This window comes from Vicia villosa, linkage group LG4, assembly GCF_029867415.1.
Source record: "Vicia villosa cultivar HV-30 ecotype Madison, WI linkage group LG4, Vvil1.0, whole genome shotgun sequence".
Classification (NCBI taxonomy): Eukaryota; Viridiplantae; Streptophyta; class Magnoliopsida; order Fabales; family Fabaceae; genus Vicia; species Vicia villosa.
This window is the reverse complement of record NC_081183.1, coordinates 124,831,029-124,903,117: the sequence shown is the minus strand read 5'-3', so window position 1 is coordinate 124,903,117 and position 72,089 is coordinate 124,831,029. Positions and strand designations below refer to the sequence as shown.

The window sequence follows — 72,089 nt, the reverse complement described above, 5'->3', positions numbered from 1 at the left end:
AACAAGTTCAGGAAATGAATGAGCTCAATAAACTAACCTATATTTACATGCTACAAACACAATATATACATATTTTTAGTTTACTTGGTCATCATAGATTTTCCAGAAATGATAAGGTTGCTAAACCGGCCGCCCAAATATCGTCGTCTAACACATCCTCTTGTGGAGAGTGACTTATGCCTCCGCGACAGCGCACAAATAGCATTCCCACCTGTTCAAATCCTCATTCATTGTCACATTCTACAGATGAACCGAAAAATACTAACAGCAACTAATTTTTCAGGTCTAAGAAAAAAACAGTAAGGCTCGAAGTAAACTTATATACAGAAAATAGACAGAAAAGGAAGTGAAACCTTTGTTAAGCGAGACATTGCCATGGCATCATGCCCTGCTCCACTCATTAATGTTGGTACTTCATCTTGAATGTCACTCTCCATTCTCTTGAGTGCAGAATAAGCTGCAGACTTCAGCTGTGAGGTTAGTTCAGAATCACAAATCACAGCACCTGCATCATGCTGCGAGGAACACAGAAAAGTCGATTATTGATATACAATTCAGAAAACAAAGTTGTTCGGTTTAAGCTTAATAATATGTTGGGTTAACTTTACAACATACCTTGTGTTCAATAAGGCAGGAAACCGAACGCTTGTCACATATCTGGTAAATTCGATTGGATAAATCGTAGATAACAGCCTCGCGCCCGAGATCATCAATTGCTCGTATATCGACTGTATATGTAACCTGCAACAAATCATCATGTTATCATCATAGTATTCGAGTTAAGGAAGCAAAACACATGTCCACTTGAAGATCACCAGGGCAACAACATTTTGGAAATTCATCGCTTGCCTGGCCGGGAATGACATTACTAGCACTTGGCCATGTTGATATTTCACCAACAGTACAAACAAGTGAACTTGAAAGTGATTTTATCGATGAATCGCTGCAATGACCATCAAAAGAAAGGTATTCTTCGGGATGTTTGCAGAGACTTTCCATAAGTACAATTTGTTCAGCAGCTGCCACCATAGGATCCTGGCGCATGGACATTGGAACAGTTCCGGCATGACCTTGTGAGCCTTTAACCGTAACCTGCACAAAATAGCTTATCATTAAAATCATCTTTCAGTTCATTTTTCGTATACCGATTAAACAGATTACTTTCAAATTGCTTAAACACGATGAAACTATTTATTTACTTTCAATCGTGTCTGTCCAGCTATGCCTTTAACAACACCAAGTGGGAAACCAACTTGTTCTAGCACAGGACCCTGCTCAATGTGAAGCTGCAGGACATAAGAAACAGGTTAGCTATGTTTGTGAAATTATTGAGCCAAACAGCATGATAAACGAATAACGCAAATGCTCGTTATACCTCGACATAACCCCAAACGGATTTTGGATCATACTTGAGCTGTGAAAACATTTCCTCCGCGGCTTCTATTGAGTTCTCTTTAAGAACCTCTTTTATCGTTACATTCCTGAAAGGCGTCTATACGTAAATAGATTTCTTACACGAAATTTTGCAATACTCATAACCAGAAAGTTCAAAGTTGATACCTCTTATCAGTTATCCCCAATGTCGTAGCAGGTAAAATACCAGCTATAGCCCCGCTTCCTAAGAAAGTAGTTTGAAATCTCACACCCTCTTCATCACAAAATGCAATCACCTGCACGATTAGATGACATTAGAATGAATCAGCTTTCAAGATAACATTCATGCCCATCCAAAAAGACACATGCTAGAGATTTTTACTGTTTCGATTCAATTTAGTATCGAATCAATTTAGAATCAATTTAGTATCGAATTGAGAAACGACTCGCGTTGTAAAATACTGGTAACCATGCATCAGAATATATCAGTCAGTTACTTGACTAACCTCAACAGGACGCCTTAGACTTTGCAGCTTTCCATTGACATGCATAACCTTTAATGCAGATATTGCAGAGACTATTCCTAGTGATCCATCAAATTTACCAGCATCAACAACAGTGTCCTGACCAAAATAAGTATCATCATAGTCAGTGATTCGAACAATGAATTCTCACTAAAATTTACCATTAACTATCAAGAAATAGTTCATTTTCTCACCATGTGAGATCCAATCAATAAAGCTTCTGTATTTGCATTTGCACCCTCGACTCTACCGTGCACATTTCCCATCTGGTCCACCCAACTGGAAATAACATATATACATTAGTTAATCTTTAAGAGAAACTATTAAGAGTTAAAGAATTTAGAAGGCTAACGTTCTCAAACCAGCATCTTCCATCCATGTTTGAATAAGTTCAATCGCCCTCATCGTTGCAGGACTCAAAAATGTCCTCTCTAGATAGCCACTAGCATCACTGACCTGTTCATTCAACACCAACAACATTAACATCTAAGAACAAACAATTCTTTAGTGCATCAGCCACTGGATTTTAGCCTTTTCTGCAGAGTGCGATGTTGCATATCAACATTGAACAAAATTTCGCAATTTCAGACATCATTTAGGAATATCAACAATGTGATAACTATATTGATACTGTTAGAGATCCCTTCAAGTATCTATCATATAACAGAATAGAAATACTAATGGAAAATTATCAGAAGTAAAGATGAGTTGATGAGGTTATGTACCTTTCCAAGCTCAACAAGTCTTGCCACTGCTTCGTCTCTTAGAATCTGCGGAAACAAATCACCCCTTTTTTCTAAATCTCCAGTTTCAATTCCTAACCATTTTCAAGTAAGCATTTAGCATATCCAACCACAAGAACTGAAAAAGACTAATTTCTGCTTCTCTTTTAAGCCAATACACACAACTAAGTTTCTTATCCACCACATATAACTAACAAGAAACACACAAACAAACCACAATTATTCTAATTTTTTATGATATTTCAACAGAATCTTCCATGTTTTATCAACTGTCAGCCTCAGAATTAACAAAAACACACTCAACATAAGCCCAGAAAGAGTCAAACCAAGAATAACAAATGGCCCACATGAATATTTCATAAAAGAAAGACCCTTTTCATTTTTCTCAGCATGCTCAGAGGTCATCATAGCCATGAAACAAGCTGAGGTGGCGTTTGCTGATTCGGGTATGCCTTTATTCCAGGCTTTAGTTGAGTTGAGATGCTTGTGTTGCATCAAAACCTAAGAGAGAGAAGACAAAATGATATCTTTTTGCTAACATCATGGAAAAGGAATCTGAATCCTTAAAAGGGTATCTTTACATTTCATCAACCAAGATTCCAAGAATCAAAACAAAACCAAACAAACAACTTCAATAATATTCAGGTTTTTACTTTAATACTTTTTCTGATATTATTATTATTATCATCATCATGTATTAAGAAATGAAAGAAAAGAAGAAAATGGAAATTACCAGATAACAAAGAAGCACGTGAAGGAGTTGATAGAAGGAGATAGAAAAAGAAGATACAAGAATAGAAGAAAGTGAAAGTGTAAGTCATAGTGTCTTTGTGTTTTGTGTGGCTATGGTGTGGATAGATAGAGGGAGAAAAAGAGAGAGAGAAGAAAGGAAGCAAAATCGTAACTGATGAGTTACGAGTTCTCTCTTTCCAATCTCAATGGACCGAACCAAAGAGTTAGGAATATAAAGAATGAGAGCATGTGGTGGAGGTGGCGGCTACTATGCTATTGGTAGTAGAGACTCGTGACATGCACGAGCATGAGCAGGCAATATGCGGGACCCTATGAAGTGAGTGGTTCTGTGTTACTTGCTTTTGTTTTTGTATCTCTGCATGGATTTGACATCATTCAGATTCGAAGATTCGATCCAAAAAATACTTAATAAACATCACATTTATATGTTTAACATTAACACTAATTTAGTTTAGTATGGGATGGGACGTCATAGGAGAAGAAGGGATTGGACAGATCCAGAAAGGAGAAAGTAGAGGCGTGTTTTTACAACTTGGACAGGTAGTCGACCATGTAGTAGAGACAATAGGACACTAATCACATAGTGGATGATTAATTGACACTCATATTTTAAAAAATCATGACATACATTGGTGGAAGGGTAGACTAGATTCTTCCTCATAATTCTCATTTTGTTTGGATTTTTGAATTTTTTTTTGAGGAAATAAATTCTTTGATTGGGGTGGATGGGTAGACGGGATTCTTTATCAGATAAATAGGTTGAAGATGATAGAATTCAAGTGTAAGTGATTAAGTTCTACATCAATTAAAAATGAAGAAATGTTCGGTATATAAGAGCGATGATTTATACTCTCATTGTCTTAAGGTTTTTGGTAAATATGTTATGTTAAAGATTGATTAGATCATCGAGACTTTCGACGCTCTCCAGACTCCCTAACAAAAGATAAGTAGGACTATTAAATACTAAGTGACGGGAAAATTATCTATTCGAAAACAATTTCCCTTCATTTTTATGTAAATACAGAGTACTTGGTAATGCCAATCATTTATTTTTAAATTGAACGATCTATATCCCTTCGACCCTTTCACAAAAGTGGGAAACTCTAAATATTGGATCATAGACATTCCTTCAATCAAGGATAACATATGAAATCAATACTTGGACCCATGCTCTTTTCTACTTTATGATAATTTTTATATGGGGATGGGTTTTGAACCTCCTCAAGTCTTTAAACGAAAATAACCTTAATTAGTTGAAAGTGTTAATTAGTTGGCAGTGACACCTTCTCAATTAATGCATAATAAATTAGACCTACATTTAGGTCTTTCGGCTTCTATGTACCTATCTGTCAATTTCGAAACACAATCTTGTTTTCTTCAATATTTACTTCTTTAATTTGAGAAGCTACCAAGCCCAACAATTCTCAGTGACTCTTCTCTTTTAATCAATCGCCTAAATTCTTGGAGGCCTTTATAGACTCCCTTAAACACTTTTAATATTGGTACTTCATCATCTGGCTTATGATTAAAGTGGCCCAAGATGAGTTTTTCCACCACACCGCCTTAGAGGCTGAAGGGGGACTTCATATTTTTGCATACCTTGTTTTTGTCAATGTTGGTCACTTGACCATTACTGGATAGATCGAAAGGGAATTACATGGGAGGATAGGGAATTTTGTGAGTGGAATCGCGATTATGTTTCTCCTTTGTGAATGAGAAAATTTGTAAGACCATTATGAACGATCTTTACAATGATACTCTAACCCATGTCTCTACTGTCTATTTTGGTAAAGAGAACGTCTTACTTAGTCTAATTTATTTCTCGTGCTTTGTTTTCACAATTATCTCTTACTAACTTTTACTTTTTAATTTGCAGCTGATGAGTCTTGTGAGAATGACTTAAAGAAGTTAAAAAAGGAGAAAGTCAGTTCTAGATCCAATGTGTCATCTGTTGAGGCTCATCAATAGCTCCTTCATTAAGATTCACCTCTCTTCCCTCTATAGGGGTCTGTTTGCTTCAAATAAGATGGAGGGAGGGATTTTAATGGAGGGACGGAAAGGGGTGGGGAGGTGAGGGATTGTTTTTAATTTTATATATGTTGGTTCAAAAGAAGAGAGGGGAGAGGATGAGGGGAGGGGAGAGATTTTATTAATAATTTATATTTTTATGCTTATGATTTTATATAAGTAATATGATATTCAAAGGTGAAAAACTTATATATATTTTTTTGGTAATAAAATTTCTAATAGTGAGTGATTAAAAATGTCGCTCCATCTGTTTCAAAATGACTGTCGTTTCAAAATGACTATTCAAAAGCTGTCTTCCATGCCACCACGTAAAAACTACAAGCTACGGGCTAAGAAAGTAACATGTTCATACATCCAACATCTACACTTATATCCGTTGGAAAGTAACCTTTGGCTTATGATAAAAATACTTTTTTATTCTCTCAACGTCTCTTTCTCTGAAGTCTATAAAGGAATATCAAGAACTCAGAAGAAAGTGCTTGCTTGCTGGAAAGTGAATAGCCAAAGGTGCTGGTTGTCACTGCAGAAGCCAAAGCTAAAGATTGCTACTACACAAGTCGAAGATGTTGTTAGTGCAAATTCCAAAAGCTGTAGAGGATGTCCATCGCAAATGCTAAAGTTGCAACGTTACAACAATTCAAAGAATCTGAAGCTCAATCATTGCATATTATGAAGCTGAAGTCGAAGTATACAAGAAGAAGTAGAAAAGAATATTACTACAAGATGCAACTCAACATTTATCATAAACATCTTTATAAAATCTTGTAAAAAGAAAGGAACTATTGTTTATATCTTTCTAAACACTTTTGTGTTGCTTGTACTTAAACATTTGTGTAATCTGCATTTAAGAAGCAATCTTGTAAACACAATGTTAATAAATTTTTATTGTCTGTTCCTTGAGTGACTAGTCTTAGTTTGTATACTCAAGAAGACGGTGACTGATGGTCATCGTGGGAAATCTTCTTTAAGGGACCAGTTGGGTCAGAATTCTTAAAGGAGTCATTGATCGTTATATCTCTTAAGGGACCTAGTGGGTCCGAATTCTTAAGGGATCACTGACAGGTTGATCAATTTGCTTTGGGAAAGTCTTCTTTAGGGGACCAGTTGGGTCAGAAATCTTAAGAGATCACTAATAGGGTTGATCAATGTTTTGTTGTTAGTCACCGGCAGTTGGCCCGTGCAATTGTAATCATTTATATGATTGGTGGATTAAGTCCTTTTCTAAGGTAAAATCACCTTGGCGGGTGGACATGACTAACCTTTTCTAAGGGAACTTGGATAAATGAATGTGTCATCTTTCTATTTATTGTATGCGCTAATGATTATCTAAACGAATATTTTTCTAAGAAGGGAAAAGTTTTGAAAACCCAATTCAAACCCCCCATTTCTTGTGTTTTTCTCTACCTTTAATTGGTATAAGAGCTTGGCTCTGTTATTGATTTTTGAATCGAACACTTAACCGTGTAAAAGATCCAGCTTGAGAAAAAATTTTAGCTGCAAGAAAGAAATGGTTTATGTTCTAAACCATTGAATCTTCACCAAAGTTGGTATACGAAGATTATGAGTTTCATGATAAAGGAATCCTCAGTAGCAAGGAAACTTGTTTGGAGTAAGTTAATTCTTTCTGAGTATGTGTCATACCCTAATTTTTGACCCTAAGATCATACCTCATTTGCATATCAATCATCAATTAAGAGTTTCATCTTAAAGCTCTGCTCTCGGTGTTATGCTCATTTCATCTGTAAGAGGGATCATCAAACACCAATGTTTTTGTATATATATGTTTTACTAACCCAAAATACCAAAAATATTGCCTTGTGCTTTTGTATGTTTGTGTTTTGTAGGTATCAAGTCAAACTACCCATCAAAAGGAGCATTTTTCAACAATTGCACTGTGCAAATCAATTTGCATAAGGTGTAAATCGATTTACACAACTGATTTTGCCCAGATTTTGCTTCTGCCATCAGTGCAAATCGATTTGCATAATGTGCAAATCGATTTACATAACTGTTTTTTGCCCTAGATTTTGCCTTTTTCAGCCATGTAAATAGATTTGCATAAAGTGTAAATCGATTGCCCCAGCACGAATTTGGAAAAATAAAGGCAAATTTCAGCTTTTGAGAGTGTTGACATCATTTGCAAGCATGGGAAGCATGACTTAGTTCTTACATTTGATTTCCTACATCATGTTATCATAAACCCTCATGTGATTGCATCAAGACCATTGGATTTCATTTTTGGCTCCAAAACCTTTCTCCAAGCCTAATTCTATTTTCCAATCCTAACTCCAAGCCACAAAAATTCCCAAGCCTAGCTCCTATAAATTGAGGCATTCCCCTCTTCATTTTTCAAGCTTTGATAGCCAAGAAACTTATTGCAAATTCTCTCCTCACCTCTTCCAAACCCATCACTCAAAGCTCTTTTTCTTCCACACAAATTAGTGAGTCACATCTTGAACCTCACTAATTTAGAGCTAAACCTCAACATAAACACTACTTTTCTTCATCAATTGTGAGAGATCAAGGCTTGTGGTTGTGTGTTCTTGAAGAAGATTCAAAGTTTGTGAAAGATTTGGTAAAATTCTAGATCCAATCCATAATTCAAGATGTGATCCATTGTTGTTTATGCTTGATGCACCTTTGGTGCTATATTGATGAGATTTGCTTGCTTACTTGATACATTTTCGTGCACAAATTGATCCAAGATCACAAGGTGTTTGGTTTTATGTTTAAACAAGTTTTCTTCTCTTTATTTGCTGTTTTTTTGAAAACTGTGTTGTGCAAATCGATTTACATCTTGTGCAAATCGATTTACACAACTGAAAACTGCGCAGATTTTGAAAACAGAGTTATGCAAATCGATTTACACTCTGTGCAAATCGATTTACACTGGGCAGAATGCTGATTTTTGTGGTTTTTGACTTGTTTTTGGTTCTAACTCATCTTCTACTCCATTCTTTTGATATTTTCTTTGAATCACAAGTTAGAGGCCTAATTTCTCTCTAATTTCAATGGACTTAGGGCGTCGATAGGATGAGAATCCAAATCCGCAAAATTAAGTGATTGAAATTATGGATGAAAGGAGCTTTTAATGTGGTTCCATCTTTTGTTTCTCTTTATTTTGATCGATGAAAGTCTTAATACCTTGAGAATTCTTATGGATTCTTGGTAAAGACTAGATCACTCACCATTTTTCTTTTCGTGCGGTATTGCTTTCGGAGAGTGATCTACATATCGCTTCTCTCGCATGCATTAGCACATAAAGTTTTGACCGGCCTCGTTGTAGGGTGATTTCTACATAAATCACTTGGCGATCTGCTTAACATAGCGCAATATTTCGTGTCCCGAATCAAAAGGATCAAATATGGAAGAGAACTGCATGCGGTTGATTTAAGACTTGTGGAGGTTTTTATCGTGTAGTCGCTATGATTTTATCAAGCTTCTGATAAACCCCATTGAATTTAAATCCGAGTACATCCTTCACTCACCATCGATCTTTATTACTAACTTTGATAACATACTTGACAAGTTTCAAGATGGTTATCTTTAACATCTAACAATTGACTTTGATTTCCGCACTTTATTATATTGCTCTTTATATTTCTCGCTTTATCGCTTTATTTTATCATTTCATCATATTTACATTCCGCTATTTTCTCTTTGTCCATTTGGACACTATGTTTATGTTTCCGCCATTTTCTTTTGTCCACTTGGACCATACTTTATTTTTATGCTAAAACACTAATAAACAACAAAAATCTAAAAAAACACCTAAGGCTCTCTTTTGGACTATTGGTTACTATCCCGAGCATTATGGAGATTTGGACTCATGGACCTAGTGCCTCTGGACCCCTATGATATTGTTTCTCTGCTGTTATTCTGTCTGTCTGGCATTGGATTGTTGTTTGTTTGTATGTGCAGGTGTTTCCTTGAAAGCCCTTGATGGTTAATTTCAAGGCATTCATATAAGGATTTTGCCCGAAAACAGCCGTTACTCTGCCCGATTTTCGTTAGAATTTTAATGTGCTTAATGCAAAATGGTGCTAAGATAATAAGTTCATCTGGATCCCCAAGTGATAATGTTGGTTTAGTATTGATATTCCAAAGGATGGGAAATCTACCTTGACTCATAATGTCAAGTGTTGGCTTCTTATTTCGGTTAGACCGTTTCTTTCCTTAGCTTTTATTTTACGCAATAGGAATAGCCTCTTCATCTCCTCCCACTTCTTAAATTTTCAAAATCTTCTCTCTTTTTTACAAAACCTTCTTATGTTTGCAACCTTTTCAAAACCTTTCTTTAAAAATATCTTTTGCCTTTAATGGCCTTTTTCTTCAAAAGTTTAGACACGACTAATTGTCGAAACGAGTGGTTATACCCCACGATTTTGAAATTGATTGATATACTGAGATCTTTTCCGCGTGAGAGAGCTAGTGGCATACTCGTCGATTTTATCCGAGTTGGATCCCTTCTTTCATTTGCGACGCAAAGAACTCATTTGTTCTCATGCTCAAAATTAACGGCTGAGTATTTCTCTCCGAAGACGATAAAGTGTTTATTCGTTTTAAAAAAATGTTTTCCCAAAAGCGGAACTACATTAGCTCTGACTTCTCCATTGCACCGAGGAGGTATGTAGGCACAAGGCTTAATGTCTTGCCGAGCTTATTTTAAAAATAAAACAAACCCGTTTTTTAGCACACACGACACCGATTTTCAAAAAGGTTCCTGTGGAGTACCACAGATATGAGGGGTGCTTTAAACCTTCCCCTCACATAATCAACACCCGAACCTGAGTTCTCTTTCTTGTTTTAAAAACAAACTTTTGGTTTTACGTTCTTTTCCCTTTTCCTTTGAAAAAATAAAGCGCGGTGGCGACTTTCACTGAAATATTGATTCGAGTCAATCCTATGGCTTCGATATGAGATTTTCCCCGCTACAGAAAAAATGGCGACTCTGCTGGGGATCCAGTTTTAAGTGTGTTAAGCCTATTTTTATTTATCTGTGTGTTTTATCTGTATATATTATGGTGTGCTTTGTTTGTTTCTTTTCTTTTCTTTTTTTTTCTTTTTTTTTGGTGCTCGATGGTTCCTCTGTGATGAGATAAAGTCCTAACCCGGACTTTGGTGAGTAACTTGAGATAGGAGGTGGTAAGACCAATAGTCGCATGTCAGGAGCAATCCTTAGCATGAGCGTCATATGGTGGAACCCCAATCAGTGGAGGCCTCATGGAAGGTAGTAGATGTTGTTACGAACTATCGTAAGAACGCTATTACTTTCAATAGTGAGTGTCCGTAGAAGCTGAATGACCTAGAACCCTTTTAACCCATCTAAGCCTTTTTAGGATGTAGCGCAGAAACAAGGTCAAGTACCAATTTGAGCTTGTTGTCATGCGATGCTACACTCAGACGAGGTCTTTTTAGGCATATTATTGGCGCCCATGAGCAATTGTGCGAGCCGGTAGTATCCGATAGAAGATTGAAAACTCTGGGAACCGTTGTAGAACCCGTTCGGCAGGTACAAAATTCCCTAGTACATACCTTTGTGGGTGGTTCTTAACTTTGACTCCATGCTCGTGACGTCGAACCTTTGAGCTCTGTTTGTGCGAACATGTGTGATCTTGATTGTGATTGATGCATAAACCATGCATCCATGCATTCACTTGAATTCCTTGAAAATCAAATAAATAAAAAGAGACAACAACAATTGCATCATTTGCATACATACATCCAGGTTGTCCAGAAAACTTATCCTTGTCTGTCTCCATCTTCAGAATTTGTCTGTCTACTGTCAAGCTGATTCCTCCACACAAGTACGGAACTAGAGCTGCTGTTAGACAAAGAATGGCAGATCAAGAGAAACATCAAATGGAAGTCAGAATGGAAATTGATGAGTTGAAATCAGGCATGATTAAGCTTACCGAGATGATGCAAGTGTTGATGGCTAGGACTGATCCCCCTCAGAGGACTGTTATTTCCGAAATCTCCACTACTGTTGTTGATCCTTTACAGGTTCAGAAGCCACCTTCTACTTGGCCAAAATTTGGGTTACCTGAGAATTTCTCTCCAACATATGTCAATGCTTCTATGGTGGGTCAAACTTCGAGGCAGATATTCGAACCTCCGGTCTTTTCTGAACCTCCACCTGTTGTTCATACTACTGCTCAAGCTGTTCCAGTTCGCTATGACAATCCTCTCTATGATTACCGTTCTGTTGGTTCTCGAAGTGTTAGTCAAGGAGATTGTGGTGAAGTTGAAGAAGTCCGTGAGCAATATCAGGCATTGGAAAAGAGGCTAAGAGCCATGGAAGGAAGCAATTTCTTTAGTGTGAATGCTGATAATATGGGTCTTGTTTCAAATCTTGTCATGCCGTCCAAGTTCAAAGTTCCCGAGTTTGAGAAGTACAAGGGGCATACTTGTCCAAGGAGTCATTTGACCATGTACTACAGAAAGATGACTGCTTACACCAACAACCAGAATTTGCTCGTTCATTGCTTTCAAGACAATTTAAGTGGAGCTTCGTTGAAGTGGTACATGAGTTTGGAAAAGGGTTGTGTTCAAAACTTCCAAGATTTAGCTGATGCATTCATGAAACAATACAAGTATAATCTGGATATGGCACCTGACCGTCGTCAACTTCAGAACATGGCTCAGAAGGAAAAGGAATCTTTTAAAGAATACGCTCAACGTTGGAGAGAATTGGCTTCCCAAGTTGAACCACCATTGGCTGAGAAAGAACTGACTGGAATGTTCATGGATACTCTCTCCCCTTTCTACTGGGAGAAAATGATTGGAAGTGTGTCCTCAAACTTCACAGACTTGGTTACTATTGGCCAGAGACTCGAAGAAGGAATCAAGAATGGGAAGGTTGCTAATGTTGCTGAATCCTCTGGTGGATCGAAGAAACCTTATGGAAACTTCCACAAGAAGAAGGAGCATGAGACTAATGCTGTGTCGGATGACAGAAGGGGATCTCATCGTAGACCTCAAAATGGTGATCAACCTTATGTAGCCGCTGTCGCTCCTGTGCAAATTCAAGCACCTCAACCTTAAACTGCTAAACAGAATCAGATTCGTAATAGGGTCGACTTTGATCCTATCCCCATGACTTATACGGAACTGTACCCTGCTTTGGTCCAAAAAGGGTTGATTACAACAAGAGCTATGCCGCCTCCTCGAAATCCTCTCCCTGATGGTTTCAGATCTGATCTTCATTGTCCTTTCCATCAAGGTGCAGCAGGCCATGATTTAGAAAGATGTTTTCCTCTGAAGGAAAGAGTTCAAGAGTTGGTGAGATCAAAGATGCTCTCTTTCAAGGATATGGGTCCCAATGTTGTCACTAATCCTTTGCCAGAACAGAGTGGCTGAAGACAGATCAAAGCCAGATATTCCTAAAGCCAAGTGTTTCAGACGAGATAGCTCATCTTTGTTGCTGATTAGTCACTAGGCCTTGTTTCTGTACTGTTCATATTTCCTTTATTGTGTTGTTTACTTTTAGACTTTGTTTGTTTCTGAATGGTGATTTTAATAAAATGAGCATTGCATATTTTGAATTCATTCACATACACTATGTCTATGCTTTCTTTTACAAAACTTTTTCTTCCATTTTCTTTCTCTATCAAACTTGTGTTTTATACAAAGATTGGAGGGAGGATGATGACAACGAAATACCCAAGTTGTTGATTTGTATGCTTTCAAATAAAACTTTGTTGATGATGTACAGGCATTGTTTCAATTCCCAAACACTGGAGAAATAAGGAAGTTAATCCCTTGTCAACCCCTCTGAGCCTTCGAAGTTGGTGTTTCTTTCTGTACGAAAAACCCGCATTTTTAACCTGGGGCAGGGTAGTTCTCAGTTAATTTGGCTGTGCATTCTATTTTAAGAGAATCATTCAGTACACCTTTTAACAAAGGTTTCAATCACAAGCTTTCCTCCGCATACATCAAAGAAATGTTGGAGATGCCAATCAAAAGCCAATAATGGTTCATCAATCATTAAGCAAGGCAGTAACTATCTTTCAAAAAAAAAATGAAAAAAACATATATACAAAGATAAGCCTGCTAAGTCAAAACCATAAAATGACTTAGGCAAAAATAAGGGCATCCCGCTGACTGTAAGATCAAAAATAAACAGTTCAGGCAAAAGTTAGGGATATCAAAAGAAAAAGATGAAAAAAGAGAAGTCAATAAATTTCTCAAGCAACAAAATGTTGTGACAACAAAAAGGAAGAAGTGACTGCAATCTCAAAAGTTCTCTTTGCTTGCGAGCTATCATCATTACAAAGGTGCAATTCCAGAAGCCTCTTGGAACCTGAATGCATAAGCTGAATTAACTGAGTTTTAGGGCTGGAGATCATCACGAAGATGGGGTGGGTTACAAAATTTTTGAGCCTTATATCCCTTGTTTCTGAAACCATGAACCTGGCCACGTTACAACCTCTAAAAGACCTAATTGAGGCAAGGTTTGTTTGAAAGCATACTACAACAAGGTTGCGTAAGCTGACTCCCATGAGATTTACCAATCATTTGTTTTGATACCATATCTTTGCTTTATCTGTCACTTTGAACGTCTCAACCTTTATGTTTTGACCAGTGATTCCATTTTCTTTACATCAATAACATCATTCCAATAATGATTTTGATTTCAAAAATATTCTTTGAGCACTGCATTAAAATTACCATTCTTGAATGAACATTTTATCTGCAAGTAAGCACTCATCTTTCAGGAAGTTCAAACAGTCGAGAAACTTGATCAGTGATCCTATCAGGGGCACGTTACTTCAAGATCCTGTTGTTCAGATGTTCATTCAAGATTTGTTGATCAGAATATCATTTCAAGACTTGTACTGGGGCAAGCCATCCCAACATGCATTTCAAGAACTGAAGCCATGATCAGTTTATCCCTAATACAATTCAGCTGAAGCCATGATCAGTTAACTTACAACAATCAGTCAATCAGGGGTAATCTTCTTCAGTAATCCCCAAGCAGTTTTATCAGCCCTTCTCAAAGGATCATCGTTTTGATACAGTTACCGGTGTAATAGAAGTATGTTTAAGCATCTTCTTCCCAAGCAGAGTTGGCAGAGTTCTCGTGTTGAGGAATCAGAGTTTTAATCTTGCCTCACAAAAGAGTCTCCCTCAGTTGTCACAAACGATTGCATTGCATTGATCATATATCGTGCATAGAAAAATTCAACATCATGCATTGAAAAAAATTTCATACTTATTTGCATTTTCTGAGGTCCTGTTGCTATCAACATCTTCACCTTGAGATCAAAGTCCAACTTACTTGGCACCTATCCAAAAAAAAAAGACACTTGTTTGTCTTGTCTGTCTAGTGTTGTTCCTAGATGTATCTTTTCTTCTTTCAGTGTCATTCCTGAAAGATTTCAATCATGTTTTATCTTGGTTCCCTTCAAACATGTTTTATCTTGATTGTCTCTAATCATGCTTTATCCTGATCGATTTCAATCATGTTTTATCTTGGTTCCCTTCAATGGTGTTTTATCTTGATTGCCTCCGGTCATGCTTTATCTTGATCGCTTTCAACCGTGTTTTATCTTGGTTACCTTCAATCATGTTTTACCTTGATTTTCATTTGATGTTATCCAATCATGTTTTACCTTGATTATCCCTTAATGACATCCAATCATGTTTTACCTTGATGGACCTGTGATGATTATCTAATCATGTTTTACCTTGATTGTCCGTTGATGATTATCCAATCATGTTTTACCTTGATTATCCTTTGACGATATCCAACCACGTTTTACCTTGATTGTAAGTTGGTGTTGCCCAATCATGTTTTACCTTGATTGTCATTCGATGTTGCCCAATCACGTTTTACCTTGATTGTCATTTGATGTTGTCCAATCATGTTTTACCTTGATATTCAATTGATGTAGCCACATTCATGTATGCCTCAGATATTCTCTATTAATTCTTCCCGAAGTTCAATCATGTTTTATCTTGAAAACTTCTGTCGACTGTCTCTTTCTCCTGTGGAATCCAAGTTTTATCCCTGGACGACACATACCTTTTCCCCAGTGGAATCCTTTCTTATCTCCCCAGTGGTGTTATATTTCTCTCTATTCCATAATCATACTTGATGCATCCATTAGCATCGCATTATACCTTAGGTTCAAAAATTGTGTGTTTTATATTTAAGTCTCTTCAATTACGTCGAGCTGAGGATTTTAACCCTCACATCTCCGGATAGAAGAAACTTAAATAGGGGCATATGTCATACCTCAATTTTTGACCCTAAGATCATACCTCATTTGCATATCAATCATCAATTAAGAGTTTCATCTTAAAGCTCTGCTCTCGGTGTTATGCTCATTTCATCTGTAAGAGGGATCATCAAACACCAATGTTTTTGTATATATATGTTTTACTAACCCAAAATACCAAAAATATTGCCTTGTGCTTTTGTATGTTTGTGTTTTGTAGGTATCAAGTCAAACTACCCATCAAAAGGAGCATTTTTCAACAATTGCACTGTGCAAATCGATTTGCATAAGGTGTAAATCGATTTACACAACTGATTTTGCCCAGATTTTGCTTCTGCCATCAGTGCAAATCGATTTGCATAATGTGCAAATCGATTTACATAACTGTTTTTTGCCCCAGATTTTGCCTTTTTCAGCCATGTAAATAGATTTGCATAAAGTGTAAATCGATTACACCAGCACGAATTTGGAAAAATAAAGGAAAATTTCAGCTTTTGAGAGTGTTGACATCATTTGCAAGCATGGGAAGCATGACTTAGTTCTTACATTTGATTTCCTACATCATTTTATCATAAACCCTCATGTGATTGCATCAAGACCATTGGATTTCATTTTTGGCTCCAAAACCTTTCTCCAAGCCTAATTCTATTTTCCAATCCTAACTCCAAGCCACAAAAATTCCCAAGCCTAGCTCCTATAAATTGAGGCATTCCACTCTTCATTTTTCAAGCTTTGATAGCCAAGAAACTTATTGCAAATTCTCTCCTCACCTCTTCCAAACCCATCACTCAAAGCTCTTTTTCTTCCACACAAATTAGTGAGTCACATCTTGAACCTCACTAATTTAGAGCTAAACCTCAACATAAACACTACTTTTCTTCATCAATTGTGAGAGATCAAGGCTTGTGGTTGTGTGTTCTTGAAGAAGATTCAAAGTTTGTGAAAGATTTGGTAAAATTCTAGATCCAATCCATAATTCAAGATGTGATCCATTGTTGTTTATGCTTGATGCACCTTTGGTGCTATATTGATGAGATTTGCTTGCTTACTTGATACATTTTCGTGCACAAATTGATCCAAGATCACAAGGTGTTTGGTTTTATGTTTAAACAAGTTTTCTTCTCTTTATTTGCTGTTTTTTTGAAAACTGTGTTGTGCAAATCGATTTACATCTTGTGCAAATCGATTTACACAACTGAAAACTGCGCAGATTTTGAAAACAGAGTTATGCAAATCGATTTACACTCTGTGCAAATCGATTTACACTGGGCAGAATGCTGATTTTTGTGGTTTTTGACTTGTTTTTGGTTCTAACTCATCTTCTACTCCATTCTTTTGATATTTTCTTTGAATCACAAGTTAGAGGCCTAATTTCTCTCTAATTTCAATGGACTTAGGGCGTCGATAGGATGAGAATCCAAATCCGCAAAATTAAGTGATAGAAATTATGGATGAAAGGAGCTTTTAATGTGGTTCCATCTTTTGTTTCTCTTTATTTTGATCGATGAAAGTCTTAATACCTTGAGAATTCTTATGGATTCTTGGTAAAGACTAGATCACTCACCATTTTTCTTTTCGTGCGGTATTGCTTTCGGAGAGTGATCTACATATCGCTTCTCTCGCATGCATTAGCACATAAAGTTTTGACCGGCCTCGTTGTAGGGTGATTTCTACATAAATCACTTGGCGATCTGCTTAACATAGCGCAATATTTCGTGTCCCGAATCAAAAGGATCAAATATGGAAGAGAACTGCATGCGGTTGATTTAAGACTTGTGGAGGTTTTTATCGTGTAGTCGCTATGATTTTATCAAGCTTCTGATAAACCCCATTGAATTTAAATCCGAGTACATCCTTCACTCACCATCGATCTTTATTACTAACTTTGATAACATACTTGACAAGTTTCAAGATGGTTATCTTTAACATCTAACAATTGACTTTAATTTCCGCACTTTATTATATTGCTCTTTATATTTCTCACTTTATCGCTTTATTTTAACATTTCATCATATTTACATTCCGCTATTTTCTCTTTGTCCATTTGGACACTATGTTTATGTTTCCGCCATTTTCTTTTGTCCACTTGGACCATACTTTATTTTTATGCTAAAACACTAATAAACAACAAAAATCTAAAAAAACACCTAAGACTCTCTTTTGGACTATTGGTTACTATCCCGAGCATTATGGAGATTTGGACTCATGGACCTAGTGCCTCTGGACCCCTATGATATTGTTTCTCTGCTGTTATTATGTCTGTCTGGCATTGGATTGTTGTCTGTTTGTATGTGCAGGTGTTTCCTTGAAAGCCCTTGATGGTTAATTCCAAGGCATTGATATAAGGATTTTGCCCGAAAACAGCCGTTACTCTGCCCGATTTTCGTCAGAATTTTAATGTGCTTAATGCAAAATGGTGCTAAGATAATAAGTTCATCTGGATCCCTAAGTGATAATGTTGGTTTAGTATTGATATTCCAAAGGATGGGAAATCTACCTTGACTCATAATGTCAAGTGTTGGCTTCTTATTTCGGTTAGACCGTTTCTTTCCTTAGCTTTTATTTTACGCAATAGGAATAGCCTCTTCAACTCCTCCCACTTCTTAAATTTTCAAAATCTTCTCTCTTTTTTACAAAACCTTCTTATGTTTGCAACCTTTTCAAAACCTTTCTTTAAAAATATCTTTTGCCTTTAATGGCCTTTTTCTTCAAAAGTTTAGACACGACTAATTGTCGAAACGAGTGGTTATACCCCACGATTTTGAAATTGATTGATATAATGAGATCTTTTCCGCGTGAGAGAGCTAGTGGCATACTCGTCGATTTTATCCGAGTTGGATCCCTTCTTTCATTTGTGACGCAAAGAACTCATTTGTTCTCATGCTCAAAATTAACGGCTGAGTATTTCTCTCCGAAGACGATAAAGTGTTTATTCGTTTTAAAAAAATGTTTTCCCAAAAGCGGAACTACATTAGCTCTGACTTCTCCATTGCACCGAGGAGGTATGTAGGCACAAGGCTTAATGTCTTGCCGAGCTTATTTTAAAAATAAAACAAACCCGTTTTTTAGCACACACGACACAGATTTTCAAAAAGGTTCCTGTGGAGTACCACAGATATGAGGGGTGCTTTAAACCTTCCCCTTATATAATCAACACCCGAACCTGAGTTCTCTTTCTTGTTTTAAAAACAAACTTTGGGTTTTACGTTCTTTTCCCTTTTCCTTTGAAAAAATAAAGCGCGGTGGCGACTTTCACTGAAATATTGATTCGAGTCAATCATATGGCTTCGATATCAGATTTTCCCCGCTACAGTATGGTATGCTTTCAACAATCAAATTAGTCTACTGTTGACTTTCTCAATATTGCTCAGTAGGAACTCTTTCGTGTAAAGAAGAGTGAAATGATTATTTCTTAAGGTCATGTTTGAATGGTTTGGAGTCAATCAAAAGCAAAAGATCTTTGATAAGATTCTCAACGGTGAATCCTTTACTATTTGAATAGATCTTCAAGATATCAAAGATATTGACACTATTCAACAAGATTCTGAAGTAAGAGTGAGAGAAGATGTCATTCACGGAAAAGACTGCAGAATCAGACATAAAATTTAAATGCAAGATTTTCTGATCCCTTCTCAAGATCATTGGTTGAATCAGAATGATGTTTACCTAAAACCATCATTCCTCAAGAAAAAGAATCTCAAGGTATGCAAGTCTACTTTATATTCTTAGCATGATACATTGTATGGCGCTCTCTTACATTTAAGTATCCATAATATCTATCTCTCATAATCATTATATGATATTTTGGAAATTGTAGAGTTCACCTCATATAATAAATGTCTTAGTCTCCATTCGTTTAACATAATGTTTAATCATTCTTGAATTAAACTTTATTTGGTAACCTCTATTGGAAACAATGATGTTTGGCATGCTTGAAATGATTCATGATCCTAGTCATCATGAGCTCCTTGTAATTTGTAACTGAATTAATGACTCCTTCTTCGGTCATTATTTTCATTATGAATCTCTATGCAGAGCTGCCTTATCGAAACAGAAACAATTTCCACCTCCATTTCTCCCATCTATTTATATCACGAGTCACAACCTTGTTATCCACGTCATACTCAACATCTCTGTTCTATCAGAAAGAACCTTTTGAGGTGATGAAAAACTGCTCTTTGATATCAACAAACAAAGAATTATTTTCACAAAATTGAAAGCAAGATGTTATGATCTCCTGAAACAAGTGAAAACTCAAGAGTGGCACAACTACTTTGTTATGCTCAATGGGACAATCTCTCCTGATTTAGTGAAACAATTCTGAATGAATTCACATGTTCCTTTCGAAGGAAACGAGATTCGATCCTCTGTATGTGGATACCCTATAAGGATCAACAGGAAAAGAATTGCTAATGCAATTGGATGTCAGGATACTGGTGCTTCCTTGAATGATTATTTATTAAACTACGAGTTTGATGCAAATCTCATTCATAGGTTTCTACACTCGATTGAGCACTATTCTTAATCCTCATCTTCGATAATCCAACCTAATTTCAAAGTATGATTTCAGATTCTCCTATCAAAGCTGCATCCAAAGGAAATTTATATGGAAGAACTCAAGGATGAAGACAAACAACTTCTATTCTTTCTCTTATGTGACAAACAACTCAAGGATTCCTGAAAGGTGAAATGTTAGAGTGTAAAGACCAACTAGTCGAGACGTTTGCCAAATATTTTGAATGTTCTAAAGAGAAGGTAGTCGTTTTCCCTGCTGAACTAGATCTGAGCCAACTTGATTTGTTTAAGGTGATTAAGGATGGCCAACTGGTAGATGAGGATGACGAAACACATATCTTTCTTGTGATTCATATTTAAGAAGTAGATGCCTTGCTTTGGACGAGGGGCGAGCTGATAAGGAAAAGGTTCGTTAGGATTTATTTACTATTTTATGCTTATTTTGTTTCTGTTATGCAATTTTGCCCTTTGTGGGCTTATTGTAATTACACCCTTCAGGGTTTTCGTAAACACGCCTTTCAGGGCTTTATTATCAATGTTATCCCTTTTAATTCCTTTAGAAATTTCCTTCATTTTCTTTTGTTGTTTGTATGGACTGCAGTTTGAAAACCCTATTGGGCGAGTGATTCCCTTAGTGAATGCCTAACTCGTATGCTATCTAATGGGGTAGCAATGATTCTTCAATGAAGGTCGAGCATAAAATTTCCTTTTAGGGCGACAAAGATTCTTTAATAAAGGTCCAACATACAATTGCCTATTAGGGCGGAAATGATCCTTCATTGAAGGTCCAGCGTAGAAATGCCTATTATGGCAGCAAGGATCCTTCATTGAAGGTCCAATGTATAATTTCCTCTTAGAGAAGAATCAAGGATCATTCATTGAAGGTTCATCATAAAATTGCCTCTTAGGTTGACAAGGATCCTTCAATGAAGGTCTAATGTAAAATTTTCCCTTAGGGTGGTAATGATCCCAATGAAAGTACAATGAAAAATTGTGTCTTAGAGGGGCAAGGATCCTTTATTGAAGGTCTATCATTAAATTTCCTCTTAGGGTAGTAAGGATCTTGAAGTAAATAGAAATGTCACGAGAATGCGGGTGGGGGGGAGTTGGTTGAATTGTGACCCTTTAAAAACTTAGCTTTTCCTTTAAAAAATCTCTCTAGAAAATCTTGGAGAAGAAAGGTTAGTACAAATATAGAGATTACTTTGTAATTTGAGTGTGTGATTGTGAATGATAATAAAATAAATAAAGAGATCAGGAGTTCAGAGAAGTTACACAAGAGATTTATATTGGTTCACTATAAATGGCAAGTACAGTCCTCACAGCTTGTGAGATTTCTTTACTAATGCTTTGAAGCTTTTCTTCTTGTGACTATCTTTTCAACTATACATTAGATAGTTTTTATGGAAAATTAGTAAATGTAAATTAGATAGTTTTTAAAAATATTTTTGCACATTTGTTACTAATGTATCCAAGCAATCCAACACAAACCAACTCATTATTTATCAGTTTGGTTTGGTTTGGGTTTTATCAAAAAAATGTGCAAATCCAATCCAAACCAATCTATATATTTTTTATCCATTTGAGTATCATGTTCTCTTAAAATCATACCAAACCCACGCGTGAACATCCCTAGTATTGAGAGATTTATAAAACATCTTCAATAAAATATGTTGATGCTTCTCGATTTGCGATGGCTTTTGATAAGAAAGATAGTATATGTGAGTTTTTGGAGTGTTTAAAACTTTTCTCTTTTTCTATATTCAAGCTACACTTTTTTTTATAGGAAACACCATTCATTAAGTGAAAAGCCAAGAGACATTACAATCAACAAGATATTTATGACATATAACACATCCCTTCCATAGTCTAGAAGCATCTCTACTAGTAAAAATTGCATAAACATAAAAGACATTACAGATAAATTGATCAGAAGCCAAAAGACCATAACCAAACCAGGAACAATAGCATATCAACCATCCGTCAACTCTCTTAAGAACACCATTAGTGATAATATAAGAATGAGAATCCATAGTCTTTTTTCAAATCTAATTAAGGATGATTTCTTTGACTTGTGTCTACGCATTTCGACTTTCATTATTCTCAAGATTGTCCATCTTTATGGAGTGTTCAAAATTTAGTTGATGATTAGAGATAATGTTGTTGCAAAACACAGAAATCCTTTAAGGTTTTTTATCAAACACCATGAGTGCAGACTTAAATTCTAAATGACAAAAGCGTAAAAAAGACAACATAAAAACATAAATGGATAGATATAAGAATGATAGATGAAAGCCACCATGAAAGTGGAGGGTGACCACCAACAAACCCTAAAGATTTGGAGGGAGGTTTCTAGAGAGAAGAGAGAGCATCCCTCTCTAGATGAATTGAGTAGTTTTTTATTCAAGCCACATTTTTTATCAACAATAAAGTGTTCTTTTTATAGATGGGAGTTACATCAAGAAACCGTTGAAATTTTAATAAGAATTAATTTTAAGCCATTTTTAATTATTTAAATGTAGTTATAGTTTTAATTTTATTTGAGTGCATAAACCAAATAATAACAATAACTAGAAATTGATATAGTTGAAGAATTTGAAATTTAAACTTAAAATATACTTAAGGATACAAACATTTACCAAATGAATTAATATCACAAGTATTGCACTTTTAATTTAACACATTTACTACTAATATTGTGAGACGGAAAGAATGCAAATACTTGGCTTGACTTGTATTGAATCATTTTGCTGTCGTTTTCTAAAGATACCTTGGAATCTACTAGGTACTAAACAAAACAGAAGCGTGTTAATCTTAAATTAAAAGTTACTCATCATTTATCAATGTTTGCACTTTACAACCCACACACACCACATGAAGTTCATAATTTGTCCGACTCATGTGATTTTGTTACCAACCGTTCATTCTGTATGCTACTTGTTTAGTATCTGATCCGGAGGGTTTATCTTTTTTCTTTTGATAGAAAGTTTCGGATGATTTTCTTAGAGTCACGAAAGAATCCTATAAGATAAAAAAGGAAATTTGTGATCATTTTTTGAGGGAACTATTCCAACGGACACCGAGTAAAGAAAAAAGTGGACAAAGAGGATAAAGAAAATATGGTCAGAGAATTTTTAGAAGTCAGAATCCATAGAATGATATGGGAATGTGAAAGTTCAAAAAGTCAATATCTCTCATAGGGTGCATTTAGAAAGTAATACCTAAGATTATGTTGATTTAAATTTTTTAGTGCATGTGATAGAAATATGAGCTTTTACGAGAAATGGCGGAAGTGGATTTTAGAATGCTTAAGATTATCATCAGTCTCGGTGTTAGTAAATAGAAGTCTAATAAAAACATTCAAGACGAGTTGAGGGATAACTCAAATAGATCCTCTTTCTCCTTTCATATTTTTAAGTATAGCAAGAAGTTTTTACTGATGAAAAAGGATATTGAAATGGGAAAATATGTAGGTTACAAATTTGAGGTAGGTGAAGACCGATTCTCTCATCTGCAATACGCAGACGACACCATGATCATAAGTGAGAAGAGGTGGTCCAATATTCGGACCATAAAGAAAATTTTATTGTTGTCTGAATTAATGTCTGGTTCGAGAATAAGCTTTCAAAAGAGCTCAGTTTAGGGATCAATGTGTCTCAATCTTGGATGGTAAAAGCTGCAAATATTCTAAATTGTAAAATAGGCTATACACCTTTCACTTATCTTGGTCTTCGAATTAGAGCAAACCTAAAACGGCTAGAAACTTGGAACCGGGTGTTAAAGACTTAGGAATCTAGATTGACAAGATGTAAGAATAAACATTTCTCTACTAGTGGTCGGGTTGTAACCTAAAAATTTGTTTTATATGTGATTATAGTCTACTTTCTCTCTTTTTTTCAAGACCATGTCCGGTATCATTTTAAAATTAGAATATAATTTTTAAACAGTTTTTATGGGGGAAGGAGAGGCATAGAGAAAAATTCATTAGGTAAAGTTGGAGAAAGTGTGTAGGCTAATTGAAGATGGGAGGCTGGGGATTAGATACATGAGATTGTCCAACATTTCTTTATTAGGAAAGTGGGATTGGAAAACTAAAGTACAAAAAAGGGTTATTAGGCTTACCACTTTGGTTAACATATACGATATGAATAATGTTTTTTTGAATACGGGGACTAGTGGAACTTCAAGTTCGTGGAGGGATATTTGTCAATTGGATATAGGTTGTCTTGATATTACAAATGAATATTTATTTATGAGACATAGCAGAGTTTATCGATGGATTGCCAACCCTTACCTAGTCATTTATGGTCAAAAGTGTTGAATAAGGACATCCTGTCAAATGTTTCTTATCTGGTTTGAAGAATACTCCAAAATACAATTCCAACAAAATATAATTTATTTAGAAGGGAAGTGTTAGCTCAAGTCCAAGATGGATGTGTCATAGAGTGCGTGGGTGTGGAGACGGTTTCTCACATTTTCTTGAGTGTCCAGTTTTTGCATGTATCTAGAGTTCCATTTGAAACGGGATTAGTGTACCTACAATTATGCGTAATGATGGATGACAACACATAGATCACTTTGAAATCATAACAGGCGAAGGCAGATTCTTATATTTGAAGTTAGTAGTTATGTGATTTGCAGGAGTTTGGAGTATAAGAAAGTCAAGGAACAATAAATTCTTTCAAAATGAGGAAATTCACGTCAAAAAAGTGTTAGTAGAGGCAAAAATGTATTCTTGGAAATGGCTTAGAATAAAATAAAAACTAATATCATATGATATCTCTCTGTGGTGTATGAATCCCAAGGATTTCCCCGATATCATTGTCGATCTTTAATGTTCGCATATGCCACACTAATCTTTACTCTACTATGATAATTTCAGTCTAATAGTTGGTGGAAATCGCGTGGAATTGTAGTTGCCTGTTGTCTTTTGCAAATCTTCTATGTTAGTTTGGCTCGTCATCTGTCCTAGAAACTTGCTATCAAGAAGGTGGAGTACCAGGTGCTTGCAGAGTTGGGGAGGGTCGTTAAGGAGGTGGTTTCTTGTTTGTTTGTTTTGTCAAGAGTCTCGGGTCGAATATTTAAGTAGGAAGGATTATGTGAAATTCTTGAAAAATCAAATTTTGGAGGTTGAAGTTTGCTTGGAATTAAATTTGAGTCTAGATTCAGAGATGATGTTATCGACATGATTTATCACTAGTTGGTCTTTGTCGACCTATTGTGATCAGTATAATGATGATTAGGAGTTATGGTTGTTTAAATTTCTCAGCATAGTTTTTTGGTGGCTTGAAAATGTTATTTTTGTTCAATTTTGCTGAGTTTTCGAGGTCGCCTCAGTGTCTATGTTATTCTATAATGGTTTTAGCTTGGTGGGAGGATTGGTGACTTCTAGTTTTAGCTTAAGTTTTATTTTAGTTAAGTGGTATAGGTTCTTCTGTGGGTTTATTGTGTTTGTGTATTTTTTTCTGTTTGTTTTGTGAAACAACTATGGTTTTGTTGGATGATTTATGGTACTCCAATGGAACCTTTTTGAAAATTTGTGTTTAAAAAGAAAGATGTTGTGTGCAAAATAAAAGGGTTGTTTTATTTTTAAAATAAGCTCGGCAAGACATTACATCTTGTGCCTACATACCTCCTCGGTGTAATGGAGAAGTCAGAGTTAATGTAGTTCCACTTAAAATGGAATATTTTTAAAAGGAATAAACACTTTATCATCGTAGGAGAGGATACTCAGTCATTGATCTTAAACATGAGAACAGATGAATCATTTGCATCACAAATGAAAGAAGGGATCCAACTCGGATAAAATCAACCAGTATGCCACTAGCTCTCTCAAGTAGAAAAGGTTCCATCATATTAATCAATATCAAGATCGTGGGGTATCACAACTCACCACAATAATTAATCATGTCTAAACTTTGAAAGAAACACCAACAATAGCAAAAGATATTTTTAAAGAAAGATATTAAAAGAGATCTTACAAACATAAGAAGATTTTTGAAAAAGGGAGAAGATTTTGAAAATCTAAGTAGGAGGAGATGAAGAGGCTATCCTAGTGCATAAAATAAAATCTAAGGAAAAGAACACTCTAACCAAAATAAGAAGCCAACAATTGACATTATGAGTCAATGTAGATTTCCCATCCTTTTGATTACCAACACTGAGCTAACACAATACCACTTGGGGATCCAGATGAAATTGATTATCTTTAATGCAACTTGCACCAAGCCTTTGGAATATGTCACAAGCTCTTAACAAAAATCGGGCAGCATGACGATTGTGTGCAGATGATTCGTTATCACAACGCCTTGGAATTAACCATCAAGGACTTTCAAAGAATCACATGCATACACAAAAGAAACAAAACAATGTCTCGGAGCAAGCTCCAAGGACTTCCATATAGAATAACAGCCAGATAACAAGGTCCAGAGGTATCGAGGTAACAAGGATCCTAATGCTAAGTCCAATAAGTCCGGATCTCCATTGCGCTCGGGATAGTAACCAATAGTCCAAAAAGAGCCTTAAGTATTTTTTTATTGTTTTAAGTTTATTATTAGTGTTGTTTTGGCACAAAGATAAAATATGGTCCAAATGGACAAAAGAAAATGGCGTAAACATAAAATATAAGTCCAAATTGACAAAAGAAAAATAGCGAAAACATAAACATGATGAATGATAAGATGAAACATAAAGCATAATAAAAAATAAAGAGCAATATAATAAAATGCGGAAATTAAAGTCAATTGTTAATTGTTAGCAAGATGACCATCTGGAAGCTTGTCAAGTATATCATCGATTTGTTAGCAAGATGACCATCTTGAAACTTGTCAAGTATATCATCGATTTTGGAATAAAGATCGATGGTGAGTGAATGATGATCTCGGGTTTAAATTCAATGAAAGTTCATCAGAAGCTTGATAAAATCAAAGCGACTACACGATAAACTTCCATAAGTCTTAAACCAACCGCATACAGTCTCTGCCATATTTGATCTTTTTTTATTCGGGACAATGAATGTTGCGCTATGTTAAGCAAATCACCAAGTAACTTATATAGAAGTTACCCTACAACGGGGCCGGTCAATAATTTTTGTGCTAATGCATGCTAGAAAACGATATATAGATTGTTCTCCGAAAGCAATACCACACAAAAAGAAAAGAGGTAGCGGTCTCATCTTCATCAAGAATCCGTAAGAATTCCAATGGTATTGAAGATTTTCATCGACCAAAATAAAAGAAAATAAAGATGGTATTACATTCAAAGGTTCCTTCCATCTTCAAGTTCAATCACTCAATATTTCAGATTAAGATTCTCATCCCATCAACGCCCTAAGTCCATTGACTTTGAAGAAGAATTAGACCTCTAAACTTGTAATTGAAAGTAAATATTAAAATAATGGAGTAGGAGAAGAGTAAGAACCAAAAACAAGTTTAAAAAGGTAAAAAAAACACATTCTGCCTGTAGGAAATCGATTTACCTCTGTAAGAAATCAATTTCCTGAGTGCAGTTTTTCAAATCTGGCGCAAAATAGAGGGTGGAAATCGATTTACCTTGGTAGGAAATCGATTTCTTGCACACAGTTTTCAAAAAAACAACATTAGAAGGCACAAAACCTTGATTAAACATATCAAAAAATACCTTATGATCTTAGATACCATTATGCAACAAATTTCCATCAAATCACCAACAAATAGAACCAATGTAGCACCAAATATGCATCACACACAATCAACAAATGATCACATCTTGAAGAATGGAAATGGATCTAGAGATTTACCAATTCTTGCACGAACTTTGAATCAACTTCAAGAACAACCACCAAATACTTTGATCTACCAAAATTGTATGAAGAAAGAGTGTTTGGATGGAGGTTTAGCTCAAAGATTAGTGAGATTCAATGTAAATCTCACTAACGTTTTATGGAAGAAGAGCTTTGGATGATTTGGGAGAGGATGAGAAGAGAAATTGCAAGAGTTCTTTTGGCTTTCCAAGCTTCAAGAGAAATTTTGCTAAGGTGGATTTGGCTATCAAAAGCTTGTGAAATAAAGAAGTAGAGGCCTCTATTTATAGAATTGGAAGTGAGGGTAGTGGCAATTTGGTAATTGTCTCTTGGAGGTTAATTTTAATTTAATTGGTAAAAGTGGGATTAAAATGGGGTTAATGAAGGAAATTAATTGTGGTAATAACATGGAATATTGGTAATGATAATGAATAATCAAGGAAAGGTGATTGGTGCCAAAATGATGTCATGCTTCCCTCTTTTTTCAAATTTCGTCCATGGAAATCGATTTCCCATATGGGTAAATTGATTTCCTCAGCAAAATTTTCAAAAAAGTTCTTTTTGAACTGCTTTGGTTCTTAATCGATCTCCTACCTGTAAAACACAAACAAAAGAAAGAAAATGCATATTTTTGAATTTTGGTTAATATAAAACAAATTAAACAAATTATAGGTGCTTGATGATTCTCCTCAGAGATGAAGTAAGCATTTTAATTTGAGATCTGATCCTTTTTCATTTTTTGTAGTTTTGTTTTATTTTTTTAATTAAACAATGTCATGTGCCTCATTGGCATTGGTTGGTTGTTGGTTTTGAAAAGTAAAAGAATGTTAATTAATTATTCGAGGAAATCAACTGAATTAAAAGGGGCACCCCTTTTATATAAGAATGGCTTTTATCCGTTGTTATAGAATATCATAAAAAATTGTTTCTAAAAGAATAGTTTTCAGTTCTTGTCTAATACTAGTATTTGTAAAAAAAATGTACTCTATAAGAATGAAATATAAATTTTTTTCTCTATTACACTCTACAAGAAAGGTTTTTTTACCTCCTAAAAATTAGGTGTTGCCATAGAATCAAAATGTTGTAGTGAGTGGATCAATTTTAGCGCGAAAGATGCACTTATAGATGACGACGGGTGAAATCACTGTCGTGAACTTTTTATCCGCGAGTGAATGGTATGGGATAACGATGGTAGATTCACTATCGTATCACTCGATAACTATTTTGTAATAGTGGGCGACGGTAGGTTCACTGTCGTGATGTTTGATAATTTTTAAGTAAGTGGCGTGGTGGTTGTTTCACCGTCGTGACCTTTGATGAGTTTCTCATGGTGTAGGGTGTCTGTTATTTGGTTTGATGGGCGACGGTTAATGTACCGTCATAACATATAATTTAGGACGGTTTTTAAACCGTCGTGAATTAATTTCTAGGACGGTAGTTGTATAACCATCGTTATATTTAATAACTTTTAAAAAATAAGGACAATAAGTGTATACCGTCGTGGTACGCGTCTCTATATTAGAGTTACGACCGTTATCAAGTAACTTCGTAATTTTTGTGTCGTAAAACACTAATTTTCTTGTAGTGAATTCCCACTGGCGGAAACTTTGGAAAGCTCCACTTCTCGAAATGACAAAGAGTTTCTTGTGGAGAGTTATCAGGAACATCCTTCCCACCAAATGCAATCTCCGGAAAAAAGGTATTGTTGCTGATAATTATTTCCCGTTTTGTCATTCCTTTCCTGAAGATAGTCGTCATATTTTCATCTATTGTGATTTTTCCAAACGAGTCTTCTTCTCACCTCCTTTGGGTGTGAGGGTGCCAACAGAAATAGAGGTGATTGATTGGATTGTTAGATGTCTACAGTTGAAAGACCCATGGCTGGCACAGGTGGTGTGCACTGGTTTATGGCGCATTTAGCAAGCTTGGAACAATCTCGTTTACAAGAATGAAGCTCCAAACCCACAACTTCTGGCCCACAGTGTTATGGATTCGGTGGTGGAATGGAATGCTATCTGGAAAACAAAACAAAGCAAGCATCCGGAGTAGACTATCGAAATGGCTACAAACTCCTCTTGGATTGTCCAATCTCATGCAGGGTGCTTCGAAGGCGGAGTTGTCTCCCTTGGCTATGTGATCAAATATACCAATGGGGATATTATAACAGCGTCTTGTCAACGAATTTCTAGCTTTATGGATGCTACTACAGCTGAACTGACGAGGTTGATATGGGCTGTGCAATTGGCATTGGATCATAAGCTTGATAATATAGTCTTTCAATCAGATGCCTTAGTTGCCGTTGACTTTATCAATGGAATTTCATATTCTGATGGCCTTGAATTTCGTGTGGATGATTGTAAGAAATTGCTACGTAGTTTTAACAATGTTGTTGTATCTTTCTTGAGTAGGAACGGTAATACTGATGCGCATCACATGGTGAAAGTAGGTAACTTTCTTGGTACTAAGACTTGTTCTGGAGTTATACCTCCCTTGGAGGATGCTCATTTGTGTAATGCCTTTCTGGCTTCTGTTTAATATAAGCATTTCCTTTTCTCTCAAAAAACATACACTATGAAAAACCTTGCTTTGCTACATTGATTATTATTATTCGTTTCCCTAGCATATTCCATATAATATACTACTTCTACTAAATTACCAATCAAATTTAGAACCAAAATTATTAAATTAACAATCAAATTCAAACATTTCAATGTCACTTATTTCAAATGTAACACATGTGTTCTTGTCCTGGATGTAATTCTGAATGTGTACCTACCTAACTTCAAATTCTTGAAGTTTTCTCATTCTGAATTTTTCTACTATTGTTGATTGGATTTTCTACCACTTCTGAATGTTGATTAAGTTATGTCCTATTATTCAATGTCAGTGCTTGTTAATGGAAGTCCAACTAAGGAGTTTTCAATGAAATGAGGATTAAGACAAGGAAATCTTCCATCACCTTTTTTTGTTTCTCATAGAAGCTGAAGGGTTTAATTTGCTCATGAGGAAAGCAGTGGAAAAATCAGTAGCTACAAGTTCAAGAAAGGAGAAGAGAGATTCACTCATTTACACTTTGCTGATGACACCTTAGTTATTGGAGAAAAAAGGTGGTCAAATATCCTGATAATAAAGGCAAACTTGTTGCTTTTTGAAGCGATGACAAATCTGAAGGTTAATTTCAACAAGAGTTTATTAGTCGGGATAAAAATTCATCAAATGTGGCTTGAAGAGGCGGCAAAAATATCATGTTTGGAGTGGAGATTGTTCCAAAATAGATTAAGCACAAAAGATAATCTTATTAGGAGGGTTGTAATTGGGGAAGGTTCATTACTTTATGTGGGTGAGTGTGGGATTGAAGAATTAGTTTCACATTTTTTTAGGGTCTTTTATTTGCACGTGTTCCATAACGATGGGCTTTCACATTTCAATCAGTTTGAAGTTTTGCTTGGAGGAGGTAAGGGTGTTTCTTTGCGAGTTGGCGCAATTTGGTTTGCGTGTATGTGGAGCAATTGGAAAGCTAGAAATCACAATGTATTTCAATACAAGGAATTAAATTTAGAAAAGAGGGTCATGGAAGCTAAAGTTATTATTGGAAATGGATACACTCAAAACATAATATTGTAGATAACATCTCGCAATGGTGGGTGAACCCTAGGGCAAGGGCATGCCTTGGTTTGATGGATGAATAATTCTGGTTTGTTTCGGGGTCGGTAGAAGTGTGGCATTGAGGCAGTAGGGGTTGCAATTCTGTAGGCGGGTTGCAATTCTGTAGGCAGCGGGAGAGTGAAATTCCAGGTCAGGCAAATGTTTTATCATATTTTTTGTGCAGGATTTTTCCGGTCTTTTGGTTATTGTTGCAGTTGTTTTCACGACCGGTCATGACTGCTTCTGCATTTGTTTTATGTTTGGGCTTCACAGTATCGTTGCAAGATGCACGTGTTCTATTCTCCAGTTTTTTTGGAGTGGCAGTACCTTCGTGTAGTTTGTATTGTAGTCGGTTTTAGCTTAGAGTTGCATTCTTTTTGGGTTCTAGTGTACCTGTTGCAGGGCTGAGTTGGTGATTTGCTTAAGGCACTTCTTATAGATTGCTTGGATTTGGTTGTGTTGGATCATATTCTCCTCTAGGACGTTGGAGTGTTTGTTTCTAAAGTTTGTTGGGTTGTTTGGAGGACATGGTGGCTGTTCTGTGGCAATTTATTGCAAGTCTTTAGAGTTAGAGGTGACAGTATTTTTGTTTATCATTATTTGTGTATTTGATCATTCTCTTGTTTTTTTTTTGTGTTGGAGTAGTTTCCGTGGTGATTATGTCCTGCCATGGCAATCTGATTGTTTTGCTGTAACTAATAGCTCATCTTGTGCTTTTTTCTTGTTAATGCATTTGGTTTTGTTCTATATAGTTTTTTGGTGGTTCCGAAGATGCATCTCTTGACACACCTTGTTATTTAAAAAATAAATACAAATCTTATAAGTCGTCCTATATATGCATATATAGGCCGGCCTATTTATCCTTTGTTCTAATATATGTGCATATATAGGTTTTCCTATTTAGCCTTTTTTTAAAGAAACATGCAAATATAAGCCTATCTATTCAGCCTATTTTTAATATACATGAAAATATAGACCGGCTTATAAGACTTGATAGGCTTTTTTAATAGCCTAAGTCTGGCCTATTTTATTAAATAGGCTTTTAAAAAAGCCTAAGCCTGACTTTTTTGTTAAATAAGTCTGAACAGGCCTGGCCTTATATAGGCTAGGCCATAGGCCCCTGTAGGCCGGCCTGGCCTGTTCCCACCCCTATTCCTGATGATGTGATAGGGTTTGTAAAGTCCTTATTGCTCTACATCTTCTATAAATCAGGTCTCTCATCCTATTTCCTTTACAAAAACCCGAATGAATCTATATCCTTATCTTGCATTAGTGTATTTCAAATGCACAAATCTTCCATTTCAGTTTAGGATCTCTAAGGATATACTTCTCGTTGATCTGAAATCCAAAAAATCAGAGAATTATCAAGCTCAAGTATCATTCGCCCTCCATTGACAACGAAGGGAAGATATGATACACTATGTTTGCACTTAAAGTCTGATTGAATTGGATACAATTATTCAACGATTAGCCAAAGATATTATAAGGATGTTATAACGTCCTAAACCATTCGTTTATAATGACTTGTAATGTTAGATTTTTGCAATGTTTATTTATAGTGGTTTTCCACTATGCTATTATTTTTGTCAGTTACTCTTTTAACTAAGCATATTTCAAATATGCAACCACTAAAAAACTCAGACTAATGAACTAAAGAGAGTTATGGAAATACATCTCTTAATCAACATTTTGTACCTAAATACATCTCTTAATCAACCTTTTGAATATACATTTTGTACATACAAAGAGAGTTATGGAAATACATCTCTTAATCAACTTTTTGATCATACAAAGATGCATCTTTCAACCAAATTTAAATATAACAAAGATTTGTCAACAATTTCTATGAGTTGTGTAAATAAAATATGTTCAAAAATACATCTCCAAACGCTAAAGACTTTTTACACTTTTTTTAGTGATGTGGTTGAACACAGGGTGAAAATAGCAACTCCAGAGAAATATATGTTTTTTTATAATTTAACACATTAATCATTTTAATTTGTTTCTAATACTACTTTTTAAAAGCATTCATAATTTTAAGGATTAACTAATTAAAATTGCAAAGGAAAATAATTGAACTTAACTTTTATCCGGATAAAAAATGGCACCTCCCTTTAAAATGGCCATACATTGGACTACGATGCGATTTCCTTATATTCTTTTACACATTTCTAACTCACACTCATCAGATCACAAGACCATGAACAATATCCTTATATTCTATTACACAAGACCATGAACAATTTCCTTATATTCTATTACACATTTCTAGCTCACACTCATCAGATCACAATACCATGAAGACTCCCTTCCTAATCTATAAGATCAGGGCCGGTCTTTTGAATTTGGGTGTGTTAGGCGAATAAAAAAAGTGGTGTCACTATAATTTTTTTAAGGCTTAAATGCACCTTTGGTCCCTGTAAGTTAGCGAGTTTTTGATTTTCTTCCCTGTAAATTTTTGTTGTTGGTATGAGTCCCTATATCTTACTTTTTGCTTGCGGTTTAGTCCCTAAAGCCAAAATTCGCAGAAAAATCTGCAGGTTTTCCTGCGAATTTTCTTGCGGATTTTGATTTTAGGGACTAAAACAAACGCGAAAGTAAAATATAGGGACTCAGACCTAGAAAAGAACTTACAGGGACGAAAATCAAAAACTCGCTAACTTACCGGGACCAAAGGTGCATTTAAGCTTTTTTTTAAACAATAAATACATAAAGAAAACAGAAATAATTGGATAAAAAAACACATTTTCATTTGACATTGTGCAAAAAGAATACAAGTATGAATCTTTGAATCAATATTTATACTACATCAAAAAATAAACCACTGTAATGAGAGTTATTTTTCTTCTTTTTTTCTTCTTCTTCTTGATTCAATCTTTTTTCCTATAAAAAAATTAACCAAACCTTTGAAATTATTTAAATATCATCCTCTTAGAATTTTTTGTTGCAAAATCATTTTTAATTTGGTCATAAACAAGGTTCTTCAAAAAATTATTTTCAATTGAAATCAACGCAAGACTATTTAATCTATCTTGTGATATGGTAGATCTCAAATAAAATTTTAATAATTTTAATTTAAAAAAATTTCTTTCAGCAAATGCAACTCTGATAAGAATAGTCAATAATATTCTATAAACTATGCATGCATTAGGAAAACAATTAAAAGTCTTTATTTAAAAAACTCAATATCATATAGCTTGATTTTGATTCAACTGTTACAACTTCTTTAATAACTTTCAATTCTTCAAACAAAATTTCACCATCAAGATCAATAGCTTAACTTAAATTTGATACGGTCAAAAGATTTCTAACCTATCAAATAACATTATAAATAATATAAAATATTCTCTATATCATTATTTTAATTTTAGTGTCTCAATTAAATTGTTTAGTTGCTAAAATTATGGATATATTAATTGATTTTATTTTAGGGAAATTAATTGATGTTATTCTACTCTATATTTTATTTATGGGAAAATACATTCTTTTATTAATTTTGACTTTGTAGTGCCTATATAATTTTATTAGCCAATATTTTTTTAAAAAAAATTCTGACAAGTTTTTTTAAAATAGAAAAAATTTCTTTTAAAAATATATAGGGGTAAAAAGAAATTTTTTTGGTGCCCCTAAAATTATGGGGCCCTGGACTCCCGCCCCGCGAGCTCATGCTCAAGACCACCCCTGTATAAGATCATAAGGATTGCCGAAGGCTCTCCCCACTCAGAGACTCCATTTCCTGTAGAATTTCTTGAGCAAGAGATTTAACAGAAAAATCCACATCCTCAAGAAGTTCACCAAGGAACGGGATTGTTTCCGCTAATAATACTAAATATTCTTCTTTCAAGTTATCTACAAAATGTTTAATAATTCTCAGGCCCAGTATTCTAGTTGGCGTCTTCTCACTACGTGTATGCATCAAAACCTGCAAAATAACCAAAAAAAAATAAAGACAAATATTCAGCTGCCAGATAATGTGGATAACTTGAAATGATTACTTTAAATTTTACTCAAAGTACCAGAAAAAGTAGCATTTTCAACTTAGATGAAGTACAAGATACTTTATTTTCATCTTACTGTCTTAGATGAAATAAAAAATACTTCATCCTGATATACTGTTAATGGTATTATATAAGCAACACAGCATCAATTGAGAGTACACCAGAAATAGAAATAACTAATGATACCTCGTGGTTCAGAGGTTTCCACAAAAGGTTGGAACCAGCTGTGAAAGCCATTTGGCCGATGCACAAGACAAGTAGGTCATCAAATTCCTTCACGCTAATTATAAAGTAAGTAACAACAACTTATAATGTAGATAAGATAGTGAAGATAACATGCAAATTAATGTCAGGTGCAATGGAAAATTTCACAAAGATGCCGAAAAATCTTATAATGGAAGGTTACGTTCAAGCTAACATAAAAAAATATCTGCATAAAATTTTTCATGACAACTCCATACTGAATAAATAGTGTAAAAAATATACTAACCTGGAAACTTGAGGACTCAAGAAACTTCAAGCTCCCAGTGTCATAATAGAGGAAACACTTGTGTAAGGATGACAGGACTAGTGTCCTGAGATGCCATCCCTTGATAGATAAGCTACTTGTTTCTTTTACATCACCATCATCCATAATCTTAGCCTTCTTTTTCTTCCAACTCAGACTAGACACATTAGAGTCTCCGCCGTCGCCGAGATGATGAACACAGCTACCATGTAGGAATTTGAAGTAAGGAACAAACAATGACCTAGAAATAAGAAAAGGATGTCATTTGATAATTACTTCAAATAAAAACAAATCATAGCTTATTATATACTCATGTCAAAACTTGTAATATAATATTGTAAACATATAGTAAAGAGTATACCTGCCTGGACAAACTTCTTGTAAACTTTCAATATTGTAAACTTTTTATGTAGTTCACTTGAATACACTAGTTTATAAATCTTCTGCCACTAATGAAAAACTTACCAAAGAAAATCTAGAGATACATGGACAAAGTGTCCTTTAACTTTCATAGCCCCGTAAAGCACTTATTACAAATAATATCTAAGGAATATAGAGAAATTAGGCAGTGACTTACCGATGGTTCTCGGCAAGCTTATTTACCATGCCATTAAAAGATATGGCCCTATCCATGCTTCCTGCCGATGCAGTTTCATCCACTACGGATTCTGCCCATTCAATACTCTTCAAAAAGAGGCTTGAACATGCTCTCAGTAACTTTTAGGGTCAGCGCAAGCATAGCACTCATCACACCTTTTTCCACTATATCAATGTTTTGAACTGAACGGGGACTTTGACGGCGAAGATCAAGAGCAACCAAGCAAAAGTCAAAAATCTTTCCATGGAATGCCACGATAGATGATCTGTCCATTGTACCAATAAATGTTGTCAACATATCAAACACAACTGTTAAGCTTTTATCCCCAGCTTCAACGGCAGCAGGATATAGTTTTAACAATGGCGGCAAGGCAAGGCGTACCTGTAATAAAGTGATGTTCAGTTAGAAAAACAGACAATCATTTCATACTAGCACAGCCAAACAATACACTTATGTTATAGCAAGCCTTACTGGAATTTTTCCAGCAAGAAGCTTCCATAGTCCATGAGCTCGGGATTCCACTTTGGGATACATTCCTGAGACATATTCGGAATGAAGCACCAGAAGCTCCATGATATTTGTGAGATATGGATTTAGGAATCCACCAAGCTTGTCCACAACTGCCTCCAAAGTAACAAGAACAGAAATAAAATGGGGTTCATTTGAGACTGATAAAACATCATTAGTTTTTGGTTTCAAATCCTGACTAGACGGCACAATACGAAAGGACTTCATCACATTGTCCATAATTTGAGGAAATTCAGCCAATGCTTTTGGACCAAGAACATTGATCAACGCAGCAGATGTTCTAAGGCAGCTAGAAGTCACAGCCAAGTTATGAGATGCAATACATTTTGTAATAGATCCAAGGCATACACCAAAGATGGAACTATTTGAAGGAAACCTGTCTGCAAGAACTTCCAACGCTGAAACTGCTGCTACTTTCAAAGAGGTATTTGATGAATCATCAAGTACTTGAAGAATTTCTAAACACATTTTATCGAGTGACTCTTGAGAACTTTCATCCATATGAAGCCAAGGAAAACTTGACCTTGACCTTGAACCTTTGTTGTCTTTAAGAGCTACGCTGAGTTTTTCGTGATTTCTTGCAGCATCACATAACAGCCCAAGAGCCTGGGCACAAATCATGCAGTATCAGATAACAAAATAGTTGTCAATATGTTCACCAAGATTTGTACTGATGACAAACTAACAAAAATATAACTTTTGCTAGATGTAGTAGAAACATGGCATATGTAAACCATGTGAATAATGAGTCTCTTATTACAAATCCTCGAAGGAAAATACAATATATGTTTAAGGGAATATCCCAAATCCAATGTCCTGATCTCAAAACTTGGAAAATAAAAACAAACAAATTATGGTCCACATATTATAGATCATAGTCATGCAAGATTCTCAAAAAAAATTATTATATTTGAAATAATCTCATAACATGCACTGACACACACAACTAGCAGCAATGCAGCATCAACCCAACACAACTAACACTTTGACCAAATTATAAAGTTTACCCCCACGTCAACTTCAAAGTAGCTCAGATTTTCATATCAAAAAAAACAAATTATAGTGTTATTTATCATAATCAAGTGAATGTTATGAAAATAAAATGAAAATCTCAAAATTGTTGTTTCAGTGTTTTTCTCAACAAAAATACTAACTTTAATTATATCAAGAATAATATTAGCTTTAATAAAGTTACATCAGAAATTCAATTTTTTAAACTGGAACAAACGAGTCCATAATCCCCCTACCTTGTAAATCACCTAATTAAGTCTTCTATCAAAATCAACCACCAATTATGTGTAATATCTATCAATGGCCTTACAACTCCCTCTCTCTCAGCAACAACACATATATAAGATTACAAATATAATCATTTCAAACCATTTGAAATGGAACTCAACATATAGAAACATTTCCAAATAAAGCCAGTTTGAAAAATATACAACAGAACCTTTACAGATAAAATATAATCAAAAAAAGGCAATAACATTTGATCAATAGGCCACAATGATCAGAGGTCTTTTGTAAAATATTGGTAATTGACCATATTGAGCAAAAAATTTGAATTTTTCAACTACAAGGATAAATGCCAAGGATGTTCTTAAACCAATGTCACACATGAAAATATAAATGAATGATATATGTTCTTAAATTCCAATGTCACACTGGAATTTAGAACTTCTGCGTAATGCATAACAAGCTTTCCAACTCTTCCTGCAACTTACAGAATCACGAAAATTATCATTCCGTCAATTGCACTAGGCTAATTTACAAATATCCTCGTACTCCACGGCTTTAAGCACTCTACCATCATAAGCACCTTTTTCTATCTGCACCTTGGCGCAAAAACGATCTGTATCCACTCCGAGCAGTCTAGCAAGTGATCCACGATAAGCCCCGTTTACTATTTTTACACGTCCCCCGACCTGAGGTATCACCGTTTCAAGCTCTTCCTGATCAACTCTGAGCACATGCTTGCTTTCTAGCATTTCTATTTCCCCTACATACTTGTCAATCACTTTTCTCACAACACCTTTTTGTTTGTAGTATCCCTTCTCAGCCAAGACTTTGCTCATAACCTTAACAACAATTCCCTCGTGTAACCAATAATCCCTCCTGTTGATTTTTTCCTTTTTCCTCTCTTCCTCCCTGATCATTTCATCTAAAGTTGATTTTCCACTACCACTTTCTTTCCTCTTCAAATTGTTTACAGGATTCCTTTCCTCGTATTTCTCTGCATCAACCTCATCAAATGCCCCCATCGATGTGTTACCTTTTTCCTTGGTGATAGGTTTCGCAGACGACCCAAGAGAAAATCCTATCTTAATTCCGTCTTCTGCATTTAGTTCCCTCGTAGTCTCTACATGAGGTTGGTCGGACTCCGGATTAGATAGCTGCATCAATTGCTCGGCCCTTTCAATCTGTTTTTGGATCTCTTTCTCTTGTTTTTCTTCATCTACCAAATCTGCCTTTATTCTCTTATTCTTCATCTTCTCTTTGAAAAGAGTTTCTGAATCTCTATCTATGTATGTAATGAACCATCCCTTGGGTGTTTCCTCAACCTTACACTTTCCAGTTCGGCCCAAGTACTTAACAAACTCGGTAAGTGTAGCCCACTCTGTGGAGTTCATATGAACGTGGTTTCTATCATTTATGTATTCATTATAAACAACAGTGGCAGCCACACGGCTGAATCGATGGCTGCGCTTCATGTGCTCAAGAAAAGTTGTTTCAAACTCTTCGGTATAGCCCTCAACTATGCGGGTTGGATTTTGTCCAAAAATTTGCATTTGACGCTGGTGCCCTTCACTCATGCAGTGGCATTTGAAACCATTCTCATCACGACATTGCTTCTGACACATCTGGCAATACCACCGAAGCTTCTGCAGTCCTTTTGCTTTAATTCGATTGGCAATTGCCTTAGGTGTGAGAAAGTCATTTTTCCCCATTGGCAATCGGGATGGACAGTTTCAGACTGAAAAAAATGATGTTAGTAATCCTGCCTGATGCTTCCTTCCTCTTAGACAAGAGGAATTATGTCTGAAAAAAACAAAAAATAAGAAAAAAAACAACATCGTCAATAAATATAACTTTGCAACAAGTGAAATTCTTAATATTATATTCAATAAATATAACTTTGCAACAAGTGAAATTCTTAATATTATATTCGAACATGAAGCAATAATATTTCGAAGCAAGCATCCAAATTACCACTATGATCAATAACAGGCTTGGGGATTCTAAACCTTAACTTATTTCGAAGCAAGCATTCAAATTACCACTATGCATACAAAGTCTGGCCATACTACAAACAACCAATAAACAATATTACCCTTATAACATATTATTATCCTATATAATTTAAATTTCTTGATCGAGATTTCTAAATCCAAATTCACATTTAAAGTGAGTTACTTGCAGCACAACAATTTACTAATTTCTAGATGCAAATGCAAATTTGCATACATGTTCAGAATTTATAATTTACTAATTTCTAGATGCAAATAAGCTTCAGATTGAAAATAAGCTTCTCAAAAAGATAGAAAAAAAACTAGGTTTACCAATTTTATCGGTTGGTGGAAAGATAGTAAAACGAGAGGGATTGAGATCCAGAGATTTGATGGTGCAAGAGAGATATTTGGGGAAGACGAATTCAACAATGCAAGAGAGATATTCGGCTTCGATGGAGGTGGTAGATTTAGTGAGCGGCGATGGTTTCGGCTTCGATGGAGGTGGTAGATTTAGTGAGCGGCGATGGTTTCTATTAGGGTTCCAATTGAATGAGCGAGCGGCGATGGTTTCAATTGGAAAGAAGAAATGAGTTGGAACCTCAAAAGGGTTTGTGATTTCGTTTGTGACTATCTAAATTTTTTTCCTCGCGAACCCAAGAGCATCTCTCCATTATTTGGTATTTTGTGGGACCATTACTCCTCCACATCATCTTGAAGCAACTCACTCCAATTTTTACTCTAATTACAATTTTAGTTTGTAAAATAATATTTTATTCATACTAAATTTTATTTTATTTAAAATAATAATTTAAATTATTTAAATTTTAATTAATATAAAATAAATAAAATTAAATATAACATTTAAAATTATAATTTAAATTAATCTCAAATGCACGACATATAATTAAAAACAATAAAAATATAATTAAAAACATTAAAAATAAATTACATAACATAATTACTCAAATTTAATTTTCATCGTCCTCATGTCCAAAACGTTCACAAATATGCTCGACTAGATCTCCTTGAAGTTGGCGATGAACTTGTTTTTCACGAAGAGTTGGTCTTCTTTGTAATCTCGACTAGATCTCCTTGAAGAGGGAAAACCAGAGATATATTGAGAGAGTGTTAAAAGATGACAAAAGTGTGGAAAAAGGGTGGATAGAGGAAAATGAGAGGGAAAATGAAATTTGAAAAAATTGAATGCCACTTGTATAAATTGACTCTTTTCATTGGTTGGAATTAATTCAATTAGTAAATTACGATAAAGGGTAATTCTTAGTGTTAATTAAAATGCAAGGAAGGGTAATTTAGGCAGTTTGGTGGCATCTTTCATTCTTAGTTAGGTAGTTGAAGTGCACAAAAGGATGGTGACTGTCTGTACTATTTTAGCACGTGGAATTTAAATTAGCGTTCAACTTAATTTTGAATTTACTGGCGAACAAAATTGGGTTCTTAATTGGGTGTAGGGCTCCTTGTTGTCTTTATGTGGTTACCAATGGTGTGTGTTTTTTTTTCTTCATATTTCAACTTTTTTTTTAATAAGCAATGGAATATAAGAAATGGCACTAGGGGTGCAACCCTTACATCAAGGTAACGTTAAAAATGATAGATACATTGTAAAGAGAATTTGTACCAATCGTAAAAATTGGTCTTCCGCGATGGTTCCCTACTACTAACCCATCTCCAAGAGAAAAACATAATATTAGAAATCACCTCCTCATGACTAAAAATGCCGCTATCGAATATGATTGTGTTTCTCATATTCCAAATGCACCAAATTAAAGCTATCCATATAGAGTTTAGGATCACTTTGGTTTTGTTGTTTTTCACCTTTTCTTGGATCATCCCGAAGCTCTTGAAATCCTCTTGGGATAAATTAACATCCTTGCCCAACCACAAGATAATTCTATTCCATACCTCCTTTGTTACTTGGCATTGATAAAATAGGTGATCCAACGATTCCGGAAAAATAGTACAAAAAGGGCAATCCATGGAATCTAAAGTAGACACACCTCTATTAACAATAATATCTTTCAACGGAAGTCTATTTATGAAGAATCTCCAAGCAAAAATTTTGATTTTTGTCGGAATTGTTGTCTTCCAAATAACATCCACCAACTTGATAATGAAGCTTGTCCAAGCTATCTCTTTTGCACTCGACACCTTTTGCAATACACTAGACACGGTGAAATCCTCGCTAGATGTGAGATTCCAATGAAAATCTCTTCATATTTCAACTTGTTTGTCTTAATGTACGCAGGAAAATAATAGTGGGATGAGTTACAAACTACTGTTCTTCTAGACTGGAATGTGATTGAAAGTGAAAATTGTTAGGCTTGTGTGGATAAGCTCTAGTCTTATATATCTTGATATAAATCCTTAACATCAATTTACAAGATGGATGCGATTTGTTTTTCATGCATGAAGTATTTGCTAGTAGTGCAACTTTAATCTCTTCTTGGGTGATATTTTACTTATCATTGGAATCTCAATGTAAGTAATATAACACTTTTTATCGCTCTCTTAAGCAATATTAATGATTTTGACATATAGGAAATACTTTAGCAATAAACTTTCTATAGCCATGTTAATAACTTACACATAAACACAATGCTTATAGGAATGGAATATCAACAAAAAAATTTAGGAATTACTGAAAAATTTACTATTTAGGTTGCTAAACAATATTTTTTATAAATTAATTCAACTTTTGAAATGTGAATAAACAAATAACACAATACATATCACATGAGCGGGATTCAAACATGCGACATTTTAGTTATTCATCTTTTAAGATGCGAAATTTTAGTCACTAAATTACTAGATAAAAAAACATAATAGATATTTGATCAAAATCTAATATAAATAAAATATTTATTTTCATAAAATATTTTAAAAAATAAAAAAGTTAAATTCTTTGTGGGATTTTAAAAGGTGAAATTTTAGTCATTAAATTACTAGATAAAAAAACATAATACATATCTTATCAAAATCTAATATAAATAAAATATTTGTTTTCATAAAATATTTAAAAAAAAAAAATTGTTTGTAGAATGTCCTAATATTTCGATTGTCACTAGATATCTTATATTAGGCAATTTCTCATTGCATCCTTGATATTTTTCTTTGGCCCTGTGAGAAATTTCTAAAATGCTTTCTTCTATTTTCGAAGATGCATTTCCGGACGCACCAAATCTCCATTTTAACTACAGGTTATTTCAGAGATGTATATTCAAAGGACTTTGAAGGGTGTGTTCGGAGATGCATCTTCGAAAACATTTTTTTTAATTTAAAAAACTAATTCGGAGATGCATCTCTGAATTAGGTGGACATATTAGACTCCTCCCACTTCTCCTTATTTTTCAAAAACAAAAACTTTCTCTCTACCTCATTCTACCCATTTCTAGTTCCCACTCAAGATCAAATTTTGAAGAAACATTTATTTGTAACTTGTCATTCTCAACCCCCTCTAACTACTGCATTCAACATCAGAGCATTTTACACCTTTATCAATATATTTTTGAGTAATTTTTTAACCACGTCTGCTCGTCATGGGAGGGCTCGTCAGCATGAACAGGCTCGATTTTATTAACGCATTAACTCCGTTTTACAATTTTTGTTTTTGTTTTTAGTAATCGTTGAAACCAATAACCGAAATGTTACTCGAATTAAAATTAGATTGGATTGAAAGCACCACAATGTTATTAAACTGATTATGGAAAAAGACACCGATAAGAACTCGAAAATGCATATCCGAATTTACTAAACAATAGTTCAAATATACATCTCCAAATTTATTTCTTAAGAAATTGAGTGGTAGTTTGATTTAGTATGGAAGAAAGATAACTTTGAAAATGTGTTTGTGAATTTATCCTAGAAATGTATTGGGAGGTGCATCTCTGAATTAAATTTTATCAAAAATATAATATTTTGTGCGTTCGAAAATGTATCTCCGAATTCATCCAAAAATATTTATAGATTTTCATATGTGCGTCTCATATAACAAGGGTGGGATGATATTATATATGAGTGTTTCAAAAACCAACATTTGATGTGACTCTTTTATACTCCAAAGGGTACTTATAAACAAAATTTATTTGCATAATTATGTTTAGGTGGAGTCATTGAAGCTTCAACTATTTTTGAATAAAATATGTGTTTTTTTATATATATACACATCTGCTGTTTTGATTAAAAGAAAAATGTTTTCTTTTTGGACCCATAATATATATCATTCATTTTTTTAAAAAAAAATTATCCACATTCAAGTTCAAATCATTTTGTAAATCAATACGAAATATATAAATGATGTGAATGATAGTGTGCAATATATGATGCAATTACAAAATTAAATATGCAATCCTTTCTAATTAACAATTTTATTAACAACAAAAAATAGATCTTCCAAGACATTATATTTGTGCATAAACATATTCTTATCCTAATTATGCATTATTCTATCAAATAACTTTATCATTGTCCCAAAAGAAAAACTATCATTTAGTCTCATGAAATTTATAAAAAGAGTAATGAAAAGTTAGTAGCAATGAAAGGTTAAATAATACTATCCACTTTACTTTCATGAAAGGTTAAAACATTTATTTACTATTAGGTGACCTCTATACGAAGTGTGCTAAAGAGACAAACACAAAACATTGGTATATAGTAAGTTATTTTAAATAACGACTAAAATTTTGTGCTAAAGAATTATTTAATTCTTTTTAGGCAAATCTTAATTAATACACTATAAAGAGATCAAATCTTGATATAATTTTACATGAACTGAGAGAATATATGACTGGAATTCTCAAATTTATTTATGCTATGGTTCTATTTCTTTTCTTACTTCTTGTTGCAATGGAAGTTGATGGTGGTAAGTCATTTTTTAAAATTATTTTTCATTTTTTTTATTCGTAATTTGTATACAGTCTTTTATTATGTGTTAGTAATTTTATTTTATTATCTTATTTATTATAGAAAAATCTGGATGTGTAACTGACGCCGATTGTCCCCGATATTGGACAAGGTTTTATGTTCCTAAGTGCATTAATTTCAAATGTAGAGGGATGTGGAAATGGGATTAGAGTTGTAACTTAAGGTTGTTTAGTTATTGTTGTGGAACCCTTTTTTCTTCTTTCTTTTCCTAATTTAACAATCCTTGCATTTGATTTTGTGTTTTAAGATGACGATAAAGCAAGAAAGAGGATTATTTAGATTGTCTTATTCTCTCTTAATTTTGATTAAGTTTTAGAAAATTTGGCTCAATTGGAGCTTGACAAAGTTCTTGTTAAAGAAGATATGTTTTGGTTGGAGAAGTCCAAAGTTAAATGGAATTTGGAGTGGGATAAGAACATTGCTTTCTTTCACATAGAGTAAAAAATTAAGAGCTCTAGCAATACCATCTCATTCTTAAGAAATGGAGCTAGAGAAAATCATTAATGACACTGTTGATATGGCCAATCATGTTGTTAACTATTTTACTAAAATTTCCTGGCTTGCATATACTTCTAAGGACTTGTCTATGGTGGATGAAGTCATTGAAAACATGGTTGACTCTACCATGAACGATTTATGGGTGGAAAAACTTGGGTGTACGAATGTTAACTTTCGAGTTATTTTAAGGATATTTTCGAATTTTTTAAGGGTGACTCTTAAGAATGGGAAGAACAATTCCCTAAATTTATTTTAAATTTAAATGTGTTGTTTGGTTGTGCTTAAAAGCCTTTATGTATAACCAACAATGTGGTTGTTTAGATACTTCATAAATCTTCAAGTTGATGGTAGAGTAATAAAATAAATTGGTCTTTGAGTCTTTGATATAGATTATGTGTCATCTTGTTGTAAAAATAAGTTTATTGAATTTGTTGATAGCTTTAAAACACCAAAATATTTTATATATGAGAGAAAGAATAGTCACAACTAAAATAATATACTAATTTGTCAAGACTGAAGACAATCCCACAACCAACAAGAAGAAGATAAAGGATACGAACACAAACAAACTTGTTTATCCAATTCGATAAAAGTAATTTACTCTAATGAATATAGCACATCTCTGAATCACTATACTTCCAAAATTGGTTACTAGAGATTATAAAAGAGTTACAAGAAAGTAGTCACTGAATTTTTCAATAACAAACTATATTTTCTACCAAGCGATTCTCTATATCTCCAATTGTCTATATATGAATCACACAAATCCAAACATTTTAGAAGTGTTTCAGAATCCCCTTAATTACCTTCAAAGGTTTCAGAATTTTCAAAAACTCTAAGAAATTTCTACCATTGCCTCTCTAAGTTTTCCTACTAGGATGGTCACATATTTTCCCTTCCTTTTAGACTAGATTTTGAAGGTTGTAAAAACAAGAATGAAAGAGATACATATTTATAAATGTTGAAACCCAACAGATCCTTAATGGGGAAAAAACACAACCCATTAACGAACAAATCCGTGAACCGAAATGACAAATCACAATACAAGAAAATTGTTTGAATTGGACTTGATGCTCGATGGACCTGAAGTGACTGAATCATTGATACGCTGTTGCGCGCGGATCAAAAACGAGTATTTTGAAAATGTAATATAGCGACAATGGCTTGAGTCGTATCACAAAGATTATTGTTTTGTTATTAACTAATATAAATAAAATTGGGGGTTTATGGTTTTAAAATCAATTTGTAAAACAAAGTAAATAAGTGATTATCAAAATTAAGCTAAACGGCTAATCCTATTGATTCGGGTTCCGACTTATCATCGGTTATAATAACACCAATCCCTAAAAGGCTTCGATCCTATTCGATAATGAGATTAATCAGACAAGCGCTTACCAAAATCATACGAGTTATGTTCTTATTTACAGAATTAAGCAAACGATTAAGAATATGACGAGTTAATGAATTAAGCAAACGATAACACCCAATTAAATTTAGGAACATGCATACAATCGAATTTAATCAATTCTATCCTATGAACAACAATCGAATTAAGCAAACAGTTGTAATCAAATTAAGAAAATGATTTAATAGAAAAGAATTAAACAGAAATCAAATTTAAATTAGTATTAGAATAACCTCAAAGCAATGGAACCCATAAGCAATAGGATTTGCCTTCGGGAATTAGTTTTTCATTCTAATCATGAAAGCAAACGTAAAATTTCTGGCAAAAAAGGTCAAATCTACTGTAGCATGGCTGAAACCCTTATAAACAAAATAAGGGTTTCCACACCTAACTCAAACTAGGTCGGAAACATAACCCAGACCCATAACAAATGATCCAAAACTAAATAAAACTAATGCTGCAACTTCAAACGAAATTCTGGAAAATATGCGCTCTGAATATGACTTCGACTCCAACATAAAAGTTGTAGCTCTTTCTCTTAGCTTTTCCGGTAATTATTAGAACGCATCGATCTGATTCCTGGAGCTCTAGTTATGATCGTTTTAGTGCAGACTGCTAAAGCTGAAAAATAAGTACGAAAATCAAAGAACAATAAAAATAAACTCAAATATAAAAACATAATAAAATAGAAAAATAAACAAACCAAACGATAGAAATGCCTAAGTACAATCATAAATGAACGTGCATCAAAATGAACTGATCAATCACACCCAATGCTCGATTTACCAAAATTTCGCGGCAAAACCAACCCGTAATGTCACATGGAACACTGAGAGTTGTCGCTTAAACTGTCGTCATAATGGTGGAGGAGATAGTTGGATCCGTAAATCCTCCGCCGTTGTCAGTCACCACCTACTTGACCGCCTCACGGATCCAACATTTTCTATCGAAATTCTTGTTGTTTTTCGACTTTCTAATTTTTGACAATCTCGAAACATGTTTCATAACATTCCATACCTTCTAGATAGAAATTGAAGACACAATTCAAAATTTCACCAACTAGTTGGATAAGCTTGATTTGCGCAATAGGAGAAGCTTTAACGGCCTTCAAGATAGAGTAGGTTATAGTTTTCCTACTACAAACCTTCGTAAGTTGTTTTGGCATCAGTCTTACTCTAGAAACTCAATGACAACTTAGCGGTCAACTTGTCTTCTGTAAAACTCATTAAAGTAGTATGAAACAACCTTCAGAAATCTACTATGCCTTGACCTCAAATCTTATAGATTATTCTTGTCATGAAAGTGTTCACTAGCTAATAATGAATGAGCAACAACAACATTGAAACCTTTTGAAATGTATAAGCCTCGTATTAGATCATTTATATATGATCATTCCACCGTGCAAAATTTTCAACACCATATGTTCAACTATAATGAATTAGCCTAGATCATTAAACATGATTGTGGATAATAAATTTTTCTAAGCTATGGATAGTTACAGTGACCATGAAAATGGTAGAATGTGGATCCTGTGGGACAGTAATAAAGTGGACATTAGAAGAATGAGTAGCATTAACCACGTGATTCACTGTGGGATATATGAGGTGGATGGAAGGTTCATACACTAGATAACTGCAGTTTATGCTTCTAATAATTTGGATAAGAGAAGAAAACTTTTGCAAGATATTGATGTAATTGATGCTGCTCAGAGGGGCCCTGGTGTCTCATGGGAGATTTTAACAATGTTTTGAGTATAAATGATGAATTGGTGGCAAAAATATTCAGGAATCTGAGTATATTAATTTGAGGATTATGATGGAGAAGTGTGGGCTGTATGAAATAGACAGCAAAGGAGATAGATTTACTTGGTGTAATAAGCATGTTGAAGGCATAATGTATTCTTGTATTGACATGGTGATTGCTAATAAAGATTAGTGCATGCAGAATTTGACAAGCACTCTCCATGTGCTTGGACCTGGCATATCTGACAGTGCCATGTTGTGCATCAAGGTTGAGGAGCATAATAGGCAGAGGAAAATCATGTTCAAATTCATAAACAAGGTTACTGAGAATGGTGAGTATAATATTGAGGTTATAAGAAGATGGAACAAAGGGACTAAAAGCAATCTTAAGTATGCTCTTTGGCAGAAAATGATGAGGTTGCAGCCTATCATAAGGAATTTGAATAAACCTTTTATGGGGATAAAGAGACATATTAAACAGGCCAGGAAAGACTTGACTGAGATCCAATAGGATATTATAAAGGACATAATGAATGCTAATATGAGAAGGAAGGAGAAACAGTATACTAAGAAGCTTATTGAGTTGACTGAAACTACTGAGCAGAATATGAGACAAAGAGCAAAAGTAACTTAGATTAGGCTTGGAGATGGCAACAATGCCTACTTTCATGCCTTAGTCAAGAGTAAACATAGTAAAATGAGTATTCACAAGTTATGCATGGATTATGGAATTGTTGCCACTAGCCATGAGGATATTACAAGTGAAATTATGCACTTCTATGAAAATCTCATGGGGACTGCTCAGAAGAGTATGGAATATGTGGATATAAAATCCTTGAGGAAAGGTAAGTAGATCAACATAAGCCACCTGGCTATGTTGACAAGACATGTTACTGTGACAGAAATTGAGGATGCTTTGAAAATCATTGGAGATTTGAAAGCTTTGTGTGTGGATGGCTAAATTTTTCAAAGCATCCTGGAGTAGAGTTAAGCATGATATGATTCAGGTGGTGATGGACTTCTTTGATATGGGGATTATGTGGACAGGAACTAGAATTAAACCTTGGTTACTTTGATACCTAAGCATGATACTAGGTGTATCAAAGAATATCGACCAATCTCTTGTTGTACTACAACCTACAAGATAATAGCTAAAGTGATGGCCAGAAGAATGAGTATAGTCCTTCCTAGTATCATTGGCAGAAATTAAGCAACATTTGTCCCTGGGTAAAACATTCATTATCATGTTCTTTTGGCTTATGAGTTTATCAAGGATTATAATAGGCAAGGGGGGATGCCTAGATGCATGGTGCCAATGGATATCCAAAAGGCGTATGACTCGGTTGTCTGGCAAGCTTTAAAGAGCATTATGACTGAAATGAGTTTTCCCAGAAAATTCATTGATTGGACTATGTTAGTTGTGACTACTGTGAGCTACCAACTCAACAATAATGGTAGGGTTACTAAGAGTATGCAAGCTAATAAGGGGCTTAGGCAAGGGGATTCGATATACCCTTTGATTTTAATGGTGGTTCTGAAATATTTGCATAGGAAGCTAGAGGATTTGCAGTGTATTCCTAACTTTAATTTTTATAGCAAGTGTGAGAAGCTAGGGATTATTGATATTAGCTTTGTTGACGACGTGTTGTTATTTTTCTTTGTTCAGCTTAAGATGAATAACTTTGGAGTCTTTTTAAAATGGTAAATTATGTAAAGAGTGAGTCAACTAGGAAATCAAGCAAAACCGCATAGGCCCCACACAGAGTTCCATGGATAAATCATAGGAATTATCATATTCTAAGTCTAACAATAATGAATCTTCTCCTTGTCTCATATCAATATCATACGGTATACAATGGTGAATGGAGAAACTAACACTGGTTCCAAAATTCTTGATAATGAACAACTATATGATGTTTTCCTCAATTTTAGAGGAGAAGATACTCGGAAGAGCTTCACGGGTAATCTGTTTCATGCTTTGCACAACAAGAGAATCAAAACCTTCATGTATAACGACAACCTCAAGACCGGTAACCAAATTTTAGCCTCCATTTTCAAAGTATTGAAACAGTCAAGGATTTCAATTGTTGTTTTGTCAAAAAATTATCCATCTTATGCACTTTGTCTTGATGAACTTGTCAAGATAATCGAGTGCAGAGAGAGGAATAACCTACTGGTTTTGCCGATCTTTTATGATGTTGATCCTTCCGATGTAAGACACCAAAGAGGTAGTTTTGGCCATAACATTTCTCATCATGAACATAAGCATGGAATAGATGGAATAAAGAGGTTTTACCGATCTTTTATGATGTTGATCCTTCCGATGTAAGACACCAAAGAGGTAGTTTTGGCCATAACATTACTCATCATGAACATAAGCATGGAATAGATGGAATAGAGAGGTTTTACCGATCTTTTATGATGTTGATCCTTCTGATGTAAGACACCAAAGAGGTAGTTTTGGCCATAACATTGCTCATCATGAACATAAGCATGGAATAGGTGGAATAGACAAGTTGCAAATATGGAGGTCAACTTTGTTTGAAGTCGCCAACATATCTGGATTGCATTTCAAAAACTGGTACACTAATTCTCTAATTATAACTCAATATGTAATCCAGAGCACGAGAATTTTAGAGTGTATATCACAATTATAACTTGAGTCTCATGTGAGTATTGATAGGACAAACTTTAGAGTTTTTCAAGTGGAGTTCTTGAGTCAGCTGTGTTTCCTAGGGTGTGATCTCATAGATCAGCATCAAACGGAGTTGATGAAATCCCCAAATTTTCTAGGGCATGCCTCTAAGATGTATTCAACTTGCGACAGACGAATTTAAAAAGACCAATCCCACCATTCACTAGTTCTGGGCCATTTAAAATCAGAGCAAAACTCGATATGGACTGCCTCGACACAATGATTGTTAGTACCTAAAGACTATGAAGCATGGACTCCCACATGAACACCATGACACGACACAGACACTTCGACATCGATAATATAAAAAACATTGGAGACCGATACCACTATATATACCATAGTATTTAAGCTTCAATTATCTATCTATTACTAAAAGTGTTAAAAAATCTCTTATAAAAATTAATGTCTTTAATTTTTCATTGATTATATTGTTTCAATACATGTCCAAAAGAAATGTAAGGTATGTTGAAAATAAATATTTTTGAAAAACTTTGTCTAATTTGTTCGACACACGTTGTATGAGTGTCATACGAATATCCGACACCGATTTAAAGAGTATTTAAACAAAAAATCTATTTTTTGGGGGACACTTGTCCAACTTTTCCGACACTTGTCTGACTTTTCTGACACTTGTCTGACTTTTCCCACATGTGTCGTACAGGTGTCATTTAAGTGTCGAACACCGACGCGTGTCAGACACCGTGACATGCCTCTTGAAAAGTATGATCAATCATATTCAATTCTATGATGACTAAATTATAGAATCACACGATAAAACACCACCATCATGTAGATTTAAAATCTTCAAATCTGACATATTCTTTTTGTTTTGGCAGTGTGAACAATTTTGTGTAAATCAAATATTATTTTTACTTCACTAAATTTTTCACGGGTCACTATCACCACAATACTTTTTTAATTTTAATCAACAAAATATTTGTAAATATTTATAGTTATTAGATAGGTTGGATTTAGAATATTGATGATATACTACATATTTATTTTTAAATATTTGCAGTTATTTGTGATTTTATAATCACAATAATATATATCAGTAACAACCAAGCCGATCTAAGATACTGAATTTTATTATTGAAATTCACTACTTTTATGGGTCACTATCATCATAAATTTTTTTGTGTGAATTTTATCACTGAAACTCACTATTTTACGGGTCACTATCACCATAATATCTTTCTTATATGAATTTTATCACTGGAACTCATTACTTTCGCAGGTCGCTATCACCATAATACTTTTTTGTCAAATGCATTTCCAATTTCTTTTTTTTTTAAATAGCTACTATATATAGCTTCATTACATCTATATTATGTTTTATGAATCTTAATTTAAAATTCCTCATTTGAGTTTTTAAACTTTTGTTATCCGTTTATAATACATTATTCATCTTAAGATTTGAATTACCCGTACGGACGCACGGGTCTTCTACTAGTTTAAACAAAAAATCTATTTTTTGGGGGACATTTGTCCAACTTTTCCGACACTTGTCTGACTTTTCTGACACTTGTCTGACTTTTCCCATATGTGTCGTACGGGTGTCATATAAGTGTCGAACACCGACGCGTGTCAGACACCGTGACATGCCTACTCTTAGAGGTGTCCGTGCTTCATAGATTAAGGAGGTCTCCTTATATTTTGGTGTTTTGGAGTATGTATGTGAGTGTGGTGACAGATTGTCCGGGTTGGATAATTAGATTGCTACAGATTCAGTTTACATAACCATATTAATATGTTTATAGGTTCATTGATTGGATTCATTGATGTTGAGTTAATATCTTGTTCTGGTTTGTTGTGTTGTGTTTCATTCCTTGTATCAGGTGTCATAGATAATAAAAAGTATCTTTGCCTTATAAAAAGCACTACATGGACTATGTTTACAAGTTTCTTGAAAAGTGCGAATATGAAATATTTCAAGAGGTCGTGGAATAGGTTTCTAACACTACGACCCGCTACAATGTTTTTCTTTATTCTAAGGAAAAAGACACGCCATACTCTTTTTGTGGTTATCTCTACAATGCTTTTAATCAGGAAGGATTCAAAATCTTCATGAATGATAATGGATGTAAGGAGGAGGGGACCCAAATTTCACATTCTCTTGTTACAACACTAGAAAATTCAAGGCTTTCAATCATCATTCTCTCTAAAAACTTTGCAAATTCTTCCTCCTGTCTTGATGAACTTGTCACCGTCCTTGAATTTGTGAAGAACAACAACCAATTACTAGTTTGGCCTATTTTTTTTAAAGTTGAACCAACAAACATAAGACATCAGAAAAACAGTTATGAAAAATCCATGAGCCAACATGAAAATAAATATGGAAAGGACTCAGAGAAGGTGAAAATGTGGCGATCAACTTTGTTTAAAGTGGCAAACTTAAAAGGATGGAACCTCAAACACGGGTACATAGTATAATTTTAATTAATTTTTTAACTAGTTTTTATAATTATTAACTAATGCTTATCTTTGCTAGTACTTAGTTGTTAACAATACACTAATATGCTCTTTTGCAGGTACGAATATGAGCTTATCGAAAAAATTGTGGAAACCGCCATTAAAATTTGACTTGCTTGTAGTAACATTTGCCAAGTCTTTTCTCGGGTATATAGTTATACTAATCAATTCAACAACTGCGTCGTTTTTGTAAGCAAAACACTACTTGAGAAATTGATACTATTACTAGTGTTTGTAATAATAATTAAATAGCGTGTTGTGTTGGAGGTGTATCATGTACATGACTATAAGACTTTAGTATTTATAAGCTTTACTTAATTCACATTGCAAAAGACTGTCTCGGATAATCGTCATGCAACCCTATCTTGAACATCATTCCTATTGTATTAAACAACATTCCTATTTTCTACCTATTCTTCTTTAGGATGCTTTTGATTTGTAGACTACTGGATTGAAGTGTATTGGACAATACAAAAATGTGCAAGGTTGGGCTAGAACAAAATGGCCTGAAACTCTCACTAATGTAATCTAATTGAAATGCTTCTTTTTCTACGCTAGAAGATGAGGAGGTACCTTAAGAGGTTTTTTCCTTAATAGGTTCAACAGAATTCTGGGTTGAATCTTTGTCTTTTGAAAGAATAGTTTTGTTCGCTATGGGTTTCGTGGTAAAATGACATGGAAAGAATTCTACGCATTTTTCTAAATGGACTTCAGGAACTAATGGCCCTAAAAACCCTAACATATTTCCAGAAAGAAGAGATGGGATCATTACATGGGAAGCAAAGATGGCTTTTTGTTCTTTAATAAGCTTTGGGGCTGTAATGTACTCCCAATTGTGATGATCTTGCTTGTTGGAGTACCATAAGAAGCGGAACTCTTTGAAGATCCAACGTATTTGACCTTCTTTGATTTCTTCTGTTGATTATTAGAAGACATTGTTGTAAATCTTTGAATTGTAAAAAAGGGTTTTTCAGAAGAGAGAAGTTTCAAAAAATTTGAAGCTGGAAAAAGGTTGAAGATGAAGATTTGCGTAAAAAGGGAAGAAATAAAGATGGTAATTGGCTTTTATAGGGTTAATCCGTGAGGTGATGGAGTACACCTGGCAGGAGTAATGGGTCACGTGCCAGCAGTTGTAAAACTGCTGTTCATTTTCCTCGGGAATGGGAGGTTATGATTACAATAACTGCACGCACGTCTCGATGAGACGTTTTTGGGAAATCCAATCATGATTGATTGACAGTTATTAGACCTTTTAGGTCTATGAAAATATTTTAGTCGAAATCTAATAATTACAAAAAATGCCTATCTCTGCATGGATTCAAAATAAACATTTATTGGGGGCAATTTGTTAGCTGGAGATTTTGGCCAAAAGATCATAATCTTTGAAGTGTTGGATTATGAAGAAGAAATGGCTTTTGTGAAGCTATTTTGAATCTTTTTCTTGAAGGGGAAGATTCGTTTCTGTCGAAGGTTGCGATTGAAAAGATTTCACAAGTGCTCTTCGACAGCAGCGTTGGCGGAGTCGAAGCTTTGAGTGGGAAGATTTGAAATTTAAATGGAACAAGCTCTGCCTGACGAACGCGTGGAAGTATCTAAAGCGAAGTAGCGTTTGAAATATTGAACGTGGCAGTAATCTATGTAGAGACCGTTAGGGTCGAACTAGTATAAATAGAAGTCTAAATGTTTAGATTTGGGGTGTTCAAACAAATGTACAAAAATTCACAAAATTACTCAAAGTACCAGCGTTAGAGAAACGAGTATTTGTTGAACAAATGTATATGCAAGAACACCTTGTTTATTTCATTGGAAGTCAATTTATTGCCTTTATATAAACGCAAGTTATTTTACATTATTTTATTGTCATTTAGTTTCCAGTCAAATGTACATTTCGCCTATCATCTTTACTTTCGAAATTCCTTACTTTAACGTCATACTCTTTTACATTCCTAGGAAATTTATAGATTTTTGCCAAAGTCTTTATATTTGTTTATTTTCATTGTCGAACTTTAGATATTGCAAAGTCATTTTTCATCATATAGAAACTTAATATAAAAAACCAAAAATGAGTCGAATTATGAGAACCTTAGCATTCGAGACACGTGTCTTAGGATCAATCTAGTCGATCCTGTAAGTTACCAAAGATACATTATTTAGAAGACCAGCGGTTGTTTATTAGAAATCACTAGTAAACACATGGACTATTTTTACAGGTTTCTTGAAAAGTGAGAATATGAAATAATTCAAGAGGTCGTGGAATGGGTTTCCAACACTACGACCCGCAACGATGTTTTTCTTTGTTCTAAGGAAGAAGATACGCGATACTCTTTTGTGGTTATCTCTACAATGCTTTGAATCAGGGGGTATTCAAAATCTTCATAAATGATAATGGATGTAAGGAGGAGGGGACCCAAAGTTCACATTCTCTTGTTACAACAATAGAAAATTCAAGGCTTTCAATCATCATTCTCTCTAAAAACATTGCAAATTCTTCCTCCTGTCTTGATGAACTTGTCACCGTCCTTGAATTTGTGATGAACAACAACCAATTACTAGTTTGGCCTATTTTTTTTAAGTAGAACCAACAGACATAAGACATCAGAAAAACAGTTATAAAAAAGCCATGAGCCAACATGAAAATAAATATGGAAAGGACTCATAGAAGGTGAAAATGTGGCGATCAACTTTGTTTGAAGTGGCAAACTTTAAAGGATGGCACCTCAAACATGGGTACATAGTATATTTTTAATTAATTTTTTTTACTAGTTTTTATAATTATTAACTAATGATTATCTTTGCTAGTACTTAGTTGTTAACAATACATTAATATGCTCTTTTGCAGGTACGAATATGAGCTTATCGAAAAAATTATGGAAACCGCCATTAAAATTTGACTTGCTTGTAGTAACATTTGCCAAGTCTTTTCTCGGGTATATAGTTCCACTAATCAATTCAACAACTGCGTTGTTTTTGTAAGCAAAACACTACTTGAGAAATCGATACTATTACTAGTGTTTGTAATAATAATAATAATAATAATAATAATAATAATAATAAAATAGCGTGTTGTGTTGGACGTGTATCATGTACATGATTATAAGACTTTAACGCTTAATACTTCACTACTATAATTTTGATTTATAATAGCACTAATTTAATAGCATTTTTTCATCAAACGCTATTAAACATTTTAAACTCGAGACTTATAATAGCACTTTTTGATGAAACGCTGTTAAAAATTTTAAACTAAGACTTATAATAGCACTTATGTATCAGGCGCTATTATAAGTGAACCCTTATATTATCACTTTTTCTATAGACGCTATTACAGAATATTAATAAGATATAAAAAAATAGTATCATGTAGTGTCAAGGTAGTGTCAAAGTAATTTATAGCATTTGCTTTGCTTGTTTGGAAAACTAATAGTATCATGTACTTGAGGTTTGTTTGGATTAACCTATTTTAGCTTATTTATTAACTTGAGCACTCCTTATAACTTATATGAAAATATGATTTTATTTAAACCGGTGAAAGAAATAGCTTATGCATAACATAAGCCCTTATATGATAAGCTTTTATTTATGTTAAAAGCACTCAAATAAGATGCTTACTCAAACAAGGCTGTTGGAAATAAAGCCTTTGTGATGAGGAAAATTGTTTAGAATTATAGGAGACTTGAATAGAAATTTAAGAAGTATGAGAATTCTTTATGGAAGAGAAGACTTTGTATTTTTGCTTGATACAAATGTGTGAGATTACATCTCTATTTATAGTACTCTAAGGAGAAATCTAGACTCACTAATTCTAGAGAATTCTCCATCCTAGAAATTTAAAGAGTATTCTAGAGAATATTACAATATTAAGAAATATCAAGACTCTCCAAATAATACAAGAATTCTCTAGAAACTTTACCCAAAATTACTTAAGTCCAAAATTACTTAAGTCCAAAATAACAAAGCCCAAAACACAAATAATTAATCTAGGCCCAAATCAAGATTATATTTCAACATCCCCCCTTAAACTTGATTTGTGACTCCAAGCATACTCCTTAGCTTCACGAAAGTTTTCAACTTGAGTGGCTTGGTGAAAATGTCGGCAGCTTGATCTTGAGACATCACATACTTCAACTTCACCTCCTTTCTCTTAATGCATTCTCCTATGAAGTGGTAATGTGTGTCGATGTGCTTACTTCTTTCATGAAAGATTGGATTCTTTGCTAAAGCAAGTGCTGATTTATTGTCAACACATATTTCCGTAGGATCTTTTTGTGGAATCTTTAACTCTTTCAACAAGTTCCTTAGCCAAACTGCATGACAAACACATGATGTAAATGGTGTAAGCATGCTTTCCCCTTCTTCTCAAAGTGTGATGTGTTAATGAACAACTTGAGTGAGTCTTTTAATGCAACCATTTTATTGCAAAGGGACAAGCCAATTATTACAATGCTTGAGTGGATTAGGAATTATTTAATGGGGAGGTTTGCAACCCTTAGAGAAAAAGTAGATGGATACAATGGTCAAATAATGTCTAAACCATTAAAGAGATTAGATAGAAAGATTGGGAAGAATGCAAGTTGGACAACAACATATGCTGGTAGGTATTCATTTCATGTTACCCATGTATTCTTTACTGACAGATTTGTAGTTGACCTTGAGAAACACACATGTAGTTGTAACTTTTGGGAGCTAGTTGGGATACCATGTAGACATGCAGCGGCAGCCGTATATAGGAAGGTGGATGACCCAGTGAGTTATGTAAACAAGTGCTATCACAAGAGTACATATGAAGCATGCTATAATGAAGTTATCACCCCTTTGAATGGCCAAAACAATGGCCCAAAACATCTCAACCTGATATGTTTCCACCACTGTACAAACGTGGTGCAGGGAGGCCCAAAAAGCTACATAAGAGAGAAGCTGATGAGGTTAATCAGAACAAATGGCAGAGAACTAATACTAGTCATAGATGCAAAGTTTGTTTTGAACTAGGTCACAACAAAAGGACTTGCAAAAAAAAACAAGCAAATTGTTGCCATAGGTGTCCCAACAAATGTACCAATTGAAGAAGGTCCAGCAAACACTGTGCAAAATGAAGAAGTTCCAACTAATAATGTGACTACTGAAGATATACCTACACAGGCCTGTCAAATAGCCTAAGCAAGTGTGGGAGAAAAAAAAGGTATTCAAATTCACTTAACTGTATTATTTACTTAACTGAATCATTACTCATCCTGATTTGTTTTCTTGCAGCATAAGGTTAAGGGCAAAGCTTCAAAAAATGCCAAGTCTGGGACAAGTGGTACAACACAACCATCAAACTCTTCACCTGTTGATAAGTATTATGAATGGGATGCTGAAACACTAGAGGCCTTGCTGGATTGGGATGATATATTGGACATTAGGCCTCTGAGTATGGATGCTTCACCCATAAAGAAAAAAGATGCTCAACCAACAAAGGATAAATAACCACTTGCTACAACCAAGGATTCTGGACCATCTACTGCAACTACTGCTACCAAGGCCAAGGGTGGACCCATAATTTTCTTTGGCCCAGCTCCAAAAAAGCCAAATAACAAATCATTCAAACAACCTGCGGCTGCATCATCTGTTGGACAGGGTCCTCCTAAGCCACCTACAACATCTTCAACACAAGTGCAGCCCAAAGAAAAAAAAGTAAAAGTGATTTGGAACTGGCAAAAAGGCAAAGTGATAGGATCAGGAGCCTCAAGACAAAGGCTATTCCAGGGCCAGGGAAAAAACCAGATGACCCATTGGTGATCATTGAGGAGGATGAAGCAACAGAGGATTCAACAAGTGGTGTCCCCAAGATGAAGAAATGGGATGACATTTAGAAAGGCTTAACTCAGTGAACAAAGGATGCATGCCTCATGTTGTTTTTGTTGTTTTTGGAAACCTTTTTTTGTAATCAACTGCTTTGTTTGTTATGGTGCTGCTTGTTATGGTTATTTACCATCTTTTGAGACCTTTATTTTGTTTAACTCAAGTCAGCTTAATATGCTGCAACCATGTGCTAATTACAATGCCTTATTATGTTATGGAATACATTTGTTTATATATTTTATGTTGTAATCAAATTAGAGGTTACTAATTATACTAAGTCTTATTATGTTATGCCTTATTATGTTATGGAATACATTTGCTGCTGTAAGCAAATTATATAAGTCAATTTATAGGTCATTGAAGATGAATCAGTGGAACCTGTTAAGTTAGAGGTTACTCATATCTTACACAAATTGTAACATTGCCAGCAAGATTATAGGTCACTATGGAACCTGTCAAGTTGGAGGTCTTATAGTTCTTAAAACAACAACATGATTAGTAAACAATTATTAAACCCAATCCCCAACATTGCATTCAATTTCAGAAACTTAAAATTGTACATTACACATTACAGAAAACTTAAAATTGAACATTACACATTACACAGGTTTAGGAAAACTTAAAATTGCACATGAACAAATACATTTAACCATTAACACATGATCCTTAACATTTACATTTCATTAACAAATACAAATTAACCATGAACAAAATTGCTAAGCAAATTGTCTTCATCTTTCCATAAAATCCCTCTGACTTTTGTTGGATCTGCAATTCAACATTCTTCTTCATTGCTGACTCATATAACTTCTTCAAGGCTTCAACAGATTGCATCTCCCTTGTCTTAGTTGAATCATTTGTCTATTCTTCATTTAAACTCTCCATTATGTTATTCCTTGGTTCCATATCATCTTTCCATTCGAAAAGGTTGCACGTTTCATCGCTTTGCCAAAAGGGACATCTCCAGAAAAGTCTTCCTCGATTATGGCCATTCTTGCAGCGATACGATGTCATACAAACATTACAGACACACATTCTCCATCTACGATTCCTCACACTTGTTGAATGAACTGGTGAAATTGAATTGCCTCTATTTGAAGAAGACGCCATGGATTTCACGTGAAGCTGAAGAAGACGAAGAAAAAAGATGAAGAAGAATATTAGTTGGAACAATGAAGAAGGAAGAAGACGATAAATGGGTGAGAGTGGAGAGTGAGGCAATGAGAAGGGACAATTAGGGTTTTTTGTGTAATAATAATGGGGCTCCAACGTGTCAAATGAAAACATACAGCTGGCCAGCCACGCCACCCTCCGTTAGTGAGAATTAACGGGAGGGACAATATTACGTGACGTCTAATTTTGTAGGGAACATTTTCCTAAGAAATTTTTTACAAGGACTAAAAGTGCAGGGTCGCGTTTTTGTAGGGACCCCTGGCATAATTAACCCTATATTTATTATAGTAATAGATAAGTTTTATATTATGACTAAAAAGATTTATTTATTTACTCAAGCATATATCATTATAATAATATTTAAATTTTAAAAAATAATTGTTTATAATAATATTTAACTTTTAAAAAATAAAAATGAATCATCTTAAATGAAATAAATTTGTTGTTTTTGTTATAATATTGGAGTTGTAGAATATCTAATCATCATTTTGATAGTTAAAAATAAAAGAAAGATAAAGGTAATAATAAATAAATTGTTGACAAATGTAGAGCCTTGGTTAGATGAAAGAGTGCGATGTTGAGAATTAAGTGTGAGAAAGAAGTCTTACATTGGTTAGAAAATGGAATAATTAACATTTTATAAGTGAGAGAACCTAATTTATAGGTGGACATGTGGTGTGTCTCTCACAAAGTGTGTTCCAAGTGTTATGTGTTCCCTCCATTTAGCCTACGAGTAATGCCAAAATTAATGCCATTTACAAGTTATTGAAAGCTCAACATTCCAAACAAAAGCATCTTTCTTTAAATAGTGAATGGGGTGCTTAGAGTGACTAAGTATGCCTCCAATCAGTGATGCATTTCCAAACAAAAACATCTTTCTTTAAATAGTGAATGAAAGTGTTAAATGAGGTGTGTATAAGCCACCTAGTCTTCAAGTTTATTCCAGACGGGTTAAAGATGTATAAATAGTGAATGGAAGTTTTAGTGACTCATTCATTGTGTTTTCAAGTGTTAGTGAATTATTTTGACATTTGGAGAAAGGAAAGAGACCCTTATGTAACTGAATTACCATTCAATAGAAGAGCTGTTGATAAATTTATTTTAGACGGGGGGCTTGGAATTGTTTGATATAATATAGTGATAAAATTTAAAAAATTTCTCAACCCTCCACCCCATGGATCTCTTAAATATCACACGAAATTCTATTTTTGTCCCCAGTTTTTTTAGATGTACATCCAGAAACACCCCATATTTTGAAAAAGATTGATTCCTTACATAGATGCATCTATAGAAGTGTATAAAACATAGTGAAACTTGGTATTTTCTCAATTAATTGGGAAAATACCAATTTCCGTAGATACATCTACGGAACTGTTTACATTGATTTCTGGTAAACAACCGCTAGTCTTCCAAATTATTAATTTTTACTTTGGTAACTTGCATGATCGACTAGATTGATCCTAGGACATGTGTCCGAAAGTGTCTGTTTTAACAATTGTATTCATTTTCTGGCTTTTGTTTTACAAGAATACTAAAATCTATGGCTTATGAAAAAATGATGTAAAAGGTAATGTACTGGCGAAAATGTAAATGAAAACTTAAAGGGATTCGACTACAAATGTAAAGAACATTACTTGATAAAAGCATCTAAACAAAATATATGACTTGAAAACAAAATGTATTTAAATGACTAGTATCCATAAATGAAAGAATAATACTGAAACAACAAAGGTATTACACGTACATTCTCAGCGAAAACTCTTTCTCGGTATGCTTGGTACTTGAGTAAATTGTGAGTGATTTGTACAAAATGAACACCCTGAAATCTAACATTAAGATTCCTATTTATACTAATTTGACCCTAACGGCCTTTTTCTAACAAAATGCCACGTAGCCTCCACGTGTCCTTTCAACGAAAACAATCACTTCGAAATTCAAATCTTCCCGCTCGGTTGCTTTTGAACGAAACTTGATCCACGTGGCTCTACTAAAACATATACGCCTTTCGAAATGTTTTAGCAATCTCTTTGATGCCTGCTGAAACATTTCGAAGACTCCTTAAAAGCTTCAATTCTTTTTGAAGAAAAAACCTTTGCACTTCGAAGGGATCTAAAAACACCTCTTCACTTAATTTCTTTCCCTTTCGAATCAACGTCGAAATCTTCAACTAACAAATTGCCCCCAAAAAATGTCTATTTCAAATGAAGTGTAGAAATAGGAATTTTCTTGTCATTAAAGATTTCGGTGGTGCTAACCTTTAGTTTTCTGATACTTTAATGATGTCATAACATTTATGACCTTTCTTTCAAAATGTCTCATCAAAATATGCGCCATCACGTTTAATCATTACTCCTAGTAAATAAGAGTGAGGTTGTATAATGCACAACCGCTTGAATATCCACTTAGCGACTCATACGTTCCCCACTAAACTCAACACCTTCCGAAGAAGTTAAACCTCTATCCCTTTAAATAGTGATTCTTGCCACTCTAAAACACTTTTCCTTTTGCTCTCTTCAGAAAACCAGTTATCATTTCTTGCTCTCTAAAACAAAAACCCATTGCAAACTTCCTCATTTCCTCACATCATCTTCAATATCAATGGCTTCTACTACTCAAAAATCAAAGCAAACAAGCATTAAGGATGCTACTCAACCCATTCTGAGAATTCCCAAGCCGTTGCAAGTGGGAAACCTGGAGTATGTCCCAGAGCCACCGTACCTAAAAGAAAAACATAGAATCTATGCATCCCAGGTAATTATTCCCTTCGATCTTTATAGTGAAACTCATGTGTTTATGGGCCCGCTTCCTGGCCCTAATGCACATTTGTAATCTGAATTCTTTCCTATTTACCATATATCTTGGCCTTTAGTGAGTAGGAATCAGATAGATGACAAAGGCAAACCCATATTTGAAGGATAGAAAAACACTTAAAAAGGGGGGGTTTGAATAAGTGTGACTTTAAAAACTCTTAAGATAAAAACAATGAACACAATTATTTTTATCCTGGTTCCTTGTTAACGTAACTACTCCAGTCCACCCCCTTAGAGTGATTTACCTCAACTGAGGATTTAATACACTAATCATTCTTGATTACAATGGTTTTACACTTAGATACCCTCTAAGTCTTCTAGAGTATACTGATCACAACTTGATCACTCTAGGAAATCACCACTTAGAAACTTCTAAGTCTTCTAGAGTCTACTGATCTCACTGGTCACTCTAGGAACCTTTTACAATCAATGTAAAATAAATGTTTACAAGAGTATGAATTGCTTCTTAGTAAGTTATAACCACAACTGTGATATTTCTCTTAAGTTCTAAGTATAACACTCACTAAATATTACAAGAGTTTGTGAGCTTGAAGATGAAGTTCGTGAGTTTTGAATTCAGCAGCGTTTTAGTATTTTTGCAAGATTTGTATAATTGCTTCTAATCAGAACTTCATATTTATAGGCGTTTGAGAAGATGACCGTTGAATTGTATTTAATGCATTGCGTGAATAGTACAACTTTGCATTTAATGTTTTCACTGTTTTGTCAACTACCTCGAGCCATGCTTTTCCTACTTTTACTGACTTTGCCTTTTGTAGCTTCTAACGTTCCTTTTGTCAGTCAGAGATGAAACTTAATAGCCTGTCATCTAGTACTAGCTTCTAATCTCCGATTTATGAATACAACGTTTGAATAATCAGAGTCATTCAGCTTGGTGTAAAGCATCTTCTTGTCTTCAGACTTTGAAGTGCTTGAGCGTGATACCATAAGAACTTCAGTGCTTCTGCTTCTGATATCATGTTCTTCTGATGCTTCATAGACCATGTTCTGATTCTGCTTGACCATCTTCTGATGTCTTGAGAGAGCATGTTCTGATGTTGCAATCCTGAACCTTCTGAGTCAGTGCTTCTTAGCGCTGAATTGTGCATACTCTTTATATATTTCCTGAAATGGAAAATGCAAAGGATTAGAGTACCACATTATCTTATACAAAATTCATATACATTGTTATCATCAAAACAAGAATATTGATCAGAACAAATCTTGTTCTAACAATATTTATTGAAGCTGTAGGAAACCAAAGAGCACAAACTTCGTCTTCGACGGTAGTTTCGATTGCTCAAGAGAGCATTCGACTAGAATATATGACAAATAACCTCAAAGTTTTTAGATCTGTTCCTTTAGCTAAGGATCCTGAACCATATTATGCTTGGTTAGCCAAAGTAGAAATGAAGAAGTCCCAATTTTGGAAGGAGTTAGGGATCTATGATTTAATCCAACTTTTGAAAAGCGGTCTCGAGTATAACCAATATATGTTGGTAGCATCCTTATATTTCTGGGACGCAACTCATAATACTTTTCATTGCCCATGTGTAATGATTACCCCCACCCTCTTTGACATGGTTGCCATTACCGGGCTTCGACCAGTAGGAGAGGAGTTTGATCCCAATTTCATGGATACCAATACAATTAATTTTGGCGAAAGTAAAGCCACTTATACCCTTTTCACGGAGAAACATCACAACAAGGACAACGAAGATGTTTCAGACGAAGAACATATTGCCTTCTTTGCACTCTGGCTGTCAAGATGTGTATTCTTCTCGAGGTCGCTGCAGGTGGCGAAAAGGTACTTAGCCATGGTGAACCAACTCAATTATGGAAGAAAGTTGGATTTAGGCCAGATGATCCTGGGGTATCTTTATGAGTGCCTTGGCAAATCTGTGGACCTTTTGAGGGCTTATGAAGTAGGCACTTCGCTACTTTTTGCTGGATCTTTTTGGTTGTTGCAATTGTGGTTGAATGCCACTTTTGAGTCCTCTCTACCCAAGAAAGGTATTGTGGATGAAGATGACGAAACTATCAAAGGGAGAGTGGTCGAAGGAACCATATTAGCTTACTTGACACCCCAAGATGAAGGTGGAAAGCTTCTTGAGGCCTTTCGAGCCTATATGATGATGTTCGTGAAACGCTATCAGTTTAATATTTCAATGGCTCCATTTGCTGAAAGGAAAGTAGGTCCAGATTTGTTCGTTCGAGACCTCACTGGTCTTCCATCAGATCAACAGATTGAAGCAACAAACATTTGGGAGGCTTTTTTGACTCTGAAGATGCTATCCCACAGGCTGAGATCATCCAAAAATAATTGTGGTCTTCTTAGTTACCAACCCAACTTGGTTTTGAGACAATTTAGCTTAGCTCAGATCAAGCCCAGAACCATGTACGAAAAGAAAAACCATATGTGCCTCCACTCCATGTTCTCCACTAAAGAGAGTTTTGAGTCGAAGACTGCAACATATATTGGAGTTACTTCGTTCACACCTATCTCTTTTAGACCCTTTTACTATTATACAATGGAATTTCCTGCCTGGTGGTCCAATTATTACAACAAGGATATTTTTGATGTTTATACTATCTCAAAGGAATTAACCACTATTTTGGCCTCTACGCAGGAGTGTTTCAATAAAGGTACTTCAACACACATCAAATAAATTCAAGCGTTCCAGAAATTCTTCGAAACTGTCTTTAGACCCAATGATCTTAGTCGAACCATTAGTGAGGCAGTTTGTAATTTACACGAAAAAATTTCTAAAAAATTGGGGAATTTGAAATTGCCATCACACGTTCGTCCTGAACAACGTTATGAAGTGGCTTTCAATATGTATCCTCCAAAGTTCCCTCGATTGCCCAATGAGGACTTTGGTGTGGCTTTTAGTCCTCCTTTTCCAGTCTAGTTTGTTTGTGGGAACGTTACAAAAATCCTTTGCCAAGAATCCAAAAAATGCGTCGAACGAGTGGTTCTGACTAAGCATACCCTGGACAGTTTCGAATGGCATCTTCACATTGGCATCAGACACGTTCGTGTTCTAACTCCGATTCCTGAAGGTGTGGAACATGAGAATATTTCGATCTTCCTTATTGTTTCTCTTCTAAGGCTCATTATATTGACTTATTTATTTTCTCTTGTTTGATTGCAGCTCCTAGTCGAAGGCAGAACATTAAGGATCCAGCTGCTGCGCGAAAGCCTCCAGCACCTTCTAAAGACAAGAAAATTGGCGAAGATACCAGCAATGCCAGCAAAAAACCTATGGTAATTACTTGGCTTTTGATCTTTTCATCTTAATTTGTTGTTGTGATCCTTCTAACACTCTTCATTACAGGATGCTCGAAAACCTCCTTCGACTCCCAAAAGAAAAGCTACCTCATAAAGTATCAGGATTGATTCCGATGCTGAAGAATACTTCCCTCCCCACACCAAGTTATTAATCAGGAAGAAGCAGGAAACCTCAGCCTCCCTGGTTCAAGAAAAAATGTCTGGGACTTCAAAGCTCGAAGTCTCAGCTAAGCAAAAGACCTCGGAAGGACTTACTCCGAAGACTACTAGGGCTGCAGTTGTTGGCGAAAGCCATAACTCGAGTCCAGACAATATTTCCCCCAAGGTAAGCTACAAATCCTTATTCGCATAAGTTCTTTATTTGCTTAATACTTAGAATGATTTATATCGTGACACTTGTGTAGGATGATGTTGTGGGAACTGCTACTTCGACTCTGAAAGCTGACGCTCTTACAAGTAATGATTTTTGTTTTAATCCCACTGTTTCCAATAAAGGATCTCTCGAAGGATCCAATAATGAGCCTAGCGACTTCTTTTTTTCCGTACCTCCTCAAGGACCAGTGTTTCCAACTAACCCTACTTTGCAACCTTTGGCTTCTTCAGATACTGAAAATGATGATGCCTTGAAGAATCCCCAACAACCTGAGTGTGTTCAAATAATCCTTCCAAATGATTCATCTCCTGAGATTCCACCCCAAAATCAAGATGTCAAAATGGAACATGAACACCATTTGTCGAATATCGATGAAGGCAATGAGCAATCGAGAGAAGACGATGATGATGATGCCCGGTCCAAAGAAGATGAAAGAGCTGACATGGTGGTCAAAGATGAACCCTTAAATGGGGTTTCCAACAAGCCTGAATCAACTACTTCAAACCAACCCTTTAGGACAGTCAGTAAACCAGCGGCTACATTGACCACTACTCCTCGAGTACTTTCCCAAGCTGAACTGGACATTCTTAAAGCAACCAATCATGCAGGCTTTCTCAAAGCCATGATGAGTGCCAGGAGTAGTTCGTCTGAAAAGGGTGGGGAATCTTTGACTGCTTCAGGAAAGAACCTGAGGAAACCACCAACAAAAGTCTTCTTCATTAGATCAAAGAGAAAATCTTCGAGACTGACTTGGTTCGAGACATGAGTGAGAATGTCAACAATTGTTTTGATCTCAAAGACTTATTGAAAAAGGCGGATGTTCTGAGGTGTTTCTGAAGAGGTTTCCCAAGTCCTTATAGCAGTGGGTTTCTTGATCGATCAACTTCATTCAGATTATCTTTGTAAGAAAGATGTTTCTCATAAGATTACCACTAAAGCCACTGCTCAATCTTCTTCATGGAATGCTACCACTGCCTCTAGCACAAAGGTCGAAGCCTTACAGGATCAACGCTCGAAATATGAAGAAGAGTATGCAGCTTGGGACAAAAATATCAACATATGGGAGCAGAAAATTGAAGAGCTAAAGCAAAAAATACAGACTGGAAAGGATCGCCAGGCTGATATCCGAGCGCTTGATAGCCAAGAATTGAACAAGGAGGTTTAAGATGGGATTCGCATATCGATAAGGCCCAACGATTGGAGTTCAAAATCGAAGAGTTGAAAAAACAACAGACCATAATCGAGCGTCGTCTGGTTGTATCTGCTTCGCAATATGCTCAACTGAAAGCCTCCCTTCCAGCAGATTTCGACATTTACATTTTTTTTAATAGTTTCAGGCTTTTAATTTTTGGATAACTCTTGGTTTTTGTTCTTGTCCTTTTTATGATCGACAGATATTATGCATGCTTATTCTAAATTATGCAGGTCTTAAAACAATGCCATTTTGGCGTTTTTACTTCGCACCATTTTGGCCTTTTATGCAATTTCTACTTTTATGTATTATTTTGCTAAAATCTTAACCTCTTGAAGAAAAGGTTTGTATCTTTTCAAATATTTGCCATTTACTCGGAGGATCATTCGATCCTCAGACAATTCCTCTATATCGTAAGCGTTATTTGAAAATAATTTTAAAATTTGAAAAAGGCCCTCCCAATGTGGGGACCATTTACCTAAAGCTTGGGACAATTCCTCTTCTAACCTTTCTTTTGACACTTTGTATCCTGAAGCTATTTGTGCCAGATCAATTGCCTCTTGATCTTTTATTCTAGGGACATGTTTTATATCCATATATTCGAACTTTTTAAGCAGCCTATTTGCCATAACGAAGTACATAATCAGATTCTATTTTACGCATTTATACTCCTTTATTAGTTGTTTTACCACAAGTTCACAGTCTCCTTTAATTTCGACTCTGGTTTCCCCCAATTCCAACAAAGCTTTAAGTCCTGCAAGTAAAGCTTCATATTCTGCTTCATTGTTGGAACAAAGAGGGCCTTCGATTCTATACTTGAGTTTTGTTGGAATTCCTTCAGGAGAAATTATCAGGACTCCAGCTCCATTACCATCTTTGTGTGTTGAACCATCAAAAAACAATTTCCAAGGCTTTACTTCGACATAATTTTGATGGTTTTCGACCACTGCGTGGTCCACAATAAAATCTGATACTATTTGACCTTTCATTGCTTTTAAAGGCAAGAAGGTTAGAGAGTATTCAGTAAGGGCTAAAGCCCATTTTTCAATATGACCGTGCAATATTGGCTTAGATAACATATGTTTAATGACATCAAAGTGAGAAAAAACATAAACATCAATAGGTTATTATAATATTTAAGTTTTACACACGAGAAGTACAAACATAGGCAGAGTTTTTCTATAGCAGTGTACCTAGTCTCTGCATCATTTAATACTCTACTTAAATAATGGATGGTTCTTTCGAAGCCATCTTCATCCTCTTGGGCTAACACGCTACCTATGGTAGTGTTAGAGGCTGATATATATAGTCCCATTGGTTTCTTCCCATTTGGAGGTGATAGAATGGGTGAATGCATCAAGTATTGTTTAATCCAATCGAAGGCTTCTTGATGTTCTGCATTCCATTCAAACTTTCTTGCTCTAGGCGAAGGAGTGGGGAGAAGGCTTGGGTTCGACCACTCAAATTGGAGATGAATCTTCTGAGGAAGTTGGTCTTTCCTAATAATGATTGCAACTCCTTTTCGTTTATCGTGCTTTTGTCTCCATGATAGCCTTTGTTTTATTTTGATTGATTTCTATCCCCTTCTTATGGACCACAAATCCCAAGAAATCTCCATCCTGCATAAAAAAAGCACACTTGAGACGATTCATCTTCAAGCCATGTTTTCGCATTCTTTCGAATGATTGGCGAGATGATTTAGATAACTTTCGTATGATACAAAATTTATCATAATGTCATCTATATACACCTGCATGAATTTTTGTATAAAATCATGGAAAATAGAGTTCATTGCCCTTTGGTAAGTTGCCCCAGCATTTTTTAGGCGAAAAGGCATAATAACCCATTCATAGGTGCCTATTGCCCCAAGGCATCGAAAGGCTGTTTTGGACACATCTTCCTCGGCAATAAAAATTTGGTTATAGCTAGAATATCCATCTAACATACTAAGATATTTGAATCTTGCAGCAGAATCAACTAGCATTTTTGCCACATGCATGGGCTACTCATCTTTAGGGGTTGCTGCATTCAAGTCACGAAAGTCTATGCATACCCTTAAAGATCCATTTTTCTTAATGACATGTACTATATTTGCAATCCATTCAACATACCTCGTGGTCCTAATGAATTTGCAAGGAAGAAGTCTTTCGACCTCTTTCTTGATCTTCGACAGAATTTCTGGAGCAAACCTTCGATCAGTCTGCTTGATGGGCTTCTTTCCATCCTTGATAGGTAGCTTTAGTTTGACCAGATCTATCTTTAAACCATGCATTTCGTCATAATCCCAGGCGAAGCAGTCTTTATTTTCTTTAAGTAATTCGATGACCTTCACTTTCACCTTTGGCTCCAGTTTAGTGCTAATGTACGTAATTCTCTTCATGCCTTCCTCTCCAAGATCTACTTCTTCGAGGGGGTCTTGGGCCAACATCTTTGAACTTGTCGCCACTGGATCTTTTTTGAACCCTAAACGTTCTTCATCATAGATAGCATCTAGCTTCTGACTCACCTATTCGACTGAAACCTGTTTGTCAGGGGGTTTTGGAGTGAAGTGCACCCCAGATCCTGCTACCTGCAATTTGTCATTTGTGGCTTCAAGAACCATGTTTGTCAATGCAGCCTCGAAGGCCGCTCTTCTTTTGTTCTCGGCCATGTAGGCCGAAATCTTTTCAAAGAAAGAAGATTCAGACATTGTCAATGTCTTCGTCCCAGCCAATTGGCCGTATATCTGATGATCCTTCGATGTCTTCAGGTTCTCCCATAATCTCTCTGTTCCACTGGAACCCATTAGGGTAGAGATTTAAATAGTATAGTGCATTTTTGCTGGGCGAATAAACATCTTCTTCCACCTAGCATGGTCCTATGTTTTCCATGTTCTTATCGAAATTTCTTGTATCAACGTGATTGACCTCCATCATATAGTAACTTTGATCTCCCTCAATGTTTTCAACTATGCCGTCTTCCATCCAGATGGTTAACCTTTAGTGCATAGTCGAGGGCACTAATTCGATCCCGTGGATCCATTCCCTACCCAGCAAATGGTTGTAGTTGGCCTTCGCTGGGATGACCATAAACATTGTGGGTCTTGTGATTGTCCCTACTGTCAGATTTACTTGAATTACTCCTAAGCTATGTCCTATCTTGCCTTTGTAGTTCGAAAGCACCATGTTATGAGGCTTCATGTCAGTGTCGAACTTACCTATCTTTTTCA

At 35.0% G+C, this 72,089-nt stretch overlaps 4 protein-coding genes and 2 pseudogenes across 5 annotated transcripts in view; 3 read left to right on the top strand and 3 right to left on the bottom strand.

Moving 5' to 3' along the window:
• LOC131595143 (allantoate deiminase 2-like) overlaps positions 1-3,791 on the bottom strand; it is a 3,968-nt gene extending 177 nt beyond the window's left edge. The window contains exons 1-12 of one of the 2 annotated variants that reach the window (XM_058867426.1): positions 3,375-3,791; positions 2,624-2,715; positions 2,251-2,354; positions 2,093-2,177; positions 1,881-1,997; positions 1,561-1,670; positions 1,376-1,481; positions 1,200-1,286; positions 850-1,092; positions 616-741; positions 354-515; positions 1-211 (exon numbers count right to left, since the gene is read on the bottom strand). The exon at positions 1-211 is cut by the window's left edge and continues 177 nt beyond it. In XM_058867426.1, the coding sequence (XP_058723409.1) occupies positions 92-211; positions 354-515; positions 616-741; positions 850-1,092; positions 1,200-1,286; positions 1,376-1,481; positions 1,561-1,670; positions 1,881-1,997; positions 2,093-2,177; positions 2,251-2,354; positions 2,624-2,715; positions 3,375-3,462 (1,440 nt within the window). In that variant the 5' untranslated portion in view covers positions 3,463-3,791 and the 3' untranslated portion in view covers positions 1-91. The remainder of the gene's footprint in view (positions 212-353; positions 516-615; positions 742-849; positions 1,093-1,199; positions 1,287-1,375; positions 1,482-1,560; positions 1,671-1,880; positions 1,998-2,092; positions 2,178-2,250; positions 2,355-2,623; positions 2,716-3,374) is intronic. The other variant, XM_058867427.1, reaches the window with a different exon arrangement.
• Positions 3,792-34,608: 30,817 nt separating this feature from the next.
• On the bottom strand, positions 34,609-39,082 carry LOC131595141 (uncharacterized protein At3g06530-like; annotated as a pseudogene).
• Positions 37,844-41,106, bottom strand: LOC131595142 (KIN17-like protein). The gene is made up of 2 exons (XM_058867425.1): positions 40,781-41,106; positions 37,844-40,259 (listed from the first exon to the last, which is right to left on the bottom strand). Exon 2 carries the CDS (start codon positions 40,166-40,168, stop codon positions 38,978-38,980), a length of 1,191 nt encoding a protein of 396 aa, XP_058723408.1. The 5' UTR covers positions 40,169-40,259; positions 40,781-41,106; the 3' UTR covers positions 37,844-38,977.
• Positions 41,107-50,348: 9,242 nt separating this feature from the next.
• Positions 50,349-50,738, top strand: LOC131597811 (uncharacterized). The gene has a single exon (XM_058870476.1). The coding sequence runs from the start codon at positions 50,349-50,351 to the stop codon at positions 50,736-50,738; it is 390 nt and encodes a 129-aa protein (XP_058726459.1).
• A 150-nt stretch (positions 50,739-50,888) lies between these two features.
• On the top strand, positions 50,889-51,362 carry LOC131597810 (TMV resistance protein N-like). The gene has a single exon (XM_058870475.1). The coding sequence runs from the start codon at positions 50,889-50,891 to the stop codon at positions 51,360-51,362; it is 474 nt and encodes a 157-aa protein (XP_058726458.1).
• Positions 51,363-52,992: 1,630 nt separating this feature from the next.
• LOC131595140 (TMV resistance protein N-like) lies at positions 52,993-54,537 on the top strand (annotated as a pseudogene).
• The last annotated feature ends 17,552 nt before the right edge of the window (positions 54,538-72,089 follow it).

Bases quoted from the DNA above. Each gene is read 5' to 3' on its own strand.
- LOC131597810 (XM_058870475.1), top strand. From the start codon at position 50,889: ATGGTGAATGGAGAAACTAACACTGGTTCCAAAATTCTTGATAATGAA.
- LOC131597811 (XM_058870476.1), top strand. From the start codon at position 50,349: ATGGATATCCAAAAGGCGTATGACTCGGTTGTCTGGCAAGCTTTAAAG.
- LOC131595142 (XM_058867425.1), bottom strand. From the start codon at position 40,168: ATGGGGAAAAATGACTTTCTCACACCTAAGGCAATTGCCAATCGAATT.